Raw genomic sequence first — 56,098 nt, 5'->3', positions numbered from 1 at the left:
GGGTATTCAAAATCCTCCCCTGCATGTGCAAGGGGGGCATCACAAGCTGGAGCGGGAAATCTCCGATAACCGGCCGTAGACCAAGGCTTAGATGTGATGTAAGAAAGTGTTTCTTCACTAAGATGGTGATAGATACGTGGAATAGCCTTCCAGTAGAGGTGGTAAAGGTTAACGCTGTAAGCTATTTGCATAAGACTGTGTTGAATAGAACACAATGCCAAAGTAAGGTTTGATTTCTTACAGCCGGTTAAAAACCGGGCGGATAGACGGGCCGGGCGGTGATTATCTGCCATTATATTCTAGGGACTGAAGGGCCACCCCGTGGTTTGTGATCAGAGGAGCTGTCAGGGAATCTCTTCTAATATCCCACGACAGCTGCACCGTCCACATATACACGTCCCCTCTGCACTTTCCACTGCCCCCTCTGCCAGTCCCATCCCACTCGCACATTCTCACTTTTTCCTCCCCACATGTCTCCAATATTCTCTACCTCTCGTACATGCTTCCCACCCTCCCTATTTATGAGACTCTGTTGTTCACTTTTGTAAAGCTGACACCAGTTAAACCAGTTTGGAGGAGGCTGGGGAGGAGTAATTGGGTGTTTGGTACCAGCTGACTAGGGTGGGGGCAGAGAGAGGAGGGGGAAAGAAGGGAGGAGAGACTGGGGAGAAAGAGGGGATTGAGAGGAGGGGGATGAGAAGCTCGGAGGGGGTGTGTGGAGCGAGTTAAAGTAAGGTGGAGAGAAGCGGATTACAGCGAGCGGCAGCATGGGGGACGACGAGAATTATTATGGAAAGCACGGTAAGTGCCATGCGGGCGAGGGGCAGTGATGTAAACAATGATTCAGCGAGCGAGGACTCACAAGTCTCCTTACGAGAAGATGCCAATCAGGAAAAACTGAGTTACTTTTAATCCTCGGTCAGGGGGTCACTGTACATTTGGTATACACCTAGCAGCGTGTGAGCCAGTCCTGATAATCTGCGGAGAGGGGGTTGCTATACACTAGGTATATACCTTGTGGTGTGTGAGCCAGTCCTGCTAGCTGTTGGGTCAGGGGGTCGCTATACATTAGGTATATACGTAGCAGCGTGTGAGCCAGTCCTGATACTCCTGGTCAGGGGGTCGCTATACACTAGGTATATACCTTGTGGCATGTGAGCCAGTCCTGATACTCCCGGTCAGGGGGTCGCTATACATTAGGTATATACCTCGTGGCGTGTGAGCCAGTCCTGATAGCCGTTGGGTCAGGGGGTCACTATACACTAGGTATATACCTCGTGGCGTGTGAGCCAGTCCTGATAGCCGTTGGGTCAGATATGAACTCGTCTGGAAAGGCTGATCCAGCAAACTGCGAAGAAACTCGATGACGTTGATGTTTATTCTTATGGTGCGGCTTTTCACGCATACTGCGATCAGGAAGCAGAGCCTCCTAAACCCACCACTCCTGCCAGGAACTTGGCCTGTGAGCTTACAATCTACACAGAGTCCTCGGCTCCTGCATGTGTGATCTTATCGTCATTATGTATACGGTAGCCATGTGGTATATATGACTTGTACAGCGCCGCAGAATATGTTGGTGCTTAATAAATGATAAAAGGTGAAATGCGCGGCTGGTGTTCGGGGGCCGCAGGTTCCAGGGTGTGCGGAGTGCAGCTGCAGTATATGTCGCATTATAGGCTCCGTGTGTTTTTATATACATCGGTAAGTGTTGCGTTATTTGTTGCCGTGCTCTCTCTGTGCTGCCGGTTCTCGGCACGCATTTAGAACGGGCTTTCCTGCCTCTGACTGGCTGTTTCATGCCGAGAGTGCGCTGCAGCTTCTCCTAAAGGCTAAGCCCTCAAGACTTTATTTTATTTTAAAGACTTTTATATTAAAGTGGTGGGGCTATATGGGGCACTATATGGCCAGAGGGCCAAGCGCCTGCCTCACATAGTTTGGCTAGGACTGGTGGCTCTGTAGGCAGACCGTATGTTTTCTATAGGGGACTGATTGTGGAAACCTATAGATCTCCACCCTTGAGTATTTTCTAACCATTTCTCAACCATTTGTTGCCAAAACACAGCGTGATCAGCGAGTACTCAGACTTTTACCTAACCGGGTTTTCTAGAATGTACCAAGTCCTAGAAATCTGCCGCATCAAGAGGGGGGAAAAAATCCTTAAAAAAGAGAGCGTGGGGACGGAGCGGCTGACATCTTCATCCTGCGAACACCTGAAGAATTTGCTTTACAAATTGTATAAAGTTTAAGGTTAGGAATGAGACCAGGTCTTAATAATGAATTATTCCTAGTACGGGTGTGTGAATGTGAGGGCTGATGTTACATTCAGCAGAGACGGATGGATGACGCCTATAAGGGATGATAAACCCTCTTAGGCCCAGCGTAGGGCATCGCTGCCTCTGCCCGGTCGGGCCATATCCCGGCACTCCATGTTATAAAGATGTAATGCAGTCAATGGTGGGGTGGGGGGGGGCATTATCACCCAAGAGGGCTGCCACCTGGACCTTCTACCCTAGGCCTAGTCTCTTCATTGTGTCTTCTTGAAATATTTGTCTTCAAACACAGAGAGACTGTGAAGTTGCGTCTAAAGCGTGAAACTCTGGAATGTTGACTTCAAAGTCAGGTCCAAGTTGCGTCAGAGAGCGTTTCTCACGCCAACGATGCGGAGTGTCCCGAGGCTCGAGAACGCTGCGGCTGGGGTTCTATGTTCCGCTGTCACTCCTTCTCTTTATGTAGATTCCCGTCCTGTACCTTCTGTAAGGGTGTTTAGTGTTTAGGAAGCTTGGGTGGCATTATCGAGGAAGAAGAGTCCTTATGGCATAGGTGGAAGGAGCCCCCCCCCCGCATACTTAACCCGAAAAGTACACAAACCTCCCGGTTCCGCGACCCAAGATAATTCAGGTTTGACCCGGCTTGTCCTGACCCTGCCTGTTGTTTTTATGATTTGGTTCTGACCCAACTAGCCTTTTTTTCCCGGTGATTTGGTTTCCTGGAATTCCCGAGGGCTCCGTCTTCTCGCCCGCAGTATGTCCGCTGGGCGACCCGCGTAACGACGGGAAAATCGGTTATATTTTTGGTGTTTTGTATAAATCCGCGTGGATCGTAACTAGGAAACTGAACACATCTCTCGCGTGGGAGATGGCTGTGAGTTGGGCAAAGGGGCCAGTGCATATGGGGGCTTCTGCAGACCCCCCAAGGGAGACGCCACGTAAAGCTATAGGGACCTCTCGGCTGTTATAGGCGTTAAAGGGTTGTGGCTCCAGTGACTCGCATGCGCGGGAGGTGGCACGTTTCTTTAGCGGGATTTGTTTTTATAGAATTTCATGTAAATATTAGAATACCGGGCCAGATTTAGTTACCGATGTGTTCGAGGCGACACCGGGGAGGACAGAGACGGCTGGAAGCTACTCACGTCATCGAGAACTGTTGGTGTTTGTGTCACGCACAGGGGGTAATTATGGACCTAGACATCCCGCTTTCTGTGTATCGCTAATCTAGCCTGGATTCAGGGTGAAAGTTTGATTTAATTTATACAGGATTACTTTCACTCTTTATGTCTCGTGTTATTTAAAGCCAAAGTCTGACACCCTGCGGTGGGAGGGACAGACTCCGTGCCCCATAGCCCCCTCCTGTCTGTGTCACCTTCGGTGGGAGGGACAGACTCCGTGCCCCATAGCCCCCTCCTGTCTGTGTCACCCTGCGGTGGGAGGGACAGACTCCGTGCCCCATAGCCCCCTCCTGTCTGTGTCACCTTCGGTGGGAGGGACAGACTCCGTGCCCCATAGCCCCCTCCTGTCTGTGTCACCCTGCGGGGGGAGGGACAGACTCCGTGCCCCATAGCCCCCTCCTGTCTGTGTCACCCTGCGGTGGGAGGGACAGACTCTGTGCCCCATAGCCCCCTCCCGTCTGTGTCACCCTGCGGTGGGAGGTGGGTATTGGGGCAGTTACTGTGCAGGGTTTCTTACTATATTGTTGTGTATTTTATTATCGCTAAGCTCTGCAGGCCTGTGTGTTTTGCGTGACGTTTATACCTTGCTGGGTGTCTGAAACCTCCTCGCGCTGACATCGGCCACCTAGACGGTTTCACACGCAGGATGTGGCGGCTGCTGCATGTGTGTACTGAGTATCTATACACGGAAATGTCGGTACATGTACAGATTCCCATTCAACATCATGCAATGTAGCCCAGAGGGCAGATTTTGCATCGTTGCGCCTTATTTAAAGGGTCCCTTTAACCCTTAGAATGCCAGGCACGGATGATAAATAATACCAATAAATTGATACTCTCCCGATCTAGTATATAATGCAGCACCCTCCACATCTTCAAATACATGTGGGAAAATGAAATAACAATAGTACAAAAATTGGCCCAGCCTCGCGCTGGGAATTATGTGGCCCAGCACTCAGAAGGTTAAACCACGTAAGTGAATGTGTATATTTAAACATGAGTTAGTTTAGAGATCTCACCTTCTCCAGCCCTCCCTTAAAAATAAATAATGTTAATGCCCAAGCAGTGTTTTGTGGATACGCGCTGGGCGTATTCGGCGTTCGTGTTCTCGTATGAATGTGTTTGTGTGGATAGTGTTGCAGGATGCCTGTGTGTTTGTACTGTAATGTCCATGTATTGTAATGTAGAGAGTTATAAGTCTAGGGAACGGTTATGATACCCTTGAGGTGGCCTGAACAGGTTTGTCTTTAGCGGCGATCGTTGCCCCAGGTATGGGCTTGTCATAACGTAGAGTAGGGTAGCCATGGACCCTGAACTCTGTATCGGGTGGAAATTTCTCTAAATAAAAAAAAAATATTGGCAGCATAAAATCGTAATTTTTCTTTTAGCATACCCCACCTGTATAGATACTGTATTGGTGTACGTTTGGGGTTTATCTGTCCAGTTTGGAATGTTTGCCGGGTATCGCAGGGTTCTAGAGCCCTAAAAGTCAGTTATTTGTATAGAAATGGCAAAGATCAGCATAAAGTCTTGTAAAGCCACGCCGCAGAAACATGTCCCCCGTGGGCCGTTTGAAATGTTGACCGGGGATCAGTGCCGGTGCGCATTGCGCGGGCCGACACCGGAAATGGCAGTCAGACACAGGCAGGTGATTCCGTTAACATGTAAGCGGATTACAGACATGTAATTAACGAGTGTATATATGTGCGTGTGTGCACGCAAGTGTTGACGAGACCGGTGTGTAATGTTACGTTTGTCGTTTCAGGTGAACCGCAAAAGTATGATCCAAATTTCAAGGGCCCGATACAAAACCGGTAAGTCTCTTTGGAACGACTAACAAGAAACCTGTTAAAAAAAACGTCTCTGTAATGTGTTTTACGAAACTAACACAACATAGCAATGTGAGCGTTATGGGGGGGGGGGAATAAGTAGGGGGATGCCTGAGTATCACGAACGCAGTAGGCCTTATTCACTAAAGTGTGAGTTACAAGTGACGTGAAAACTTCTGACCATGATGTGACGCACAAATTATTAATGTTTGCTTATTTTTGTTTTAATGTATTTCATATTCTTACTTGCATGTGAAATGAACATTTTTTTTTTTCTTCAAATGAATTTAACGTAGGAATAAGTGTCACATTTTGGTAGGTGGTAGGTAACAAAAAACAGTTGTCATGGTATAAATTTTTTATTTTTTTTTACATTTTAAAAATAAATAAATCACAGCGGTTGTTTATTTCATTCTCCCTGCAGATTCTAAAAATATAACGGATGAGCGCGTGCCGGTTTATGTAAGCGCTTGCAGAAAACAGGAAATACGGCTGCTGTGAAGCGTATAAAAGGAAACTATCTTTTAAAAAAAAAATAATAATAATAATAATTTTTTATAATTACTCATATTTGACCCCCAAAAAAGTGCACGTCATCAAATAGCTATTTTTTGATGGATTCTCTAAACCGCTAAAGTAAAGGCAAACTGATTATATTCTTTTTTTCGCCCCCGTTATTTTTTGTAGGAGCTGTACGGATATTCTGTGCTGTATTATTATAGTCCTCGCCATTATAGCCTATGTGGCTGTAGGGATTGTGGGTAAGTGTTTTTACTAAATAAAACCATTTCTCGAGGCCTCTGTTAACCCCGTGTGTGGTTGAGAAGCCGCCGCTGTACATTTCTCACACCCCGCGGTGTTTTCGCGAGAGGAAGTAGAAATTAGTTTCACGTCCGCCGCGCGGCTTTGCGAACTCGCGTGACTTCTCCGTTAGATCGGCCGTACCGTGCCTAGGGGAAATATGGAGTGTTTATTACCGCTTATGGCTGTGTTAGTAGCCAACTTGGGCATGCATTTGCCACGTTAGAGGGAAGGTTAAGTTGGCATAAAAAGAGGTCACTATATACCCCTGTATTGGTTCTTTAATTGACAAGCGGTCATCGGCCGGTAGCTTAAATCCAGAATAATTCCGTATTAATTCGTATGATTGGTAGCCAAACCCCAGTTTACCCGTGATTCTGACCGGTTGCCAATCCTTGTTTGCTCCTCGCAGCCTGGACCTATGGAGATCCGCGCAAGGTGATCTACCCAACGGATAGCCGGGGGCAATTCTGCGGCCAAGCTGGGACCCCTTATGAGTGAGTGACCCCCACCGTGGACGGGGATGGATATTCTCTCTCTTACTGTCGTTTAACCCTTCGACCTCTCCTCGATCTTTCAGGAAGAAGCCTTTCTTATTCTATTTTAACATCATGAAGTGTGCCAGCCCGCTCGTCCTGCTTGAATTCCAGTGTCCGACCACACAGGTAAACGCGTTTCGCTCCCGCTGTTACAATGTGCCGCGGCCGTCTCTTCCATCGGTAGCTTCCTCAGACCTAACCGACCGTCCCTGTGAGCTTACTTGGATCCTTACCGATAAAGAGATGGAGATCTGGAAAATAAATCTGGCACCGCTAGTCCATGCCAAAATCTAATTGACAGCTCTTGAGGTCAGACTTTGTTCTGCATACGTAGCGGATGGACTCCCAGCTACAGACAGATCTCGGTTAGGGGATATTAGGTGTCTGTACATGTGACGCCATGCTTCGGCTGCTGTGGACTACAACTCTCAGCATGCTTGGCTGCATTTCAGCTTATTAGCATGAACCTGGAGTTAGTTTCTTAATTTTTGCACCAAAGTGAGTAACCTTGTCGTGTATTCAGGACGGCGCTGTGACCCGGTGTGTTATTTGCTCTTCCAGATCTGCGTGGAGAAATGTCCAGATAGATTCCTCACGTACTTATCAGTCGCCACCACTCAGCAAAACTTCGATTATTACAGACAGTTCTGCAGGGAGGGATTCAACAACTTCGCTAAGGTAAAGACCACATTATGTTCATTAATGATATTTAGATAATTATTATACAGCGCGGGGGGGTTCATTATCAGTGTATAGATACTCGGTATTATTATACAGCGCGGGGGGGTTCATTATCAGTGTATAGATACTCGGTATTATTATACAGCGCGGGGGGGTTCATTATCAGTGTATAGATACTCGGTATCATTATACAGCGCGGGGCGTTCATTATCAGTGTATAGATACTCGGTATTATTATACAGCGCGGGGTGTTCATTATCGGTGTATAGATACTCGGTATTATTATATAGCGCGGGGCGTTCATTATGCCCTGGTTCTGGATAGATAAATGTATTTGGGCCGGTGGTTTAGCCGCACGGCTCTTCCTTCCGGCTCGTTCATTATGGTGGATGTGATGCACCGGTTAGTATTTATTATCCATCTCTCTCCTATGCAGAGCCCGGCTGAGGTGCTGAGAGATCGCGATTGTCCCGCTATGATTACCCCCAGCAAGCCGTGTGAGTATGGGGAGCCGTGGTCTTTCTGGAGTTTTTAAATTTTTTTATTATTTATTGTTTTATATAGCTCCATCATATTCCGTAGCGCTGTACAATGAGTAGACCGAACATAACATGTAGTATATACCATAACAATTAGTCTTACAGAAACAGACTAGGAAGGCCCTGTTCAAAGGAGCTTGCAATCTATTTTTTTCCTCTTATATAGCCTTGTAACTTATAATGTGGCTTACTTATTTCCCAAATTCTTGTCCTCCAGTCACGAGAAGATGTTTCCCGGCCATAAATTTAAAGAAAGGGGTCGTTATGGTTGGAAACGCGACTACATTCGACGACGGAACCACGAACAAACATCGCAATGTAACGGATCTTGTGGAGGGAGCCAAGTGAGTGACGCTCTTCTAGTGAACCAACACTTACTGGATCGTAGGTCTTCGTTTAGATTCAGGAGCCATATGCCTATCCCATAGATATTTACATTCCCACACTGTGTTAACCTCTACCCTTTCTCCTGGGAGGATGTTCCACTTATCTACTACACGTTCCTTGAACTTAGAACAGCTCTGCCCCAGAGACTCTCCGCCATGTTTAGCTTCCCCAACTTATGATACTGTTAGATTGTGGATGCACATTTAATGTTTATGGTTGAATTGGCTCCATTTTTTTTGTCCTGTACAGAAAAGCCAACGTGGTGTTAGAAGCTCGTCAGGTGGCCATGAAGGTGTTTGAGGACTACACCGTGTCGTGGTACTGGATAATCATGTAAGAGAGAGTACTTTGTGGCAGTAAAGCTGTCCTCGGCCAGCCAGAACCGGCGTGTCTCTGGTGAGGTGTACATCGGTGGACTGCGCTCGTGGGCCGGGGTGTGATTATTAACCCTATGTGTTCTTCTGTCCAGAGGTCTGCTGATCGCCATGGTGGTCAGTTTGATATTTGTGGTCTTGTTGAGGTTCCTGGCTGGCATTATGATCTGGGTGATGATTGTCCTGCTGATAGCGGTAATGGGCTACGGTGAGCATCCCGATTAAGGTGACGCCCAACCTCGCGGGTTGTACCCGCCGGGACTCCGATGTATAATAGTCCTCTTTGTCACCTCCAGGGATCTTTCACTGCTACATGGAATACGCTCAGCTGAAGGGACAGGCCGGGTCGGATGTCACGCTCACGGATATTGGGCTGCAGACGGACCTTCGCGTGTATCTGCACCTGCGCCAGACGTGGTTGGCGTTCAGTAAGTTGTATGAAATATGGGGGGTTTTATGATTGGCGCCAGTTATGCCTCCGTGTAATAATGTATAACACTCACAAGCTTCTTATTTCGCTACCAGTGATCATCCTCTGTATCGTGGAGGTCATCGTGATCCTTCTGCTTATCTTCCTGAGGAAGCGGATCCTGATAGCCATTGCGCTTATAAAGGAGGCCAGCAGGTGAGGAGAGCCTGGATACTAGGCCGTGATAATGTTCGAGGGCTGTCACTTCTTCCCGTTCTCCAACTGCGTTCACGGTTTCATCTCCCTATGTTTTGCTATGCGATGTGAAATGAGCCAGGATAAGTCCTTCGTAGCCAGGCTCAGACCGGCCATCAGGTGGCCACCTACTTACAGATACTGGCGGCCCGGTATCCAGATCGTCTTTTAATTCAGACCTCAAATCCGCGGCACCGTCACACAGCCGACTAAACCACTCGCCGTCACTCATGCCTTCTCTCAATGTTCCTCTACCCTTCTCCACTTCTTCTTTTGCCTTCTTACAGTATAAGAGCCCTAACCCCGGTGCAGTTCTGCGTGCAGCATTGGAGCTGGGCCTGTATAGTGCAGTCCTTCCTGATGAGTAGTGCAGCTGTGACTTGAAGAAGCTCTTCTCACCATTCGACTTTTCCATGACTGTCCATCTGTTGGTAACTTTTTCCTCCTCTCTCCTCAGGGCAGTAGGACATGTCATGTCCTCCATGGTGTTCCCTCTATTCACATTCCTGCTTGTGTGTCTCTGTATTGCCTACTGGGCCATCACTGCCGTGTATCCTTATTCCAGCCGGCTGCGGAACACCGAGAACTTCTCACCCTTCTACAACCATTAACTCATATACAACGCTTTGTTTCCCCCGCTGCTTCTCCTCCTCATATCTCCACACCCAGGTCCTCTCATACCAGCCGAATTCACTCTAAAACCCACCAGAAATCTCTCCACCTCCTAACAAACCCAAAGTGTCTGCCTCTTTTTGCCATCTGCTGACACCCAGTGATAGACCTCTGAGTAAACGTCCTTATATCTTATGAGGAAACCCTGTGCTTCAGCTTTCATCCTTTTGTACCGGTTGGTGCCACCTCCATGACATGTGGAAAGTCGCTCCTCAGATAGGGGCTTCCACTCGCGTAACATGCGTACTTTAAAGGCCAGCGTCGGCCCCAGGGCATGCGCAGTGTGTAACGCAGGTTTCTGAGTTGGCTACCTGGGAATATTGTCACCCACAACATCGCCCCTTAATGTGCGAACTCTACGGTCCTATGGGGTGTCGTAATGGTGGAAGACTCCTCTAGTTACTATTCCTTAATGATGCCGCTTCAGCTTTCTGTCCACTTCCAACCAAGCCGTCTATAAAGTGTTTAATGAGTCCCAATGTGAGTATGCTGGCGCTACCTGCGACCCGGAGGTGAGTACCCGAACATCTGTATTTATGATCACTTACAACATATATGCATCAAAAGGACACCATAAAGAAAGTATTTCCATACATTACATGAAACCTTAACCTATACTAACTTTGTATGGACAAGGAGCGAGCTTGTAAGTCCCCAACTGTTCCCTCTGCCCAATGAACCCTTTGGGTAGCCGTTCTCCTCTGAGCTTTCATAGTAATTTACTTTCAAACCAACTCGCCCAAACTTTTTGGCCAAGTATTAGTTGTAAGTTCTAAATAATGGGACGTTTCCGCTAAGACCCATTGTTTTTTGCGTATGCCCTATACATGGAGAAGTTTTTAGGAATAGGAATAGTTGTTAGGGTTCTCACAGTTACAAATAAAGCCTATGTTAATTAATACCTTTTTCGGTGCCATGTTTTTTTTTTATATCTAGTATTGTTTTTGGAACATTTTTCTTCTCGGTAAAAACCATTTCTCCCCCCCCAGACCTTCAACTCTACCAATATCACCCAAGCGTGCCGTGATGCCCGGTGCCAGTTTGCATTCTACGGCGGGGAGACCTATTACCACAAGTACCTTATAGGGTTTCAGATCTACAACGCCTTCATGTTCCTGTGGCTGGCCAACTTTGTTATCGCGTTGGGGCAGGTGACTCTGGCTGGGGCGTTTGCTTCCTATTATTGGGCCTTCAAGAAGCCAGATGACATGCCAGCCTTCCCCATCTTCTCATCCCTGGGCCGGGCGCTGAGGTGAGCTCCTTGACTGATCTCGTGCGTGTGGTGTCGATGCCGAAAAATAAAGGCGATCGGTTCATGCTGTTTTCTGTTGGCGCATGTTGCAGGTATCACACGGGTTCTCTGGCATTTGGATCTCTCATTCTTGCCATCGTGCAATTAATCCGAATTATGTTGGAGTATCTGGATCATAAACTCAAAGGTAAGACCGCTACACCTCCTGATCAAAATGCACACGCGTTTTATGATGCCTGAGCAGGAGAACATGTTATATATATATATATATGTCATATACTATTCTTTAATTCACATATGAGTACAAACTAAGGTCCGGGTTCTAGAGTATGAAGGATCTATGCTGCGTGAAGTTTGTTCAGGAGGGGGCTATGGGGCATGGCGTCTGTCCCTCCCACCGCAGGGTGACAGACAGGAGGGGGCTATGGAGCATGGCGTCTGTCCCTCCCACCGCAGGGTGACACAGACAGGAGGGGGCTATGGAGCATGGCGTCTGTCCCTCCCACCGCAGGGTGACAGACAGGAGGGGGCTATGGAGCACGGCGTCTGTCCCTCCCACCGCAGGGTGACACAGACAGGAGGGGGCTATGGGGCACGGAGTCTGCCCCTCCCACCGCAGGGTGACACAGACAGGAGGGAGCTATGGGGCACGGAGTCTGCCCCTCCCCCACCAGGGTGACACAGACAGGAGGGGGCTATGGGGCACGGAGTCTGTCCCTCCCACCGCAGGGTGACAGACAGGAGGGGGCTATGGGGCAGGAGAAATTAACATTGTTAAATTCATATTTCTCTCGTCATATTTTTCCTCCCCCCAGGATCAGAGAATAAAGCCGCGCGGTTCTTCTTGTGCTGTTTGAAATGCTGCTTCTGGTGCTTGGAGAAGTTTATAAAGTTTCTCAATCGGAATGCGTATATTATGGTGAGAGCCACTATGACGAATATATAGGCACTCTAGATACAAACAGTATACTAGGCACTCACCCCAACACGATATAATAAATGTACAAAACAGCTATATTAACTTACTTTATTCACACAAAGATGCTGGTTTTGTGATGGAGACAGGCCCCCTGCTCCTTTTTAATGTGTTCATGTGCAATAATAATAATAATAATAATAATATACTATATAAAAGCATACAACAAATTCACAATTGTGTTGGCAAAGTGTTACAGCTGCCTAGTGGTGAAGCTTAAAAACATAAGGGGCACACAGTTAAGCCGTATAAAGAAGCTCGCTATGGCTTGATGTTTTGGGATGTATCGGGGTGATACCGTAGTTAATACCCCCGTGTCGTTGACAGATAGCGATATACGGCACCAATTTCTGCACGTCCGCTCGGAATGCCTTTTTCCTGCTCATGAGGAACATTATTCGGTGAGTGGTGGCATCACGGCTATGACCTCATATAATCGTATCCACATCACGAAGGTGCTGAAACGTACAAACTGCCATCAACCTCCTGCGTGTCTCTTCTCTCTGCAGTGTTGCCGTCCTAGATAAAGTCACAGACTTCTTGCTTTTCCTAGGAAAACTTCTGGTCGTAGGCTGTGTGGGTACGTATACGTTGGCAGGACTTATCATCAAAAGTCTGTTTCACTGTTCCATTATTATTTTAATTTTTATTTCTTTTTTCCTCCCCACAGGCATCCTCGCTTTCTTCTTCTTTACCCACCGGATCCGTATTGTACAGGACACGGCTCCTGCCCTCAACTACTACTGGGTCCCCATCCTGGTGAGAATATTTTTATATTATGTTTTATTTAGATTTAAATGTCAGCCTGCTGACAGCTCAAAGAGTTTTCTGAAATGTTAATGTTTCTGTAGAATAAACCAGAGAGAAGGTAAAGCTTTAGATTTAATTTTCTTTTCATTTTACTCTTATGTGACTTTTTAAATAGTTATATACCGTATTTGCTCGATTATAAGACGAGGTTTTTTTCAGAGCAAATGCTCTGAAAAATACCCCTCGTCTTATAATCGGGGTCGTCTTATTATTATTATTATTATTATTATCTTTTATTTATATAGCGCCAACAGTTTACGCAGCGCTTAATACAATACATAAATTCAAGGTATATGACAAGACAAGAATTGACAGACTAAGACAAACCGATACATTTGGTGGAGAGAGCCCTGCTCGCAAGCTTACAATCTAGAGACTTATAATCAGACCTCAAATATGAGACGACTAAGATCCAGATCCCCCGCAGCTGCAGGGGACCTGGATCCTCCTGCAGTTGTCTACGATTCGCGTAGACAACTTCCGCTGCAGCAGGAAGGAGGTGTGGCTAGCAGCGGGGGTTGTCTGCGTCCATCGCGCAGACCTTCCCTGGCTGTCAGAGATCAGACAGCCAGGGAAGGTCTGCGCGATGGACGCAGACAACCCCCGCTGCTAGCCATGCCTCCTTCCAGCTGCTGCGTAAGTGCGTGGGATCTACACGCTGCCCCGGCTACATGACAGGGAAGGCAGAAGCACCGGTAAGTTGCGGGGGGGGGGGGGCGGGCGGGTTGAGTGTTAAATGGGGGGCATAAGGCATTTCTGGAGGCAGAGTGCTCAGTGAAATGCCTTTTAACCCCCTTAATGCCACTCTGCCTCCAGAAATGCCTTTTTAACCCTCTATACGCCCCTCTGCCTCCTGAATGCCTTAAACCTCCCTATATGCCACTCTTCCCCATAATACGACTTTTAACCCTCTAAATGCCAGAGTGGCATATAGGGGCATAAGGCATTTCTGGAGGCAGAGTGGCACATAGGGGGTCAAAAGGCATATCATGGGGCACAGTGGCAGATAGGGTTAAAAGGCATATCATGGGGCACAGTGGCAGATAGGGGGTAAAAGGCATATCATGGGGCACAGTGGCAGATAGGGGGTAAAAGGCATATCATGGGGCACAGTGGCAGATAGGGGGTAAAAGGCATATCATGGGGCACAGTGGCAGATAGGGGGTAAAAGGCATATCATGGGGCACAGTGGCAGATAGGGGGTAAAAGGCATATCATGGGGCACAGTGGCAGATAGGGGGTAAAAGGCATATCATGGGGCAGATGTGCATAACTGGGGGGCAGGTTGGAAAATAGAAGGAAATAAAACCAAAATATTTTTCTCAATCATATCTTTTATAAAAAAAAAAAATTGTTTAGATGAATTAACATTTACTGGTAAAACTTTTTTCCTATAGGGTCGTCTTATATTCAGGCTTTTTCTTTTTTTTTTTTTTTTTTTCTAAATTAATATTCAGATTTGGGGGTCGTCTTATAATCGAGCAACTACGTTATATTATACCCATTAAGGTGCGTTGCCACAGGACTTCGCCCTTCTATGTAATATAAATATGAGATTTAAATGTGTCCTGCTTTGTCTGCAGACCGTCATTATCGGATCATACCTGATCGCGCATGGATTTTTCAGCGTGTACGGGATGTGTGTGGACACGCTCTTCTTGTGCTTCTGTAAGTATTTCTAAGATAAAATAAAAATCGGCGATCCTGGTGAGGGTGGGATGATAACTTGGTTTTGTGGCCTGGAAAGCTTGCGGATTAACCTTTCTGTTTCGGACTGTTTTAATACGGTGATGGCCTCTCCTTTACTAATCTTATTTTTTCCTTTTCCATTTCTCCTTCATCCCAACCCCAATCCCGGAAACTCCTTGTCTGTCTTTTCAATGTCTGGAACGCTGTTCCCTTCTTTCTGTCCTTATCTTTTACACCTGTCGTGTGCTTTCTGCTCCATCTCTCTTCTCTCTCTGTCTGTCTGCCTCTCACTCCCACACTCTCACTCTCTCTCTCTCACTCTCTCTCTCTCTCTCTCTCTCTCTCTCTCTCTCTCTCTCTCTCTCTCTCTCTCTCTCTCTCTCTCTCTCTCTCTCTCTCTCTCTCTCTCTCTCTCTCTCGCTCTCTCGCTCTCTCGCGCGCTCTCTCTCTCTCGCGCGCTCGCTCTCTCTCGCGCGCTCGCTCTCGCGCTCGCTCGCTCTCTCGCGCTCGCTCTCTCTCGCGCGCTCGCTCTCTCTCTCGCGCTCGCTCTCTCTCTCGCGCTCGCTCTCTCTCTCGCGCTCGCTCTCTCTCTCGCGCTCGCTCTCTCTCTCGCGCTCTCTCTCTCTCTCTCGCGCTCGCGCTCGCTCTCTCTCTCTCTCTCGCGCTCGCGCTCGCTCTCTCTCTCTCTCTCGCGCTCGCGCTCGCTCTCTCTCTCTCTCTCTGCCTCGCGCTCGCTCTCTCTCTCTCTCTCTGCCTCGCGCTCGCTCTCTCTCTCTCTCTCTGCCTCGCGCTCGCTCTCTCTCTCTCTCTCTGCCTCGCGCTCGCTCTCTCTCTCTCTCTCTGCCTCGCGCTCGCTCTCTCTCTCTCTCTCTGCCTCGCGCTCGCTCTCTCTCTCTCTCTCTGCCTCGCGCTCGCTCTCTCTCTCTCTCTGCCTCGCGCTCGCTCTCTCTCTCCCTGTGTCTGCCTCGCGCTCGCTCTCTCTCTCCCTGTGTCTGCCTCGCGCTCGCTCTGTCTGCCTGCCTCCATTCCGTCTTTTCTCTCTGCGTCCTCCTTTTCTGGTCTCCCTCCCCTTTCTACTACACACGCTTTTCATCATCTCTTTTGCTTGCCTACTCCTCCCTTTTACCTTATCTGCCCCTTTTCAATGCACGTCCTTGGGGGTCCTGATGATCAACCAGGTGAAGATTTGGAGAGGAATGATGGTTCCTTGGAACGGCCATATTATATGTCGCCTGAACTCAGCCAGATCTTCCTCAAAAAAGGCGCAGAGTCCTTAAAATCCAGCGAGAGCCAGACCTGATAAAGGCGCAGTGGGTTTGGGCAGCAGCACACCCTTTGCTGTCGCGACTTAAGGAACCGTATATATATAACGCTCTCCCCAAATGACTGATCCCTTCTCTATACCTCTGTAAATGGAGAAAAGCAGTATGTGTGGGAAATACAGACTCTAAATGTGGCCACCTGGCCTCATAATTCAGAGGCGAACACTAAGGGGTGTCTCCTACACTGAACTAGAGTTCTTCACGGACCCTTTTCATGCTTATATATCTAAAAACATTGTCTATGTAACCTGCCAACACCTAGTGCCTTGTTTTTAACTACTGCATGACCTGTTCCTAAACATACAACTGACTTTGTGTCCCTCTATCCCCCGTTTTCTTATCTCTCACGCTGTATTCTGAATCTGCCATCCCACCCTGCCAACTCCCACATCCTTCCTCTCCCGCCGCCCCTCTATCTTGTACAGTGGAAGATTTGGAAAGGAATGACGGATCGACGGAGAGACCGTACTTCATGTCCCCGAATCTCCAGAAACTCCTCAAGAAAAAGAATACAAAACAAGCTGAATAATAAGCCTAGTGCTATCCAATGTGGCCGCCCATCACTACAGAGGAGGAGGACTGACAGTCCTGCGTATGGTTTCCTGCGTTCTGAGTGTATTATAGGTTTATGGACTTATATATGTTTGTTTAATGTACTTAGATTACAAAAGTGCTTTTATACATGTACAATGCTTATAAATGTGTGTACATATGCCTCATGTATAGTAACAATGCTTTACATGTATGCGAAGTGTACATTATTTAAGTGTTTGAGATGCTGTACACAAAAAATGCATACATTAGACCCCCCTTTTTTATATAAACTTTTTTTTTTTAGGGGGGGTCATCTAATAGGCCTGGGCACTAAACGTATTTATGACTATGCTTTTGAGCCTTTAACTGGATTAGCTGCCTTTTTAAAAAAAAAAAATTCTATGATTTATAATTATTTTTGCATTGTTTATTTTGTTTTTATATTTGCATGTACACCTGTTTCGTATGTGTATATAAGCATAACGCGGTCTGAAGGTTTATAGAAACACCAAATTTATAAGAGAGCTACTATAAATTTGACTAGACTTGTCCCCGAGCTATGTACTGAAGTGATCGTAAATAATAAACCATCTTTTTTTTTTTTTTGTATCTCTATATGAATGTTTATCAATATACATTTTATTACCACTAAAATCACAAATCCTAAATTTTATAGTTATATACACTAAATGAACCTATATAAATGGTCTTAATAATGATTAAAATGCTGGCTGTGCCTTTAGCTGCCATCAATGCCAGTTTTCCTGAGATTGGTGCAGATATTTCCAAAAAATTACACTGATTGTCACAGAAAAAGAACAAGCTATGTAATGCTACCTGAAACATTTCGTGTTTCAACTCCTGGTTTTCTTTTATGACTTTCTCCTCTACTTAAGTCGTGTGCCCTTTGCCTGATAATTTTGTGAGTTACAGGCGAGTGCATGTGAGTTCTATGTTAACTCGTCTGTAAACTCCCCCTTTACTCCTCCGTTACATTAAAGATTAAAAAATAAAATATACTAAACGGTGCTTTGGACATCCTAGTAACCAATAATTGACAATCATAGTGTGTGTGTTTGGGGGGGTGTAATCACCTTTAGAGGAATGTGGATTCAAGCTAATGAAATGAAGGGCATTAAGAGTATTTAAAAATGCTCAATTATGTATCTCTGTCCGAAGGCACTTGCTTAAAAAATGGCTGCTTGTTGCACACGGCCATGTCCCTATATTCCTGTGCATCTCAGACTTGTGAATTGTCGGTGGAATACACCTTTTGATCACTGTTGGAAAGAACAGTGATTGTTTTGACTCGTCTTATGAAACCTATAATTGGCCTCCTCACGATCAGCACTTTGTGTGTGAGCTGCTTGGCGAAGTTGTGGCAATGTTTTATTATGCTGCTATAGAAGAATGTACTGGAATTACAATCCTAGAAAATAAATAATAAAAAGACAGGCAGCAGCCATCAGGAAAATCACAAGAATAGGACTTTTTTTTAGCCACTGGAGCGCCAGTTGCAATGTTCACACAATATAGACGGGATACACCGGGGTGTCTGAGGTCCAGTAAAGAATATTACGTTTATGGGTTGAGTGTCAGAGCAAGCAATGATCGTTTGATGTTTAGTATAAATTCTTAGAGGAACATTACATGGCGGGTGTCAACATAATCATCTGCAAAATTGAAAATTGTCTGATAAAGTGGACCTATATATTCTCCTTAAGCATCAGAAGCACGGGCGATTATGTTCGTTAATTCTCCCCATATTTATTTTCAATGCCCAGCCCGTATCCCTATTGCCCTCTCCCTGAAACTCCACCTGCTGGCGGCTTCAGGAATTGCAAAACGCCGCAACTTACACCTGACCGAAAGATTTCCCTGGAGCTCTCAGGCGGATTGGGAATCTGCTGTGGTCAGCTAAAACTTTGAGTGGTTGTCGCCCCCCCCCCCCCCAAAGCCTCCTATCAGTGTGCTCTTTTGGGGCGAGTATGAGAGGCATCCGGGAAAAACAAGGTTTGGGGTCGCCTCATAAGACGTGACCGGGGGCACCCTGTTTCCTGTGCCGGGGGAAGGGCAGCAGGCAGATGGCCGGAATGGTTACCCTGGGTGGGTCAGGGGAGTGGAGGATATTGTATTTCACCCAGTTCTGTGTGTATAAATACGAGTGTCCTGTTCAATAAACCTCAGCCTATTTCTCACTCTGTGTCTCAGCAAGTGACCGAGGTGCACGAGAGCTATAATTACTTGGTTGCCTAGTGCATTCTTGGCAAGGAAGGTCTACACGGCGGAGCTACTCATCTCCGATTCTCCGTCACAAGTGGATACGAGTATAACACGCTATCCTGCCTGGAGTACCGTTTGGTCTAATACCGGCCCTGGCCTGAACAATGTCCCTTTATACATAGAAGGCTTCCAATCCACACCCCTTATTCACCTATTGGCTCTTTTATGTCCTATTCTCATCAGTTGCTGAACGCTTGTTCCTCATTGGTTTTTCTTCCTACAGCCCCTGCTTTTTCATTGGTTTATAATTTTGGATGTCAGGTTTGATGTGGAATTCTCGCTCTAAAATTTTTTACTGACTATAAAAGTACTAATTTTCTCAAATGCACCATACCCTACTTCACCCTTAATGGCCTTTCGTACTTTTTAGGTGTTGAGTGGACCCTAACACATTAAAAATAACTGTTCTAAATACAGCTGAACCAAAAACTTCAGACCTTTGAAGAACAACAACACAATGGAGTCTTTAGTGGAAGGTGATACCTTTTATTGGGCCAATAAAACATATAAGATACCCCATTTGACTAAATGCTCTATCTTCTTCTTACCTCGATGCCACCGTATACACTTTATCCTTATCACGTTAACCTGAGCCACCATAGAGACATTTACCCCTACATTTACACAACAGCTGTTGCCCTTTGAAGATGTCAGCTTGTCCACGTGGAGGAACACAGCAGCACAGAATACATAAAAAAGGGCATTTACAAGTGGTGGGGAGTTTATGGTAAACCACTGACCAGATAACTAACAGTTTAACACATCGGTATCACATTTTCCATACTTTCATGTGAGATGAACTTAGCGTTAGATTGCATGATTGTGAAAAAGTCGTTGTATAGGAAGCACCAATGTTCCTGCTGATGGATATTGCATTGATTAGTGTGGTGATCAGGGTAGGCCTTCTGCCAGTGCCATGAGGTCGGAGGTCCTGACCCTCCATCGGGGATGTCCACCATCTGGTGTCCCATGACGCTCAAAGGATCCTCCTCCAGCCGCTTCCACCAAAGGGTCCCACGCTCTCCTTGACCTTGACTATTCTGTTTTCTGGCTCCCTGACCCAGGCTCTGGTATCTCTACTACCCTGAACTCTGGCTTCATGACTTCGGCTTTGATATATCAATTACCCCGAGCCCCCGGCTCCCTGACTTTGGCTTGTCTTCACTATCCTGCTTGTGCACTCCTAGAGTTTGTCTCCAGTCTTGAAAATCCCACGGCCTTTCCGACCGGTTCCCCCTCAGGTGGAGCCTTTTGGGTTGGAGCGGCTGTGGGCAAAGAACTCCCCTGAGACCTCTGGGACACGGTGTCCTACCCAGCACCAGCATCTCCTCTGGTATGCTGAACGTGACAATTATATAAACGATCAATTTCTTTTGAAATACCCATAATTGGCGATTTCAGTGGTCTCACATACACCAAGCAGACATTTGAAGGTGTCACTATGATGTGAACAGCATAGACATTTACTGCTTTAATATGTCTTTAGGTAATTTTAAAGTAAACTTTTCAGAATTTTGGCTAAAAAAAAACTGTCTATTCACAAAAATGTTTAAATTACATTATAAACATAATGTTAATAAAACATACAAGAATTGTAATGAGTACACACAACATGTTTATTGTAACAAGTAAAAGAAGAAATTTGCATAACAGACATATAATAAAAAAAATACATTGTTCTAGTGATAAGGAATAATTGTAATATACCAGGAATATACACTTTACCTTGCCGTTATAATGATTTCTAAAAGCATTTGCTAAATTAGTGTAGGTGATCTTCACCTGACTCCAGTTATCCTGGAGTGAATACTCTTCTGCTTAGTAGGCCATAGTATTCTATGACATGATTCTGATGACCTCACAATTCCATGGGCAAAGCTGATTTCGTTTTGCAGCGCAACTTATCATTTTAGCATGATTTTTTTTTAATTGCACCAACAAAAATAAACCCACAGTATTAACTGGAACACAGAAGCGTAGGATTTGATCAGATAGGATAGATCAGAACCATTTTGCCCATTTTCCCTGCTGTGAAGACAAACCTTAATAAGTCCTTTGTCTCATCTTCAATTCGGGAGCCGTATGCCTATCCCTAGCACATCTCCCCTCTCTCTCCTTCCCTCCAAGCCATACATATTGTGATCCTTTAGTCTGTCCTGATTATTTTTATCCTACAAACCATTCACCTCCTTTGAACTCTCTCCAGTGTGTCCATATGCTTCTGGAAATGTGGTCTCCAGAACTGTAGCCAATACTCTAGGTGAGGTCTGACCAGAGATCTGTAAAGTGGCAGAACCACCTTCCAGCAACCTGCTTGCTTTTTCCAATTCTTTAATTCCTGAGAAATAATTACTCCTAAATTCCTCTCTTCTTTTGTCACTGACAGTGTCCCTAATATAATATATATATATTTATTTATGTATATTTGAATTTTTGGCCCAAGTGCATTATTTTACATTTATCAACGTTAAACTGCGGCTGCCATGCTCACAGCCATTCTTCTAATTTACCAAACTCATTAGCTATTTAACTTTTTCTACCCTGTTACAGAGCCTTGTATCATCTGCAAAAAGACATACCTTACCTTTTAGACCTTTTGTAATATCACCATACCTGGGAACTCCCCGGGTTTGACCCGGAGATTGCCGGGGGAGCACTGCTTCTCCGGTTCTCCGGGTCAAGACCCAAATCCTCCAGGTCGCGGGAGCAGAGTCTTGACACGCCCCGCCCCCCCTGCCCATTTTCCTTTAAATGGGGGTGTTTCCTGTTGCTGTCAGCGGGAATGCCCGCCCACTGACACCAGAAGGACCGCCCACCGACGTCAGCAGTCCTGGCCGCGTCCCGCAAGGGAGCCCAGAAGTTCCCAGGTATGACTATCACTAATAAAAATATTAAAACGTACGGTCACGATACTGATCCCTGAGGTTCCCCACTAGTAAGAAAGTCCTTCCTCTGAATATAAACAATTAACTACAACCGTCTGCCTCCTGTCACTCAACCATTGCTTCATCCATTCAACTATTGTGGCATCCAAACCCAAACACTCCGATTTATTTGTGAAAACTCGGTACGTTGGGGCAACATCGTGTTGTAAATCAAAAGAAAAGTTTTCCGTGTTTTCACGTGGCTACAGTACCACGCACAAAAATCTCATTACAAACATTGTGCTGTATCTGGTTCTACGCTCCTCGATGCGGAATCTGCGATCGAATGTGCTAATGGTTTGCCGTGTTCCTGGTGCTTTCTAGTCTTTATTGGCAGGTGTAGGTGAATGACGGTGCAGGGGCTGTAAAACCAGAAGTGTCAGCCTGCCCTCCCCCCCCCCCTCTACTGCCTGGAACTCGATACCCCACCCTGGCATTTAAAGGGGAAGTGTCTACAAGCGACGGTCTCGGCAAGCAGCGCAGCAATGAGAGGTTTTTTTTCTCAGCGGTTCCCCTTTAAGAGAATTGTACACCTGGAAACTGGTTGTACCTGGTGACGTAGGGGGCAGGTAAAGACGGGAAGAAGGAAAAGGAGACGAACGTTCGGCAATTAATTCCATGCAGGAAGTGAAAATCGTGCAAAAACAAAAAAGGAAAAAAAATAATATTCTGTCTGTAGTCCGAATCTGGGAACTAGGACTAAAGTTCCCCTGAACTTTGAAGAGAAGATAACAATTAACTCTAAAAAGGAGACGATTCTGTATCAGAGAACAAAATCGCAGAATAATGTCAGCTTCTGCAGTGTTTGTCCTGGATCTGAAGGGGAAGGTGAGTGCTTGCTTTATAGTAACAGTCATGAAAAACATAGAGCGGGACGGCAGATCAGACCCATTCGGCCGTCTAGTCGCCCGTTTCTCCTGCTGTAAAGACCTTAATCAGTCGTTGGTCTCGTTTTAGATTCAGAAGCCGTATGCCTGTCCCACGCATGTTTAAATTCCATTACTGTATTGGCCTCTACCACTTCTGCTGGGAGGTTGTTCCACTTGTCTGCCACTTTATTAGTAAAGTAAAACTTCCTTACATTACATCTAAGACTATTAATTAAGGGAATTTTTCGTGAAAGGTCAGGATTTGCTGCAGGGCTACAAAATGACATACATGCTGCCACCATCTGGATACGTGTGGCCGCACATTACGTTTTTACACTCACTGCAAGACCCGATCTGCCTCTACTGAGTGCCAGTATGGATAAGTATGAGGCTCTACTGGCCGCCGGCCCACAGGGCATCTGCCGGGTGTGCCAGACGACCAGTCTGCACCAGTTTTGCGGTTTCACCGACCCGAAACAGTCCAGTTTGTTATTATTATTATTATTTATTGTTTTATATAGCGCCATCAAATTCCGTAGCGCGTTATATATGTAGGGTTTATTTACTGAACACGGAATGGGATGTAATAACAAGCAGCTGAAATGTGCCAGTTCCCGACTCCCTGATAAAGGAGTTCATCTTTTATTTCGGAGTCAATGAAGCGCTGTGTCTGCATCTATGATAGGATGACCGGGTAGGATTGGACCCCGATACGACCCGGCCACAGCACTGGCTCACTAGCCTATGGCTAATAATACTAGACACAGAAGGGAAGAGACCAAGAAGTTCTGGTGTTACTTTGCAGGGTAAAGGGAGGCTGCGGGAAATTTTATGTAAAAGACAAGACTATTCATAATAATAATTACATTGCACTGGTATACAAAAAATCTTATATTAAGAGGTATCTTTCAGTGTGGAAGGGATGTACAAAGCACGCTTCTAAAAGCAGTTCCCATCAATTTCCTCTGCAATCAATGAGCTCAGTATTTCCACATGAAAGTTTTCCACACATTTTTCTCGAAAAGGACAATATTTGCAGCGTAGAAGCAACCCCCCCATCCCAAGTACCAGTTGCACATAGAGGGTTAATGTTGAATCTTAGTGAATGAGACCCATTGTAGGATCAATTTACCATTTTCCCAAAAATGCCCTCCTCGGCTTTTATAACCAATTTACACCCATCTTATTTGGCCAAACGAAGAGCACCTGACCTGAAAGACAGTAGGAACTGGCAACATGGGGCACAAGGGGGCCCTATTATCATTGTAGACTTTCCCCTATCCCATACATGCTTAAATTCACCCACTATGAAGTTAACCTCTACGAAGCTGCCCCACTATCTCACTGTGTTAGACAATGGGGGGCCAGTTACTATCATCAGAGGGTCTCCTCACACTGAGCGCTGGAGTCGATAGAAGACTAACGATGCAATAAAGCTGAGCGCCGCGATATGACATCATATCCTGGCATAAGTATATCGCAACATGATAAGTGTCCTGTTAAATGTCTTTAATCTGTTTTTATTAAACTGATTGCCTCTCTCTGTATTCATGCTCTTATATATAGCACACTTATCTCTTTACCTTTTCCCGCGCAGCCCCTCATTTGCAGGAATTACAAGGGAGACATTAATATGGCCGAGATAGACCACTTCATGCCACTGGTGGTGCAGCAGGAGGAGGAAGGAACCGTGTCGCCCCTACTGACACACGGGAAAGTACACTTCATGTGGATCAAACACAGCAACCTGTACCGTATCCTTCACATATACCTGTCAGGTGCCACGATTTCCACGAAAAGTCCCAAGTCTTGGTTCAGTTATCAGTTTTCTTTTACTTGTACCTGACCAAATCTATGATTTATACTTCTCGCTTATTATACGATATATGTGAATAATGGAATTTGGTCATTTTAACTCCTTAAGGACAATAGGTGGTCCCTAAACCCATTGAAAGCAATGCATTTTGAGCCTGTACATGTACGGGCTTTGTCATTAAGGGGTTAAGTCCTACTCTTTTGAAATGCTGAAAACTAACCACCGAATTGTGCCTGCAGTAAGTGGCGTTTTTCACGTCTTCTGTGTACCCAAGTTTCTTTCTTTAACTTTTTGCTCTCAGTGGTTGCATTAAGCAATAAAAATGCCAACGCATCACTGGTCTACTCCTTCCTGTACAAAATGGTAGAGGTAAGTAGTGGTGGGGCATTGGGGGGATGCACAGATACACTGGGGATTATGTGAAGGATTGTAGTACAATGTGGGAAAAGATTGGACCAAACCCCCATTTTATATATATAACCCCTCACTACTGCTGAGGAAGGAAGGGGTTATAGTCCATTGTGAAACGTTGACCAAGTTGTGATACAATACAATAGTCTAGCACCCACGGAGAGTGGAAGAACTGGAAATGGATAGGTAAAATGAAAGCAACCGAGCGAACTGAAGTGAGATAAGGTTGCGCTACACATTAAGTGAAAGATGCATTATCTTCCGTTCTCCGTTCTCATGTACTTTAGATTTTTCTGTTTGAGCTCCATTCCCGCTGTCCAACTCACTCCTCTTTTCAGCTTCCCACCCATCACCCCATTTCACTCACACACTAATTCTTTCTCTGGAAAATATCTATAGTGACTCTGGTCTCATTTCCACCATGTAACGTAGTAATCATGGCTGTAAGGAGCCTGTCGGTTGGACATTCCTTTATTTATTTTGTTCATTCATTCCTTTTTTAATTTTGTTCATTCATTCCTTTATTAATTTTGTGTCTCCAACCTTTACCCCCCCCCCCCCCCCGCTTGAATCTTTACCTCCCACTAGAATTAACACTCATGAAATCAGGAACACTGCAACCAGGCTTTTACTACAAACTGGATTGTGGTCTAGACCAGTTCCCCATAAATGCCAAACCGCCATACCCTCTGAGGAAGTTCTTTGGAAGCATCCATTCATATCGGATTTTGACGAAAACATGGATGTTGCCGTACTAGTCTCAGCAAAGATCATTCAAATGATTGTGTGATATCTTTCTGTCGTCCAATGTTCACAGAGTCACATGTAGAGCAGGGTTGAGTACCTTAGCGGCCCTTTTGTTGACAACGCTATAAACAATTTGGATTCAGTGATGGAGCCACCATATAGGCAGCTTCTGGGGTTCATTTGGGGCCTTCAGTTGATTACTGAACCTTTCTAGGCACACAAACTGCCCCCTGCTACCTTGTGTCCAGTAAATGCTATCCACCCCACACACCCCAGTGCTGCTTCCTCTCCCCGCACAGGTCTGGTCTTCTCTTAACTTCTCCTTGGCGTCCTCCAACAGGTATTCACAGAGTACTTCAAAGAGCTGGAGGAGGAGAGTATACGGGATAACTTTGTCATTGTGTACGAGCTGCTGGATGAGATTATGGACTTTGGATTCCCCCAAACTACCGAAAGCAAAATTCTGCAGGAGTGAGTATTAATACTGCCACTAATACCCAACTAGGTCTGCTGCCTCCATGCACCCCTCTCAATGGCAGCGAAAACTGATTCAGTGGAATGTGTGTATATTTTATAAATATTAACTACATTCCTTGATGGTTGATCATGGAACCATTAATGCTTTCCCCTATGGTGTTACATATGATTTTAATTTTTTTAATTTTGTACCTGTCACTTTTCCCTTATCTTACAATTTTTTACAGTTCGGCACACTACAAAAACCCACATTATAATTCCTCCCCTTAAAGTTATCTCTCCCCTTTTTTATGAATAAGTATGGTGCCAGTTTAAAGCAACACACCCAAAACTCACCGTTGAGTGAATAAATCCCACCATACGTGATCCCCTGACACATTGCCTTTTGAATAGAACCTTTGGAGAAGCGGGTCCATGAATGGGATTTATCTGTTTTTAGCAGAGAGGAAGTTGAGATTTTTGATTTTTAGTTAACAGGTTCGTGGGACACTATGATTGAATGCATTATGTGTCGCCTCTCCATTAGGTGATCAAAGTCGCATTCGTTATATAAAATATGATTATATGCGTGCAATCTAGGTATATCACACAGCAAGGGAACAAGCTGGAGACGGCCAAGTCGCGTGTCCCCACTACAGTGACTAATGCCGTGTCGTGGAGGTCTGAAGGCTTGAAATACAAGAAGAATGAGGTCTTCATAGATGTGATTGAGTCTGTAAACCTACTGGTGAGTAGCTTTAGCAGAAAAATTATAAATGAGACATTTTATATGATTAATTATTTCTGAGGAAGGTTTGGACATCCAGCAGTGCTGGGAATGATGTGTATAGTGCTGCATGCAGCTTTATAAAGGTTAAAAGTTGAGCAGAGTAGGTGGAACAGCAGCTAAAGAAACATGAAGGCATCCTAAATCAGAATTCTCAGCCAGGTTATGTGTTCCCTTCAAAGCTTTTCAGAAATGTATTGTGTATCTCAGGTGAACACGAATGGCAGTGTGCTGCTCAGTGAGATCGTGGGCACCGTGAAGCTGAAGGTCTTCCTCTCGGGAATGCCGGAGCTACGTCTAGGACTTAACGACCGAGTCTTATTTGAGTTGACAGGACGTGAGTACTGAGCATCAGGAGCCTCCCTGCCTCCTCACTAGTTACCCCCTGCAGCCTCCCTGCCTGCAGCCTCATCAGCCTCTAGAGGGGTCCTGGTGCCCTCACTGTCCCAAATTGGTGTACTTCTCTACATCCTTAGATGGGCACCATAATAAACCATTGCACCATAATAAACCATTATAGCAGGGGGACAGGGGTGATACTGGACCTAAAACATTGTCAGCCCTGTTGTCCCACAATTTGTTTGAGAGATTCTTCCCCATTTAATTTACAGGTAACAAGAACAAGACAGTAGAGCTTGAAGATGTGAAATTTCACCAGTGTGTCCGTCTTTCCCGTTTTGAAAATGATCGCACAATTTCTTTTATCCCTCCCGACGGGGACTTTGAGCTGATGTCCTACAGGCTGAGCACACAGGTACCCAACTTTTACCACATCTGGTACCGTAATAACATACTGTGGATACCTTCCCCTAATCAGAAGTAAGAGAGTAGAGCAGAGACCCAGGAGAACCTGGAACTTGAGGCCTAATCAGACATCCCAAAGAGTTATGCCGCTGTCTCAATTCATTTTAAAAAGATAGGAGCGAGGATCTGCACATAAGACCCAACAGCTGGCCCATCTTCAGCAGCCATATGCCTATCCCATGCATGTTGAAATTCTCTCACTGGATTAACATCTACCACTTCTGCTGGAAGACTATTCCACTTATTCGCCACCTTCTTGACAATAAAATACATTGTTACATAACATTTAAGCATTTAATTACTCGGTTTCTATAGAAACCTGTGTCTGTCGTGTGGTTCATATGATGTAATCATTGATCAGTTTGTTGTTTGCATGTTATGTTTGTAGGTGAAACCATTGATCTGGATTGAATCAGTTATTGAGAAATTCAGCCACAGTCGTCTAGAAATTATGGTGAAGGTAAAACTTTGAGGAACCCAGAATATTATTCTAACAATAATGGGGCACGGAGTCTGTCCCTCCCACCGCAGGGTGAATCACGTTTTAACAATATAATTTCTTCTCATCCCTTGGTCTTTAGGCAAAGGGTCAGTTTAAGAAACAGTCTGTGGCAAATAATGTGGAAATTGCAGTTCCTGTTCCTAGTGATGCCGATTCTCCGAAATTTAAAACCAGTGTGGGGAGCGCCAAATATGTGCCGGAGAAAAACGTTGTGATCTGGACTATCAAATCCTTCCCGGTGAGAAAAGGCCGCTCCCGTATATGTGAGATGATTGCTTTAATGTAATCGTTAGCTTTCTTCTGACCTGTAGGTATTCCTTTTTAGTGTTCTTTATTAAGCTCCCAGCGATAGCAGAAAAATAATTTTTTGCCGTTTTTGGGAAGGATTTCGTACTCTATGGGAATTGTAAGATTACTTGTTGGCATATCTGGGAACTCTCCGGATTTTGCCCGGAGACTCCGAGTGAATCCCTGTGTCTCCGGGTCACTACAGGGAAACTCTGGGTCGCTATAGCGGCGTTGTGCCACGCCCCCACTCCCCGCCCACTTCCCTTCCAACAACTGCAGGACCGCCCACTGACAGCAGCGGGATTCCGCAATGTCTTCTTACTGCATTCCGCTTGAGTGATAGCGGGGATAAAGGCCTGGTATTATATTACGATATCAGGGATAGTAACCGGTGAATGGTGGAAAGGTTACTAACTTTTCTGTTTATGGGATGGTTACCAGGGTGGCAAGGAGTACCTGATGAGGGCCCATTTCGGCTTACCCAGCGTGGAGACTGAAGAGGTTGAAGGAAGACCCCCAATCAACGTGAAGTTTGAAATCCCCTATTTCACAGTGTCTGGGATTCAGGTAAGTGGGGCAAGAGGACAGCGACAAGTTTAGTGGGATAAAGCTGCAGTGTCCAATATAATACCTATATGGCTTGATTTATTGATTTAATTTGCATCTTGAAGGTCCGGTATATGAAGATTATTGAGAAAAGCGGGTACACAGCGCTACCATGGGTCAGATACATAACTCAGAGCGGAGGTAAGATGACAGCCGCAGGGCCAGCACTACCATATAGGCAAGTTAGGTGATTACCAAGAGAGCTGGTACGGGCCACCACCATGAGGTCCTCTCCTGTGTTAGCCTACAGGAAGGGGTTTCAGAAACATAGTTCCCCTAGGAAGCTAGAAAGCCTAGGGCCGGCCCTGCTCTGACACATCCATAAAGTAATTCGGTGGGCTGTCGACAGGGACCCTGGGGGATGCGAGGCGACTATCCAAAGAGAGACCCAGCGAAAGTTCTACAAATGTTAGGTGTGATTTTGGATTACGAGATGACGAGACAATGCAACCTTTACACCCTCCTGAAAGTTTTATGTTAATAATTAATTACACTTTCTAGTATATTAAATAAACGTGCGCAGATCTGTTTCTATTGTAACAACCTATCGGGCCCGCTTTTGTTTTAACAAAGCATTTTACACGATGAAATAATTAATTCTTGAAAAGGGTATTGGGAATTGAACATTACTAGAAACAGTGTTTCCAATGTTTCCAGATCTTTTTTATTATTATTATTATTACCAATCATCGAGGTGGGGATCCAGCTAAAATATATAGCATTTCCCAAAATGAGCTCAGGCTATTTAGGATATTGCTATGCATCCCCTCTGCGATCAAGAAAGCCGCATGCTGGCGTCGGGATATATTTTAGTTGGGGGCTGCCCTAGGCTTGACCCGGGTCAGCGTTTCCAACCTCCTTCACAGCCACAGTCCTTTCCACCGAGTGCTGGAATAAGACGTTATGAGCTGGTACTTGGCCTCAGAAAGACGAAACAGTGGAGTCTGTGCTGCCCATTGAGTAGTAGAACTCTGAGGGTCCTCACGATGGAACAGGCTGATCTGCCCCTGTTTTTTGACAGCAGAGGGGATGCTGCCGTCGGATCTGCCCCCCTAGGCCAGAACTTCTTTAATCTTTACATTTGGTTGGAATTCTTCATAGCAGACACCCTACGCGCCCGTTTCAAGCTCCCTTCAACACAGATTTGCATGAGAAGTACCTATATATCAGACCGTACACTAACGCTTTAATGCCATCTTTTACTCCTCAGATTACCAGATTCGGACAAACTAAAGGAACCCTGAAGAGACCAGAATGTTTTTGTTGTTTTGTGACACCCCCTAGTAATCTTACTCTAAAATAAAAACGTACCAAAAATATAGATTTCTTCTTACAAATAGCCACCCATAAGGAACAGTATTATGGTGCTGTGTGCTATTTAGTTTTATTACCCCCCTTGTCTTGTCTTCTGCCATGTTTTGCATCGTTGGACTAGGTGATGATGCCCTGTATCAAATGCATCGCTGGTTTGATCTCCAGATTTTCCAGCTGCACCCTGTGGAAGTATTGCTTTATGTAATGTACCTCAAATAATAATGTCAACCGGAGGCTGTCATCCACAGAACACATTTTTGGCAGTAATACAAACCCATTGTTTCTAACAATTCACCGTCAAACTCTGTTGACAGGAATATGATATGAATGGTCTTTTCTGCTACCTCTTAGTGACGCAAAAAAAATCCCTACATTCTCAGTATCCATCAGATGACGTGCTGCATTCCGTTACGGTAACTTGTAATATGATCTTCCTCCCCAAAATACAAGGTGTGACAGGCATTCCTCATTTGACATCAACTTTACGGCATGCTTACATCATACCTCCATTCTAGACCCTGATCTCAAGTTCCTTTTCGTGTTTTTTGGCCGGTAAAAGGAACTCTGCCCGGTGTTCCGCGCTGTGTTTGTAACGGCCGTGCTCTGTTAAAACCACCCCTGCCATGTTTAGAGCTTTAGATAACCATATACTGTATTGTTCAGTGGATGGCATATCCTTTATACAGTTAAGATACGTATCTGATCAAACACTGTATGCCATGGCCATTTCCAGAAGGAAATTGGCATCAGTCTGTAGCTCAGAAACATAAACCAGTTTAAATATGTGTAAACATCAGACTCAACTTACATCGTTTTCGGCTTACATCAACTTTTCCTGGAAAGGACCGTGTCTGTAGGCTGTTACAGCACTGCAAAGAGAGATTATATATTAAGACTATAAAGAAATGTTATTCAAAATTTGCTGTATGCACTAATATATGTATTTTGAGACAGTGCCTTCATTGTACTGATTCTTTTGTGTGTTGCTGTTTTTTTTTCTTCTTCATTTTTGTATTCAAATCTTGTTTAATTTGGTGTTCCTTCAGTTCTTATGATAATATAAGAGGACGAGCCACATTAATTAAAGGGACACTGCAGCCATCCTATCAACCTAAATGTATATGATAGCTATGTCATCCCTTTACATTTTGTGGCCCCCTTGAAAATGCATGGAGGAATTCTGCCCCATCCCCTGCATCTCAGTTATCTTCCATTCGGGAGATGTGTTTGGCTGAACACACGTCCCTGCACGTTATATACATACCTTGAGTCGGTGCCAGCGCTTGGGATCTGTCACTGTCACAACTTTTTGTTAGCAAATTTCCTGTCTTGGGGCTATTTCCATTCTCCCACCCACGCTTACAAAGGTTACCTGGGCCATTTAACAACTATCAGCAACTTAAAAGGGACACCCCAACATTCAAATGAACTTCAATGATTATGATAGCTGCGTGGTCCCTTTAAAAATGTTTGTGCCGTTTCCCCTTGCAAATCCGTTTGGGCTTTACCAAGACATTTAGTTGATTTGTTTGACTTATTAATGGCTATTTAGGTAACTGAAAAAGGCATTTGGAATTTGGATGACGAACATGCATTTTACATGCGAGATACAAAATACACAAGATATATATTTTATATATTTTATATATATATATATATATATATATATATATGTCAGATCTACCCAACTGGCTGATTTATACATCTTTAAGTCTCAGAGCGCGGACATATGATGTCATATCCCAGTGCTACGTAACAGGCACAGAGACTGTGAAGGAGGTAGCTGGGGGCACTGCCCTGAATCAGATCTATGGGCAGCACCCAAGGTGAAATACAACACTGAATGTATAAATAAGTAAGTTCCGTTCCATGAGTTTATACATGTCACATGCTGCAGGGGGCAGCACTTTACATCTGCTAGTTAGCAATATGTGAACACTCTACACTATACAATCTGCATGAAGCTGAAGGAAAGCTTGGCTTCTTGCAGTGCTCTGTGATCAGCTACTTTTGTCTGGCTACTCACAGATCAGCTCTCAGCTCTAAGATGGGACAGGAGAACTGTTCTGCGCGGATGTAGTGAGGACATTGGACAGACTTCCTAATGTATGGACTGTCTCGATGTTAATTGGCATAAGTGGCAGCAGTAGTTGGATTATGTATCCAACAAGATCCTATTGCTCACTCAGGCATTACATGGATGCCAGAGAAGGGCTGGCAACTATCAGCTAAGCGACAGTCAGGCAAGTGGCCCGGTCAGTGGCACGTACAGTGACTCAAAGGGGATCCAAGACAATAATTGTTTCACATTACAAATATGATGTTTTTTTAACAATTCAAGTTTTCACATTAAGATTTTACAAAGACTGTTTTTACAATATTTCTTATTTAAATCGCTAAACACGCTTATATACATTTATTTAGTTTGTCATGCTGCGTTTGTATTAGATACATTTGTGTGGATGGGTTATCAGTAGACTCGTTTTCGTAAAAAAGTGCGTTTTCATGCCAAATTTTACCATTTCGTCCGTTTGTTGGAATAACTAATGACCGCATATTGGACAAAAGAAATGACAAACGAATGTGTGCAATACGGAAATCTTTGTCCATTCGTTCGTTGCGGGCACAATTTTTATTACACTAATAGGAGGAGAATCTCGACATTTTAATTCCAACTTCTTCTACAAGTTTGTTTCTTGTTTCCATGACAACTGGACGGACAAATGGTTTTTTTCGTTGAATACAAATAATTTTTCTTCCCCGAAAACGACCACTGGCGCCCAAGTCTAGTTTTCAGAAATATAAATAGTTTTAGTTACTTCAATTTGGCTTTGCACACAAAGAAAAAAATAGGGAAATATTTTTTTAAATTATTATGGTAATTTATTAACTTTTATTTACATGGCGCCAACAATTTCTGCAGCGTAGTCCATAGATTCAAAGGGTCTGACAGAACTAGAACTGGCGGACTAAGACGAAGCCATACATGAGGTAACGAAGGCCCTGCTCACAACAAGAGGCGTTATAACATGTTATATGATGCACTGTTTGCTTTAAACTAGGTATCTATGAACAGCTTGATTGTACAGAGCTACAGAATATGATGGTGCTTTGTAACTCTATAAATAGTTGTAAAAATAACATGTCCTGAATAAAATTACACTACCCCATAGCAAAACTATCAAATCTAGCCAGGCTTCCCATTGAGGTAAAATGTGTCTGCGCCCCTGGCACTCAGGTTACTATAGTTACTATGCTATTTCACTATGTGAGGCCTGGGAGATAAGAATTCTAAACCCGGTCAATTTGCTGATACTATACAGGACGATACCGTTCGGTAAAACACGAAGCTATGTCATAAAAGAACGTTTGGATGCAGAAAAACGTTGCTCTATATTCTCTTTAAATACCATTAGGGCGGGTCGCCTGAGGTGAAGCTAAGGTCACGGTTTACCGTGACACCAACTTGACCCCCTTCCCCTCGCAGAAACACAGCACCAACCTCATGCCCGCCCTCTCCTTTTTTTAAAAAAGCTCCAGAGTCTCCGCCCATCTGTTTTTTTCTCCCGATTGGTTAAAAATGGACCAATGAGTCGTAACAGCAAAGTCCGTATCCTTCGCTTTAACTCCGAGTTTACCCCCAGCAACGGCAAGCCGTCTGCCACACCTTTATTCCTATTGGTCCGAGTCTGACAACTGGGCGGAGACCCTGACGGGAAGGAGCTAGGGGAGGGGGAGTGGGCTCGGGAATACACAGTTGCATTTTTGAAAAAAACACTCGCGTACCACGTGCCCAGTGACGTCAGAGACAGGCAGAGCGATTCGAGCATAGGCAGCGCGAGCCGGGGAGTCGCGAGACGGAGGTGCGGTCGTTGGTTTGCTGCAGCTGGGCAGAGAGGGTCTCGCGGACGGCAGCTCTATCTGGAGGCGGGAAAGCCAAGACTATATAAAGAGGTGAGCGGGGACACAGAGTTCAGCGAGCGAGTCGCACGAGAGGGCGAAACATCTTCTGTGTGTAGGATGCACCTGTCCCTGTCTGCTCCGCCTGTCAAAACCGCACATAAATAAACACACAGTCTAGCTCCGTGCAGCTGTGTAATCAGCCAGACTCGGTCTATCGTGTGTTGTGTTATTTACACGGTCCCGTCTGTGTGACATTCCTGTGTGGCGTGTTGTGTGTTTGACACCTTCACCGGCCAAGGTACTTTACCGTGTGTTATTTTACACACACACACACACACACACACACACACACAACGGAATAAACTAAAGTCAGGGCCCAAAGGAATCTCTTTATATACATGTTCTATATTTAAAAGAAAGAAAATCTGATTCGTTACCATAGCAACCCCAGCATAAGGGGATCTCACAATAAAAACGGCTGTGATGCTACTGAATGTGACATCGTAATGGAAATCAGGGTGATCAGTTCATGCAAAAGGTTGTCCTGCAGTATGCGGGTCATGTGGGGTCACGATGAAATGGCTGTAATGCGGCTTGTGTGATGCGCTAATGCAGTGAGAAACGACTCATGGGGGGTGTATTTGAGGAATTTAATCCCACTTCTTACTGTAGAGTTATTAAATTCCTCAAATATGCCCCACGGTGTATTTATTGCTTTTTGGGGGAACTGATTAGACTCCTGGTTAATTTTTTTATTAGCACAAGATTTAATATCTCGACTAAGGGTCTCTAAACTACAATGCTCATCAGCCTGCACCGCCAGTCGGTAACCCCTTGTAATATTTTACGCAAAATTCTGTATACATAGACCTTTCACCCGGCCACTAATCCAACAGGAACATTCCTAATACTATTATTATTATTTATTGTTTTATATAGTGCCATCATATTCCACAGCGCTGTACAATGGGGGAAAAAGGGCATAACAAGTCATAAAAACAACAATCTGATTTACAGAAACGACCGGAAGCCTGGCCATGCTCAGATGAGTTTACAATCTAGAGGATTACTATGTTTTATGGTTTTTTTATTGGTAAAATGTCAATAAAGAGAAGAAAAAAAAATATTTGGCAATGAAAAAGAATCCAGTGTAAACGGGCATGGATTTAAATGGTAGTTTATGAAATAATGTGGATTCTTAATGTCGTTTAATTTTCGAAAAACAAAGTGTCCCCAAGAATGATTCCGAAAACAAGGGCTCCGTACAGATCGACCCCTGTCACAGACGTGCCATCCTTTCAAGCACGTGGGGGCTTATTCACTAAAGCAGGAGGCAGCAGAGTTGCGGTTTTTAGCTTCCTCGCTTTACTTTCATTACGAATGGTTTTTCTAGTGAGATATAATTTAATGAGAAATATCAGGGACTTAACTATACATTATACGGGGCCGGCCAAGCTCTTCCTTCAGCTGAATCTCACTGGGGATGGACCTTCATAATGTATAGGAGCGGAAAAACGGCTCTCCTTTTACTGAATAGATCCCATGGTCTGCGTCCTTCTGCATCACCTTCCCCGTGTGGGTAAGAAGAACGTGGGGGCACTTAGACCATGTCTAGGATGCCAGTAACTCTCTAAGAAACATCCGCGTGCAACGCTTTTATTAAACGTAAAAAGGGAAACAAATCCGCAGGTTCTTGCGCTCTATGAGTAGAAGTGTGACCGCCCTCGCGGAGTCGCTTCACTAGCCAAGCACGTGCCATGCAAACATGTATGATTAAAAAAAATATACAGTAACGTTACCCGCATCCATAGCAATAATAGGAAATCCTTAATACTTGCCTCTAAAAGGAGTGTTTAGAAAAAAACTTTTGATCTATACAGCATGCTTGTGCTTAGAATGTAAGAACGATCTTGCTTTAACTGTGTCATTAGAGGGTTAAGATTAGACATCAGTGGGTTACATGCACGCCGAAGCGTGCCGGGTTGTGTATTGATGTCGAGGCGTTTGATGTAGTGTATACATATACGAGGATCTAGGCTACCACCAAGTATGGATCAAATGTTATTCAACTATCTTTGTGCGTAGTACAAAGGCACGGTCTGTATTCTCCGTTGGCCATTTTTATGTTCGTCTGCGAGAGGTCCATAAAGCGGTTCTCGGCTATTTGAGGTTGAAAAAATACCGTATTACCGGTGTTTATCGCTACTCTGAAACCAATACGCGCTTCCTGCACCAACATTGCTACATTCATTCATATTGTACAACAATTGTAGCCGTGATCTGTCCTTCAGCTTATCTCCCCAGGACATGTCTGAAATACGCCGCGTTGCTTTAGTATAGTAATGTAATCTCGTTCTCTCTCTCTCACAGCTCCCTCTCTCCCACTGTCCCCCATGTTGCTGCAAGAGACCGGTGCTGGAGACCGCCTGACGAGGGCCGCAGCTCAGGGAGACGTCCCGGAGGTGAAGAGGCTCCTTCAGCAGGACCGGATCCACCCCGATTGTCTGAACTGCTTCGGAAAGACTGCCCTACAGGTGGGAAAAACTGCCAATTTTAGATCATACCAATAAAGTGCAAACCAATGTTATCTTAATGCAGCCCTATTCTGTCCTTTTCTGCACGAATATAAATTGCCTGCCCACATACATGGCTATTCCAAAAGCTGGCGTCGTATTGCAATTCTTTCTTGTCCCATTTTGCGTCGTTTAACTAGGACAATCGACGTTTATTCCACGGGGCATAATAGCGCTTGTGTATTGAGAAACACCGTCCATCATCGTATTTGTTCTGACCCAACAGAAGCCGCATCCCTGGGGCTGAGGCGCTCCCATTGTTTGATGCGACGGTTAAATCCATTGTCGTGACACTCCCTGCACACTATGGGTGTGTGTGCAATTAGCAGACAATCGCATCCACACCCAGAACTCAGGGGTTAATTAGAAATGTCTACGTGTACTTTAAAAGTCTCATGGAAGAAAAGTGTTTTACCTCGTTTTGTCCCAATAAACTCCCTTTTATCTGCAGACCTGGAGGCCACCATTGCTGTCGGTCATGTGATATTTTGGGTGACTTTCCCACCTCCAACACCGCACTGAGCTGATGCTTTATGGCAAAGCTAATGAAGTCCGATCCCCCATAGATTTTCATTAATCAGAGTGTCTTGTAGTGTGATTAAGACTGAGCCATTCTATTGTTTCCCACAGGCAGAGTCTGGGTGTTGGTAGATTGGGTGCAGATAACAGAGCGAGAATTCATACAATTGGCTGATAAACTATTTGAAAAGAGAGAACCCTATCTGATAAAAAAAAATAATAAATCTAAATACAGCTACAATAGAGATCAATACACGTTAATGACATGCAAAAGACAAGCTGTCCCTCAGTAACCTCCATCTGGACAAGGCATAGTAGCATCACTGCCCGAACCCTGTCTAATATATATCAAAAGGGCCAAAAAAAATAAAATCCGGTATAATTAACCCTACGCGTTTCACTGTGGGTATCCTCAGGGGATTTCTGACCGGATCGGGTTCTTTCTTTTCAAAGACTTTATCAGCTAGCGGGGTTTTGGCCCCCAGTGATCCAATCTCTGATCAGAACAGATGCCTGAAAATATTATATTATGGGGCCCAAACTTTCTTCTTTTTTATTATTTTTTTAAGAAAACACAATATTTGTGAAAATGCTTTTAAAGTGATGGCGGTAATAAAATGTACAGTGGAAAATCCCCTTTAATAGTTTCTCTCCCTGTTTGCAGCATCTTTTATTTCTTTGTGCTTTCTGCGCCTCCCGGTTATGTTACCTTTTCAGGAGAAATCCCTAGTACATTTTTCTGCAACGCACGCTGGCCCTGCATCATGTATAGTTTTATGAGGTGACATTCAGAAGCTCCCTAATTTAAGTATGCTTTATACAGGGCCGGTACAGGGTCGCCATGCCGCTTTGGGCTTAGCTGAGCGTCTTAAGTATGGATTAACCTACTTGAGTTAGTCTTTCCATGTCTGCCGTTTTCATTGTTGAATGCAAAGTTCCAAAGTACGAGACATGCGCAGCCGCCGCGTCTATCCATTCACTGTCACCGTCTCTCCCGGCAGGTTATGATGTTCGGCAGCACGCCGGTGGCAGCTGAGCTCCTGAAACAGGGCGCCTCGCCCAATATTCAGGACTCGTACGGCACGACGCCGGCTCACGACGCGGCTCGATCCGGCTTCTTGGACACCCTCCAGGTCTTGGTTCAGTATGGCGCTGACCTCAATATTCCCGACGCCTCTGGTTCCCTTCCTATTCACCTAGCAGTCCGCGAGGGCCACGTCCCCGTCATCGCTTACCTCGCTTCGCGCTCCAACCTGGCACATTCGGACCGGGAGGGGCACACTCCCCCGCAGTTGGCCGCCATCTTGGATCCTCGCCTGGCAGCCCTCTTGGAACTAAGTACGTAGAGACCCAAAGTCTTGGTAATGCGTCCGAGAAACAATTGGTACGGTACGCTGTACCGCGACCTGAAGCAGTGCTTATCTCTGTATTGTGCAATGTGTCCGTTTTCGAGGTGCATTTTGTTTGCCACGTCGGGCCAGTACTGCGGCTTGTATTATAGGGAATTCCGTTTTAGACGTGGGCTTTAAGTGGGGCCGGGGTAGCTTGCACCCGACAGAACTTACCCCCCAGACAAACTGAGGGCTGAAAGCAATGGGTCGTGGGCCGTTGCAGTGTGTATGTATAAAATGTGTATTGTGTATTGTACGGTTCTGCTAATACTCAGGTCATGTTTAATTATTTGTACGTTTACAATTACCCCCCCCCATCCTCCCGCATTACTAGTGATAATTATAATCACTACAGCGCTGTGAACAAAAGCATCCTATATAACTACTATATTCTGTAATATAAACACATAGAAGGCAGCGATTCCCTAAAGATGTTACTAATTGTAGCCACATTATAGAGATACTTTACGCTTCCGCTGCCTGTCCCCGCGGCCCCCGCTCCCTTTGCAATGTGCTCCGTTTTCATTTACCCGCCGGCAGTGGGCAGATTGGCAAACAATGACTTTCCTATCTGTCTCCCACTCTGCCGGTCGGTAAATCCCCTGACGTGGCGGCCACACATCGCTCCACAATGGCCCGAAGCGCGCGTGGGATGGCTGCGCTATCTCCAGACCCGGGGAGCGAGGATCCGGGGCGGTTCTGTAAAAGTGCCGTGTTGTAACTCCATGGGTGCCACAGACGTCTTTGCGGTACTCTGCATGGAGCCTCGTTGCCGGGGGGGGGGGGGGGGGGGGTGTATGTTATATGTATTATATTTATAATACACACATATGTGTTCAATAGTCAACCGGGATTTTTATCCATAGACATTTTAGGAGCTACTGTTCTTTCTTCTCAGAAAAGGCTGATTATTTACTGGACTGCCTTTTTTTTTTAAAACCCCGTAATAGTAGCTTTCACAGTCATATTCTTGTAGAAGGCCACTAGCAACCCGAGGCATACACTCGCGCACGCACACCTCTATCGCATTAATCCCCGTTGGCATTAGTGGCGCCCAGCAAGGACATTCTGCAGTATGCATACAAACCGTTCTCACCCCCCCCCCCCCCCATCCGACTCCCAACGTATTCGTTCGGCCGTTAAATATCATCCAACCCTTTTTTTCTCCCTCATTCAATTAGCCTTTAGAGGCTCCTTTTATAAGCCGCTTGGATCTCGACTCCAGTCTTTGCTACGTATAGATCAGACGCCGTCCTTCTTCAGACCTGAAGAAATACTGTAAAGACCGGACTTTATGTCTCAAACGATATCGCTGTCTGGTAACCTTGAAGTAAAATAGTCCTCTAACACTATGCATAGAAATGTCTTCATATCCATTTAAATACCAGGTCCCGGTATTTAACATTCTTTCTCTAGTGACCCGAGCCGGAGCGGTCGTATCGTAGGTCGCTTGTAGACATCCTCCGGGACAGAAACCGCTTCTGACCCCTGTAGGGTTAAAACGGCCAAGAGCTCCTTCTGGGTTCAGTTTGGTCGGTTCTAGAGCCGGTTCTAGGGCCAGTTCTAGAGGCGATCGTGGTCTCATGTCTACACGCCATGCCAACTGATATTTAAAAAAAATGTATACGTGCCTTAGAGACGCGTCCTGCAGACTGCACAATTGCTACAAACCTTAATTCTTTGTTTTGTTTTTATGTATACAAATGAATTTCCAAAATTGATTGAAATTTTTCTATAGTTTTTTTTTTTTTGCTTGATTTTAATTATATTTATTGAATATTTGAAGGAACCGTTTGCATTAACTTTTTTTTTTTTACTTAAATTAATATTTGTGAACTTGAATATTTGCTTATTTTATTGTTATGAATTGATGTTTAATTTATAGGTGTCAGTTTAACTTGTAAGAGTCAACATTTATCTGCCGTTTTTAAAATGAATAAACAATGGGTTAATAAAAATGAATAAAACAAATGCATTGGTGTGGATTTCTGAATTTGATTAAAGGGCCTGAATATTATCTTTGTTTCAAGTACCATATCGGGCAATTTTAGTAGAAGGTACAGACTCTGTGTCCCACAGCCCCCTCCTGTCTGTGTCGCCCTGCGGTGGGAGGGACAGACTCCGTGCCCCATAGCCCCCTCCTGTCTGTGTCACCCTGCGGTGGGAGGGACAGACTCCGTGCCCCACAGCCCCCTCCTGTCTGTGTCACCCTGCGGTGGGAGGGACAGACTCCGTGCCCCACAGCCCCCTCCTGTCTGTGTCACCCTGCGGTGGGAGGGACAGACTCCGTGCCCCACAGCCCCCTCCTGTCTGTGTCACCCTGCGGTGGGAGGGACAGACTCCGTGCCCCACAGCCCCCTCCTGTCTGTGTCACCCTGCGGTGGGAGGGACAGACTCCGTGCCCCAAAGCCCCCTCCTGTCTGTGTCACCCTGCGGTGGGAGGGACAGACTCCGTGCCCCACAGCCCCCTCCTGTCTGTGTCACCCTGCGGTGGGAGGGACAGACTCCGTGCCCCATAGCCCCCTCCTGTCTGTGTCACCCTGCGGTGGGAGGGACAGACTCCGTGCCCCACAGCCCCCTCCTGTCTGTGTCACCCTGCGGTGGGAGGGACAGACTCCGTGCCCCATAGCCCCCTCCTGTCTGTGTCACCCTGCGGTGGGAGGGACAGACTCTGTGCCCCACAGCCCCCTCCTGTCTGTGTCACCCTGCGGTGGGAGGGACAGACTCTGTGCCCCACAGCCCCTCCTGTCTGTGTCACCCTGCAGTGGGAGGGACCCATAGCCCCCTCCTGTCTGTGTCACCCTGCGGTGGGAGGGGCAGATGCTAAAACATGAGTGGGTGGTGGGTATGTGGATTAGCTCCCAGCAGACGTGGTAATACAGTGAGGGTATGTAAGCATGCATGGAATCAGCAGCCTGAATCTAACAAGAGGGAGGAACGTGTAAGGTTTGAGGTCTTACAGCAGGTGGGACACAGGCAGATTGGGGTCTTAGGAAAGTACTATCAGGCGCTTTGATTCCATAAATGTACTTTTGTCCTGGTTCACCATAACGCTGTTATCTGATATTTATAAGCAGTATTGCTTGTCTGGGAAGGTCGGTGCCCTCGCAGGGAGCAGAATAGATCCATAGATTCTGCTGGGAATGCATTCCCCCCCACCCCCCCGTAAGTCTCGTTTCAGTAGTGGCCAGGCAAAAGTTATCAGAGATCCCCCAGCAAGACTCTACGCGTGCCGCTTAGCAGAGGTCCGCCTAGTCGAGCCCAAAATGTGTATCTTCATTTGCCCGGTTTATCTGTATGATGGGGACCAGCGGCGAGTCTGGCTCTCTGCTGTTGGTGGTCACCCTCAGATTGAGCCCTGATGTTACCCCAAAGACCAAGCACCCAACAACAAGCTGAGCTTCAAGGCTTACTAGTAATTCGTTCTGGTGGTTGAGTATAAATAAGGGGGACTTCACAATCAATATTCCCCTTGGGACCCAAATGGCTGTACTGGGGGGAATCAGCAGGGCTTCACCTATAATGTTGGACCTGGCTGGTCGTGGGGTCTACCGGTTGTGTTGTAACGATGACCGAATGTTGAGGAACTGCTGCTTTCAGAGCGTTTTTACACCCTGTGAGCCCCACCGACCTATCCCTGATCTGCCTCCAACCTCGAAGGATGAAGCCCAGAACTCCTGGGGATTCCCAATATGATCATCGATGCACGGTGTAGACTACAAACAGTCTGTTGTCAGGCAACACCTGACCCCCAAGCCATAGAGACTACAAAATGTGATTGTTGGGTCCAGATTCGTGGTCACCAGAGGTTAAAAAAAAAAACAAAAAAAAAAACAAAAAAAAAACCCAACTGAATCACAGGGTAAATCTTCCCAAATACGAGGGGAACCCTACACTGGTCACCCTAAGATTATGGGGAGGAGGCTCTAAGACATATCCGTTCCACCTTTGTCCGCGGGTACGTGTGGCCCCAGGATTTACTTATTCCCGCTGCTATATGAGTAGAATATGTCGGGGTGGTGGCCCCGTGGACTTGCTCTGTTTTTCCAACAGGAACAAGAAAACTATAGAACACGGAGTAAGTAGTTCTTAAATTCTGTAATCTATTTTCATTCTGCTTTCCTTCTAATCCCTGAATTCTTGCCTGAGATTACGGTCTTAATCTCCGAGTTTCCTCTTATAATAATACTCTTTATGGCTCGAGAACAAAATTCGGTTAATATCCGATTAGCCACGTATGGCACATATTAAACTTGTCCTTGCCAATTACCCCTTAAAAATCAGCATGCCAGCCATAAGTAGTAGCGGTGTTTACTACACACAAGCATACAATAATACCCCCAGCAGTCCTTTCTGCCCCTTGCAGGGTATAGGCTTTTTCACTCCTCCAAGGTCATAGAGACCAGGCTTTGCAGAATAGAAAGCGGTGCTACAGCAGAAAAAGTGTTAAATCCCAGGTCCTCTTTTAACCATTTAATAAACTGAGCACCCACACACAAGATGCTAGGAGGGATGAGACCGACCACCTAAAGCACCTGAGATCTGCTGCAGACAGACATCACCAATAGTAATTAGACTGCTTACCTGCTGCTGAAACAGAGAATCTGACAGCAGTAAAGACTCCGACCTTAATCGGTTGCTGGTCTCGTCTTAGATTCAGGAGCCGTATGCCGATCCCATGCATGTTTAAATCCCCTTACTGTATTAGCATCTACCACTTTTGCTGGGAAGCTGTTCTACTTATCTACTACTACTCTTTGGCGTAAAGAAGGTTGTGCATTAAAACACCACTCACCAGACACGTGTAAAAAGTAACATCATGGACTTGGCAGCCAGAATGAATCAATGACTAGTCTGTAGCGGTAAAAACACAATAACTTTTATTAGTTGGGCACTACTTTTATCATAACGATCCTCCGGGTTCCCTTTAAATAGAGCTTTCTGAAATCCTCCAATAGCGTGCGCTCATATCAGAAATCAGCCACGCCTTCCTTTTCTTTGATTTGCTACATTTTGGAACGCAGGAAGCGGAAGTGTAGTCGTGGTAAGTTTCTCAGAGCTCTCTCAGGATTGGCTGGCTGGGAGCGTTGGAACGCATGGCTTGGAAGTAGGCGTGGTCTCGTCACTAACGTGTTTCCGGGTCACCAGCAGCATGGCTGAACTCAAGATAAATCGCAAGTTCGCTGAACGCTACGATCGGTACCGGGAGAAGGAGGAGCTGCAGCGGCGTGAGTCATCTCCCAAGGGCCCGGTTTGGCCCCGGGGACCTCCTACATAACTTTTTTTTTTTTGCTTGAAACACCAGTCCCAGCCGTTACTCCGGTCCAGGGCTTTCCTCAGATCCCCATAAATAACGTTATGTTAATAATACGCACAGTCAATAAAGACACTAATCCGAAACACGTATTACTCACCTTATTTACAGTGACTATCGATCGGTTTAGCCAAATACCGACCGAATGTAAACATTATAACCGTGTCAGTGAATGAATACCCTGTGAGCCCCGGAGAATATATTATTAACCATTATTCATGTATCTTTTATAAGTGATTGCACGTAGTTACACGTGCATCCCAATTCAGAAATTGTACAGCTCTCCGGAATATGTTAGCCCTCTTTCACAGGGAGAGTGGTAGATAAATGGAACAGCCTCCCAGTAGAGGCTAATACACTTACTGGGTGTCACGCGCATTAAAGTGAATGTCGGCTTCACAGGGTGGCCCCGCTGGTATTTCTAGACGCCGCTACCTGCTGTGTGTGGGGAGACATTGCCTGGTTATACATCCCACATACTGCAGGGCAGCACACTATATTCAACACATAAAAGGCCCGTTTGTCCTGCTGCAAATGTTAATGACCAGCACCAGCTGTCAGTAGTGAACGCTTTATACTGCATGCTCGCTGCGGGGCCACAAAACAGATTCCTCATCCTGCCCAAGTGAGGGGGGGTGGATTTTGATTGATTTTGTGATTAGTTTGTTTTAATAAATACAAAATGCTGTCATATTCTGCTGGCCAGAGGACTTCTGTGACCGACTGCACCAGACTGTACCCTGCGGGGGATACTGGGATTGTAACGAAGCCCCGATATGTATAAATTATCACTGAATGGCTCAAGTAGCCATCGGGTAACCCCACAGACGAGGAGCTGTGACGCCCCCACGCTGCAGGTCGGAGTATGTAGAGCGTCAACCTTGGGCGAGCAAAGAAACGCCTGCTGCTGGGTCAAGGAATGGGTTTTATTGGGATGCTTCGCCGTCGGCTCTCTGGTTGTTTAGAACGTCTGAGTTTAACTGGAATTATCGCTGAGTTCTTGTCTTGTTTGTCCTTCTAGTTAAAGATCGTTATGGAGACACAGAAGATAACAGCGACAACTCAAGCTCAGAGTCAGACGAGGAAGAGCCAGTGAGTATAATGGATCTGACAGACTGTCACCCTGCGGTGGGAGGGGCAGACTCCGTGCCCCATAGCCCCCTCCTGTCTGTGTCACCCTGCGGTGGGAGGGACAGACTCCGTGCCCCATAGCCCCCTCCTGTCTGTGTCACCCTGCGGTGGGAGGGACAGACTCCGTGCCCCATAGCCCCCTCCTGTCTGTGTTACCCTGCGGTGGGAGGGGCAGACTCCGTGCCCCATAGCCCCCTCCTGTCTGTGTCACCCTGCGGAGGGAGGGACAGACTCCGTGCCCCATAGCCCCCCCTGTCTGTGTCACCCTGCGGGGGGAGGGACAGACTCCGTGCCCCATAGCCCCCTCCTGTCTGTGTCACCCTGCGGGGGGAGGGACAGACTCCGTGCCCCATAGCCCCCTCCTGTCTGTGTCCCCCAGTGTTCACTCCATGCCCCTAGCTCTTTCCTGCATGTACAGATAGTTGAAGGTAACATCTGCTGGTTTTTCTTTAGACGATTGACCCCGCGTTGGATAAAGACTTCTATAGAACTCTTTCTCTGCTCAAGAAGAAGGATCCCAAAATATACCAGGAGGATGTTACCTTTTACACCGAAGAAGGTGAGATTTGGCATCATAAATAATAAAAGTAGGTAGAAATAGTTACATAAATCAGTACTTTTGTGAAAAGTAAGATTTTTGGCTTGTGGTATCTGACCAGCCAACCAACGTATAAAACGGGCAAGACCGCCGATCTCCTCTAACCGGCCCACAGTTTATCGTCTGCATAAACCAAACGCGGTTAATAAGCCCTTGTGTTGGCCGTCGCAGTATGAAGTCATTGCCTATTGTTGTTTTCTAGGTTCACCGGCTGCCAAACAGGGTAAATCCTCCAAAGAGAAGCCGATGTACCTGAAAGACTACGAGCGGAAAGTTATCCTCGAAAAAGGAGGGTAAGGAGTACAAAGCAAGCGATGGAGGGCGCGGCGAATGCACCAAGGACCGTCGGCGCTCAACCGTGCCGTAGAGTTGGCTGGAGACTTCTCCATTTATATGCTTCCTTTACTCCTCCCCGAGACTCTAGAATTATCCACCGGTTGTGAGACGTTCCTCCTCCTCTGGGCAACCCACCCAAACCCGTAGTCACGTGTCTCCTACACCTCGTCCCCTATTATACCAGATTCCAGGCCCCCCTCCAATTGGTTCTTCATGGCATGATTCCGGTGGCTGTGGTTTTGCAGACGGTTGGTGGTTCGGGGGCTGCCCGCGCTTTCCAAATTCCCTTTTCCCGGGTACCAAACCTCACTGCCACCTCTGGGGTGTCCCATACTCACCTTCCACGGTTGCACGAGTCAGGAGCCCCAATGCTGTGATGGTGGAGTAGAGCAGCCCCGTCTCTGCTGTTGATCTGGATCAACCAGATTTGGGTTGGGTTTTGTTGCTACATTTAAAAAAAAGTAAAGATCTGGATACTTTTTACATTTTATTTTGCTATGTCTCATATAATTGGCCCAGAAGTGGGAAAAAACATGATTTCCCTTTTTTTTTTTTTAAGTAAATATGAGGATGAAGAAGAGTCAGATGAAGAGGACAACTTCATAAACGATCAGGTAAATCGTATTGGACAGAGATGAGTTATTAGAACAAAACCGCAGTGACCCGTTTAGGGGGTCAGCCCCACGGGGGGTGGGCACCATGATCTGATGTCTAGATCAGAACCTCGCTTGAAGCACTCGAGTTATGCAGGACATCGAGAAGGTAGTTCCCGAGTCCTTGACTCTTCGTGTGACTTGAGGACCGGTATTGAGACTGCTAATCTATCCTCTCACATCTGGTTCTTCAGCCTCGATTACAGTTGTTACCACGACCCGTTGTGACTTCTCACTGTATGTCAACCTGTTTGTCCTCCCCATTCATATTTATTGACCGGCAGAATATGTTGATTTTCTAAATAGTAATTAAAGCCCAATTTTTTTATGTCCCACAGCGAGCTCGTTCTCCAACGTACCTGGAGGAACAAAAACAGATCAAAGAGAGGTGAGTGTCACGGGCACGGCATCTGATGGCCTCGGAACATTACAGATAACAAACAATGCCGCCGATTGACACAGAGATATAGAGCTGTGGGCCGGACTGGGCAATAAATGGGCCGGAGGCAGATAAATGATGCGAGAGGTGGATCTGCGGTGTGGTGGTAACTGACCAAGCGCTGCTTGGCATCGGGCCACAGGGCATTTGCCCGGATGTCCAGTACGACCTGGACGAGTACATCTCTAGTAGACGGAGGGTGAGAGATGCAAATATCTAATGGTTTGGTTTCGACTCGTGATTTGCAGCTTTCGCCAGTTTGTCGAGGAGAGCGATAGTGATGACAACGAGGAGAGTACAGCAAACCTGCTAACAAAGCGCCTTAAAAGCAAGAAGGAGCAGGTGAGCCGCGTGCGAGTGACACACGGCATTCCGACCGGTTTACCAGGTTATCTTAATACGTCTTAATTACGTTTCACAGGAACAAGAGGAGGAAGAATACTTGGCGTGGTTAAAAGGTCAGAAGGACTTAGAAGACAAAGAAGACGTCAAGGAGTTGGTGAGTCCGGTGACTGCAGGGTTCGTGGAGAGAGAGCTCAGCAGGGCACCGCCGGGGTGTAGAGGCTGCATTGGGGTAGTTTGAAGCGTTTCGGGGAGTTTTTTGGTGTAAGGGTCCGTTCAGGATCGGCAACGGAATGATGTTGCTGTTCTCTGAACACAGAATTACCTTAAAGATTACTGGTCTAATCCGGCTCTGGACGAAGGGGAGAAATTCCTGCGGGATTATATCCTGAATAAGGAGTATATAGAAGAGGATTCCGACGAAGAGGACGAATGGTGAGTGAAACGCCCTTAATGAAAATGTTGCGCTCTATCTGAAAATCTGAGGGTCAGGAAGCAACTTCCCCCAACCGATATTGTCAAAGGATGTAAATGCTCGTAGGAGCTCCACTACCCCTACCCTCTATCATACCTCCTACCCTCTATCATACCCTCTATCCTACCTCCTACCCTCTATCATACCCTCTATCATACCCTCTATCCTACCTCCTACCCTCTATCATACCCTCTATCCTACCTCCTACCCTCTATCATACCCTCTATCCTACCTCCTACCCTCTATCATACCCTCTATCCTACCTCCTACCCTCTACCCTACCTGTCCGACAGGTGCCATATGTACGCTTCTTATAAGAACTTAATGTAACACATAGAAACTAAGAGACATTCAGATATCCGCCACAAAACGAACCACTAACACCATAAATGACACTAAAATACAGCCGGGTATAGTGATGCCGAGTAGTTGTTTCTGTAATAACACCGAGTTCCGTTGCTCGCTCAGCGCTCCTGCTCTGGAGGAAGCTCCGCATGTGTCCGATTCTGAGGATGAGGGGGAACTTTTCCTAAAGAAACAGGAAGATTTCGAGAGAAAATACAACTTTCGCTTTGAAGAGCCGGATTCGGATTTGGTGCGTACACGACCCCCCCGACAGGCCCTTTTTATGCGCAACACGCGCGGCTATCTAGTGCTGTTTGACTGAGTGTCATGCCTTTCTTTCTTTTATTTTGGGGTATAATATGTCTTTTAAGGGGATTTACGTTTTTCAGCCCCAGTGCCTAACACCCCCCCCCCCCCAGTATGTATCTTCATATGATTGACATGTCTGCCTTTCCTCCAGATAAAAACTTTCCCCAGGACCATCGCACAGTCCGTGAGACAGAAGGATGACCGCAGGAAGAAGAAGAGAGAGGAGACAAAAGAGAGAAAGAAGAAGGTAGGAACAGGGAAAGGCAGTGAATTATGTCACAAACTGTTATTCTGATGACATCACATTTTTGTAGAAACATCTGGCATTTGGAATTTAGTTCAGTCCATGTCTCTGCCCTCCTTATCCCGTAGAACTTACTTGGTCCTTGATTTTGTGATAGTCAGTATAGCCTTATGCCTACCCCATGCCTCTGGCACACTGGGGAAATGCATGGCAGGCCGGTGGCCGATAGGGCCGCATGCTTACTAAGTTCAGTCACTGTTATTAATCTCTTAGTGAAGATGTACATATTTATATGAATGGAATGGTTGTGAGGCCATCATGTTGCTGGAGCTCCAACATGAAGGATATTGGCACTAAGCTCTTACTTTATCTCAACTTCAGGAAAAAGAGAAGAAACAAGAGGAGCTGAAGCAGCTGAAGAACTTAAAAAGGAAGGAGGTGTGGGACAGACTGGAGAAGCTCCGGGAGTTGACCGGAGAACGAGCGTTGGGTGTCAACGAAGAAGACCTCCTGGAGGACTTTGACCCCGAGAAGCATGACCAGATCATGGCGGTGAGGATGGGTTGTACCAGCTGGTATTTGGGCAGTAGGTTTGGGTGAGCACCGTACTGACCACAGTCTTCTCAACTACCATCTTCTGTTGGATAGAAATGCTTTGGGGATGACTACTATGGGGTAGAAGAGGAACAGAAGCCACATTTTGAGGATGAAGGATTGGAAGGTGAGCGTTTCCATACCCATCGTCTGCTGCCCTCCCCGTTCAGTGTTCGCTCCTCCCTTTCTTATATTTGGGCTCACTTACCTTTTCTCCCGTCTCACAGATGATTGGAACTGGGACACCTGGACAGGAGCGGAAGAAGAAGATGCCACAAACAGCCAGGAGTGGGGGGAAGAGGAAGACCTCCAGATTCACTGTGAAGACCCAGACTTTGTGGTACGGCTCCTTTCCCCTCGTCACCCCGCTCCCTCTGCGTTCTGTTTATTATCTTTTTAGAAATAAATGTTTGCACATAGGCCGCTAATATAAAGAAGTTAATAATAACATTTAGCAGACCAGTGTTCCACGCTAAGTTGTGATCACCATCTTCCACCAGATGGATGCCGACTATGACCCCAACGCCCCTCACCAACCGGCGCGCAAGGAGCGGAAGAAACTCCGCATGGAGATGGAGAAAGGCGGGAAGAAGAAGAGGAAATCCAGATTTGCAGAAGTCGTGAGCAAAGAAAAACCAGTCTTCAACCCAGGTGAGGTGGTCTTCAAACGACTACCTGGCATTTACTCCTCCAGGGGTCTATTCACTAAAGCGTGAGTTGTTAGGACTGTGGTAGTTTCCACCCCCTGAACTTGGCCTTGGCTGATAGTCCATCTATCTGAAAAGTCCAGTATGCGTATATTTGTTCACCGCCAAAAGGTAACCCATAGGGGTGTTCTGGGGCTAAATACTCTATTTTAAAGATATCGTCTCCGCTGTGGTTAATGCCATGCGTGGATCACTTTTAAATGCCCTGAATCTTCTCTGAAGGGTTTCATGGGATAAGCGCGCAGTAAGTTTGATGACGTCCCTTTTTGCAGATGATAAAACATTCCAGCAGTATCTGGACGAGTATTATCGGCTGGATTACGAGGATATTATTGATGATCTGCCATGCCGATTTAAATACCGTCAGGTGTTGCCCTGCGACTTTGGACTGACCACCGAGGAGGTACGTACGGCTTAGTTACGCGTGGGGGGTGGTATATATAGTGTGGATCAGGGTGATATATCCACGCTCCTCCATACATCACAACCACCGCTCACCTGTTTGGTTGTAATCCTACGACACAGCGATGTGTAGACGTGAACAACAATCCCGACAGCAGGTGCTGCCGACTCCCGTCAGTCAGCAGGATCTGTATCCAGTAGGGACGTTCAGATTATGAGGCTACGCATCGAATATGGAATCTGATGGCAGATTAGAGCAATTCTTCTGGTCTATGCATTTATTTCTACTTTCTGCCCCCCCTTTAGGTCCTGGCAGCCGATGACAAGGAGCTGAACCGATGGTGTTCCTTAAGGAAGACCTGCATGTACAGGTGAGCGCTCACGGTGTGTTTTTGATATTCGGGCGGCCTCGTTAGCGGGTGCGATAAGTTGGGGCCGGTGACAGATGCGCTTCTCTATGTCTCAGGTCAGAGAAGGAGGAGAGCCACGATCAGAACATTTACACCCAGAAAGCCCAGAACATGTGGAAGAAGCAACAGATCCTAAAATCTCTGACTCAGAGGTGAGTTATTTTACGTTATACAGGTTACCCACCTGCACTGTATATATATTGATGGGCAGGGATCTATGCAGGTAATGAAGGACTTGTCGTCATTTTACTGAGTATCCTCTTTTTGTATGAAGGTTTTATTTGCCCTGGCGTCGTAGTTCACGTGGATTTTCTATATCTACCCCTCCCCATGCTAGTGCCACATTGTACCCTATAAAATGTAAGCTCATAAGAACAGGGCCCTCTTCTCCTGCTGTAACAGTAGGTTTTGATCTCTAATCATTTTAAAGTGTCAAACCTTTTTCTTATCGTAACAGCGCCACGGCATCTGTTAGCACTATATAAATAAATGTATTCATTCTGGACCCTAAACGTTACACATTTATTACAGCGAGGAAACACCTGAATCGGCAACATCCTCAAAGCCCAAAGTAGGAAAGAAACGCAGAGAAAAACTAAAGAATCAGCTACCGGGGGAGAGCGAAGCAAGCGAGAAAGAAACCGGAAACAGCCCCCTACACAACGAGGAGTCTGCGAAGAATCCTCCCTCGGGGGGCGCCAAGAGCCAAGCGCAGAGCAGAACACCGGCTGAGGGCCACGGGGTTACAGCAGACAAGGTGAAGAACTCGGGACCGGAGGTGGCCCCTGCCCTGGAGCCAGATACTACAAAGCAGGGGGTAAAGAGACAGTTACCGGAGGACAGACAGACAGACCCCAAGCAAGCCGGAGCTACCCGATCCCCAAAAGAAAAGAGGCGGAAAGTGTCAAGGAAGGGAGGGAGGTTGTTGGGCAGCAAGGTGAGGCTCGGAGGCCGGGAGTTCAGCGGCCAGAGGCTGCGCGCCTACGGCCTGAACCCCAAGCGGCTGCGATACAGACAGCTGGGAAGAGAAAGGAGGAAGATGAGAGAGAAGCAGAGCAAGAACAAGAGCGCCAAGGAGGACTAAGCGCTGCGGGACACGCGGACTCTGCAAAAGGCCTAGTAACCACCGCTATCTTCGTATTCACCATTCATGATGCGCTTAGATATAGGCAGGGAACATTTTAACAAACCGCCGGTTTAAAAAGGTTTATTTCCTTACATAAATAAAACATTTTCCGAATATACAGATTTCGGTACTTTTTTCTCCTGATTTAAAACGGACAGACAGACATGTATTCCAGTGTATTGTATGCAGAGCTTCGACAGCAGCAGAGGGGGCTCCGTTATACTCAATACATGTGAGAATAGCGCCCCCCTGCTGTCAATGAGTACAAGTCAAAGGGTGACTCCCATCACGTGGAGTTCTAGCTGCCATTCCTCATCTGTCCTTTTTATTATATTCAAGAATAAAAAAAAAATATATAAATAGAAAAGCCGATTGGACGTGTTCTGGGGAACTGAGAAGGCCTTCTCTGCGTTTAGTGACAGTACCGTTATATGTTAAAAGGGCAGCCTGAATCTGAAAAGGAACTAAAATTTAGGTTATTAGCATTAAATACAAATAATACCCCATCGGTAAGCTTTTGCTTTCCGCACCGGGTAAGCCAGGCGATGGGATAAGCTGATGGCGACTTTGATCACCTCCCAATGGCATATACTGGCCTAGGTCCGCTAGGCAGCCCCTCTCCCTTGTTAACGGCCATAAGCTCCCTGGTTTCGCCAGTCGGGGCAATCAGAGACCTGCTTTTCAAACAACTCATTCACACGATGGGTATCTATGCTGCGCTAGCACAGTCTGCGCCGGACTTGTCCTCCAGGGTGGGACGCAGGTCCTGCGGGACCCCCATAAACACACCACTGAGTATACGGTTCAGAGCCAAAAGCTGAAAAGTCTTTTGTTGGTTCATCAGTAAATAGAAGAACGCAGCTGGTATTTGTTTCCTCCTTAAATACATTTATTGAACCAAGTCTAATGGGTTTCATGGGGCAAATTAACCCTTTTCTGTACTAAAAAAAACTCCCTCGGCAATTGTAATGTGACGGCTGGGACTAATCCCCAACAGGGGGGTAACCGAAGCTCTAAACTTTTTATATAAGATGTCAATGTATTTAAGGAGAAACCCAGATACGCTTTATTCCTCTGAAGCTGGTTTTTATTTTAAAGAGAGGAAGCAAATTCGGTAAAGATGATACCTTTATTGGGTAACTGACGTATAACGGAGTGCAAGCTCTGAAGGCTATCTAGGTAGTTTCTTCAGGCACTTGATACCTGAAGAAGAGACCTTGATTTTCTCGTCAGCCAATAAAGGGATCTTTACCAAGTTCGCTTCGTCTCTTTCTATGGCTAACACGGTCCAACGCTATACTTATTTAATAGCGGTTAACTCTTTAAAGCCTGTACTTCTAGACACCAGTGTCCTTCTCGATTGGGCCCCACACTGTTTCAAGTAACAAAAATAGTGCTTTGGACGGGTTATACCGCGAGTCCGTCCGGTACAGAGAGGAGAGACCCCCCCCCAGCTTACAGGAACTCAAACTCATCTGAGCTGGGCCTCTTAGCCATTCCCGTCCTGTTGGTGCGAGGTGGTCCACGGGGTGGTGCGCGGGAGCCCTGCGGCCGGTCCGTACCGCCGTATTCCTGAGCCTGTCCGTCCGAAATGCTGAACACGGGATATTTCTCCTCCGCCGTCGGGGAGCTCAGCACCTGCGGAGGAGAGGAGACGGGTGAGACGTCCGAGGAGACGCGCAGCCTTCTGAATGAACGCTCAGTGATTGTAGGATTTACCTCCTTTAGATGGTCGCAGAGGGCGCAGAACGCTCTCTGGTTTCGGGCGTAGAAAGCAAAGGTGCAGCTGGGATCCATTCTCGTGATGGACATTTTGCGAGGGGAATTACAGTGGAAGGACTGGATTAAAAAACAGGGCATGTGTTAAAACAGGACAGCTGGCCGAACGCCGACCCCCTAGCCTCCCCCCCACCGATTTCTCCCGGACGCGGGACTCCCCGTAACGGACGTTTACCTCGAGAGGAAATTCCTCCTTGCTGGTATCGACGTACGGCTGACAGTAATGAGGGTCCAGGTACAGCAAATGATTATCTGGAAAGGCAGAGCTCTTATGAATCATTGGTTACTTCGCTAAAGGGAAAGCCGTGGCTTCGACTCCCTCACTTCACTATTCATTATGAAGGGCCGACGCTGGCAGGTTCCTCCAGCTACAAAGGCTGAGCTGGCCCTGCAGAATGTATAAGTCAATGTATAGGGAGAGTAAAGAAATCTCGCTAATTTAATTATACATTTTACAGGGGCAGCCGAGCTCCTCCTGTAGCAAAAGCTTCTTCGGGATGGACCTTTGTAGCATATAATGTAAGTGAACAGAATTCTCCTGCAAACTCCTGTCAACTCTCCCCTTAGTGAATAAACCCACTTGTTTCTCAACACACCGATAACATGCAGCATGCGCCATATAATAATAAGGATTCATTTCACATCCATACTAACCTTGGTAACCAATGAAATAGAGAGAATGTTTGGGTTTCCCACCGATAATGCCCAAACAAAACGGCATGCGCAGGAACTCCTAAACACGATGATAGAAAGGTTAGGAGTGATGCGACCGCACAGACCGGGAGACACAGTCCTACATATCCTCCTGTCTGTGTCACCCTGCGGTGGGAGGGACAGACTCCGTGCCCCACAGCCCCCTCCTGTCTGTGTCACCCTGCCGTGGGAGGGACAGACTCCGTGCCCCATATCCCCCTCCTGTCTGTGTCACCCTGCGGTGGGAGGGACAGACTCCGTGCCCCATAGCCCCCTCCTGTCTGTCACCCTGCGGTGGGAGGGACAGACTCCGTGCCCCATAGCCCCCTCCTGTCTGTCACCCTGCGGTGGGAGGGACAGACTCCGTGCCCCATAGCCCCCTCCTGTCTGTCACCCTGCGGTGGGAGGGACAGACTCCGTGCCCCATAGCCCCCTCCTGTCTGTCACCCTGCGGGGGGAGGGACAGACTCCGTGCCCCATAGCCCCCTCCTGTCTGTATCACCCTGCGGGGGGGAGGGACAGACTCTGTGCCCCATAGCTCCCTCCTGTTTGTATCACCCTGCGGGGGGAGGGACAGACTCTGTGCCCCATAGCCCCCTCCTGTCTGTGTCACCCTGCGGGGGGAGGGACAGACTCTGTGCCCCATAGCCCCCTCCTGTCTGTATCACCCTGCGGGGGGAGAGACAGACTCTGTGCCCCATAGCCCCTTCCTGTCTGTGTCACCATGTGGGGGGAGGGACAGACTCCCTGCTCCTGAATCACGTCATTCACTCACTACGATGTAATAGCCCCCGCTTGCGGTTCTTACCTTGACGCAGTGTTTATACACCGGATTGAATGTTTCTCCTCCAAGACGCACGGGCACCAGAATAATAACTGCCCTCCCAGCACTGCAGGTGTCGGATGCAGGATCCACTCCCCCCAGCAGCTGCTCCACATCTCCTCTGTACACTGGGTCAGAAATGGCAGCGGGGTCAGCACAGAGTAACTGTCATTTTTACCATATGTTTGTTAAACCGTGGTCCTCATTTCCATATTTGATGAACCCCCACAAATTATACATGGTCTTTATCAGGGGAATTAGGGCGGTTTACACACGATCAGCGATGCCGACAGTCCAGGCTGTTGAAAAGGTGCCTGCCGCTGCAACAAAGTACCTGCCTGTCCTAATGGGCCACAGCATTTAGGACATGCATGTACGTCCTAAGGGGACTGAAGGGGTTTAAAGGCCGACTGATCAGTGGCAATCCCCTTTCCAATTATGTTACAGTCAGTAATGTCCTTGTTTTCAATGAAAACAGCTAAGTGACCTCAAACTTTTGAATGGTAGCCTAGATACAGGCATCATATAATGTAACAGAATGGGCCATTGTATTTTGAAATCAGGCGTAAGATTCCATATAGCTTTAAGAACGGGAGATTATTTTTTTTTTTTTTAATTCCCAAAACTCGGCTGAATATAAAAAAGCAGACATCGCGGTTATTCCTCCGTTT

The 56,098-nt window shown here is 46.3% G+C and overlaps 5 protein-coding genes across 6 annotated transcripts in view; 4 read left to right on the top strand and 1 right to left on the bottom strand.

The window, feature by feature from the left end:
- Positions 1-767: 767 nt before the first annotated feature.
- On the top strand, positions 768-16,509 carry LOC149277922 (choline transporter-like protein 2). Its single transcript, XM_089502543.1, has 22 exons — positions 768-801; positions 5,211-5,259; positions 5,962-6,035; positions 6,488-6,572; positions 6,656-6,740; positions 7,176-7,292; positions 7,732-7,792; positions 8,052-8,178; positions 8,471-8,554; positions 8,691-8,803; positions 8,892-9,023; positions 9,121-9,220; positions 9,717-9,809; positions 10,359-10,443; positions 10,921-11,183; positions 11,276-11,370; positions 11,999-12,102; positions 12,487-12,560; positions 12,669-12,739; positions 12,830-12,918; positions 14,553-14,637; positions 16,406-16,509. The coding sequence occupies exons 1-22, from the start codon at positions 768-770 to the stop codon at positions 16,507-16,509; spliced, it is 2,124 nt and encodes a 707-aa protein (XP_089358669.1).
- A 5,998-nt stretch (positions 16,510-22,507) lies between these two features.
- Positions 22,508-30,240, top strand: LOC149277921 (AP-1 complex subunit mu-2-like). Of its 2 annotated transcripts, none has more exons than XM_089502548.1 (12): positions 22,508-22,549; positions 24,188-24,344; positions 24,708-24,775; positions 25,905-26,035; positions 26,621-26,768; positions 27,018-27,144; positions 27,419-27,561; positions 28,000-28,071; positions 28,193-28,351; positions 28,843-28,968; positions 29,073-29,148; positions 30,218-30,240. In XM_089502548.1, the coding sequence occupies exons 1-12, from the start codon at positions 22,508-22,510 to the stop codon at positions 30,238-30,240; spliced, it is 1,272 nt and encodes a 423-aa protein (XP_089358674.1). The 2 variants fall into 2 exon arrangements, with proteins under 2 accessions (XP_089358674.1, XP_089358673.1); XM_089502547.1 differs by having other exon boundaries at positions 27,413-27,561.
- Positions 30,241-36,617: 6,377 nt separating this feature from the next.
- On the top strand, positions 36,618-38,662 carry LOC149277920 (cyclin-dependent kinase 4 inhibitor D-like). The gene is made up of 2 exons (XM_089502595.1): positions 36,618-36,758; positions 38,318-38,662. Exons 1-2 carry the CDS (start codon positions 36,618-36,620, stop codon positions 38,660-38,662), a joined length of 486 nt encoding a protein of 161 aa, XP_089358721.1.
- Positions 38,663-43,859: 5,197 nt separating this feature from the next.
- On the top strand, positions 43,860-52,090 carry LOC149277919 (protein KRI1 homolog). Its single transcript, XM_089502559.1, has 19 exons — positions 43,860-43,935; positions 45,043-45,113; positions 45,606-45,711; positions 45,953-46,043; positions 46,646-46,700; positions 47,078-47,127; positions 47,427-47,520; positions 47,600-47,677; positions 47,840-47,955; positions 48,464-48,590; positions 48,801-48,896; positions 49,275-49,445; positions 49,542-49,614; positions 49,715-49,827; positions 49,988-50,138; positions 50,467-50,597; positions 50,903-50,967; positions 51,063-51,158; positions 51,538-52,090. The coding sequence occupies exons 1-19, from the start codon at positions 43,860-43,862 to the stop codon at positions 52,088-52,090; spliced, it is 2,313 nt and encodes a 770-aa protein (XP_089358685.1).
- A 1,497-nt stretch (positions 52,091-53,587) lies between these two features.
- Positions 53,588-56,098, bottom strand: part of LOC149277918 (cysteine protease ATG4D-like) — a 7,250-nt gene continuing 4,739 nt past the window's right edge. The window contains exons 6-10 of the mRNA XM_089502558.1: positions 55,413-55,555; positions 54,566-54,644; positions 54,087-54,163; positions 53,852-53,971; positions 53,588-53,770 (exon numbers count right to left, since the gene is read on the bottom strand). Coding sequence (XP_089358684.1) covers positions 53,588-53,770; positions 53,852-53,971; positions 54,087-54,163; positions 54,566-54,644; positions 55,413-55,555 — 602 coding nt within the window. The remainder of the gene's footprint in view (positions 53,771-53,851; positions 53,972-54,086; positions 54,164-54,565; positions 54,645-55,412; positions 55,556-56,098) is intronic.

This window comes from Sceloporus occidentalis, unplaced genomic scaffold, assembly GCF_023333645.1.
Source record: "Sceloporus occidentalis isolate IW3139 unplaced genomic scaffold, rSceOcc1.0.p SCAF_205, whole genome shotgun sequence".
In the NCBI taxonomy this organism is placed as follows: Eukaryota; Metazoa; Chordata; class Lepidosauria; order Squamata; family Phrynosomatidae; genus Sceloporus; species Sceloporus occidentalis.
The sequence above is the reverse complement of the archived record's forward strand: the minus strand, read 5'-3'. Positions and strand labels throughout refer to the sequence as shown.

What these genes read in the sequence shown, in the direction of transcription:
- LOC149277922 (XM_089502543.1), top strand. Translation starts at nt 768, where the DNA reads ATGGGGGACGACGAGAATTATTATGGAAAGCACG. An exon ending in GATTACCCCCAGCAAGCCGT is followed by an intron (nt 7,793 to 8,051) that starts GTGAGTATGGGG and finishes CTTGTCCTCCAG; the next exon opens with TCACGAGAAGATGTTTCCCG. An exon ending in CCAGACGTGGTTGGCGTTCA is followed by an intron (nt 9,024 to 9,120) that starts GTAAGTTGTATG and finishes TTTCGCTACCAG; the next exon opens with TGATCATCCTCTGTATCGTG.
- LOC149277921 (XM_089502547.1), top strand. Translation starts at nt 22,508, where the DNA reads ATGTCAGCTTCTGCAGTGTTTGTCCTGGATCTGAAGGGGAAG. An exon ending in CTTATTTGAGTTGACAGGAC is followed by an intron (nt 27,145 to 27,412) that starts GTGAGTACTGAG and finishes TCCCCATTTAAT; the next exon opens with TTACAGGTAACAAGAACAAG. An exon ending in ATACATAACTCAGAGCGGAG is followed by an intron (nt 29,149 to 30,217) that starts GTAAGATGACAG and finishes TTTACTCCTCAG; the next exon opens with ATTACCAGATTCGGACAAAC.
- LOC149277920 (XM_089502595.1), top strand. Translation starts at nt 36,618, where the DNA reads ATGTTGCTGCAAGAGACCGGTGCTGGAGACCGCCTGACGAGGGCCGCA. An exon ending in TCGGAAAGACTGCCCTACAG is followed by an intron (nt 36,759 to 38,317) that starts GTGGGAAAAACT and finishes CTCTCCCGGCAG; the next exon opens with GTTATGATGTTCGGCAGCAC.
- LOC149277919 (XM_089502559.1), top strand. Translation starts at nt 43,860, where the DNA reads ATGGCTGAACTCAAGATAAATCGCAAGTTCGCTGAACGCTACGATCGG. An exon ending in TACCTTTTACACCGAAGAAG is followed by an intron (nt 45,712 to 45,952) that starts GTGAGATTTGGC and finishes GTTGTTTTCTAG; the next exon opens with GTTCACCGGCTGCCAAACAG. An exon ending in AAGAAGACGTCAAGGAGTTG is followed by an intron (nt 47,678 to 47,839) that starts GTGAGTCCGGTG and finishes CTCTGAACACAG; the next exon opens with AATTACCTTAAAGATTACTG.